Source organism: Helianthus annuus, chromosome 15 (genome assembly GCF_002127325.2).
Source record: "Helianthus annuus cultivar XRQ/B chromosome 15, HanXRQr2.0-SUNRISE, whole genome shotgun sequence".
Classification (NCBI taxonomy): Eukaryota; Viridiplantae; Streptophyta; class Magnoliopsida; order Asterales; family Asteraceae; genus Helianthus; species Helianthus annuus.
In genome coordinates, this window is record NC_035447.2 from 89,975,290 (window position 1) to 90,047,378 (window position 72,089).

The 72,089-nt window shown below is 36.0% G+C and overlaps 4 protein-coding genes across 6 annotated transcripts in view; 3 read left to right on the forward strand and 1 right to left on the reverse strand.

The window, feature by feature from the left end:
- The window catches only part of LOC110910961, a 4,560-nt gene extending 4,332 nt beyond the window's left edge, over positions 1 to 228 (forward strand). For all 3 annotated transcript variants that reach the window (XM_022155537.2, XM_035983925.1, XM_035983926.1), the window contains one exon: positions 1 to 228. This exon is cut by the window's left edge and continues 180 nt beyond it. In XM_022155537.2, coding sequence (XP_022011229.1) covers positions 1 to 99 — 99 coding nt within the window. In that variant the 3' untranslated portion in view covers positions 100 to 228.
- Positions 229 to 21,686: 21,458 nt separating this feature from the next.
- LOC110910958 (alanine--glyoxylate aminotransferase 2 homolog 1, mitochondrial) lies at positions 21,687 to 27,051 on the forward strand. The gene is made up of 9 exons (XM_022155532.2): positions 21,687 to 22,045; positions 23,219 to 23,449; positions 23,903 to 24,073; positions 24,650 to 24,793; positions 24,879 to 25,058; positions 25,697 to 25,922; positions 26,021 to 26,134; positions 26,487 to 26,573; positions 26,725 to 27,051. The coding sequence occupies exons 1-9, from the start codon at positions 21,818 to 21,820 to the stop codon at positions 26,766 to 26,768; spliced, it is 1,425 nt and encodes a 474-aa protein (XP_022011224.1). The 5' UTR covers positions 21,687 to 21,817; the 3' UTR covers positions 26,769 to 27,051.
- Positions 27,052 to 28,238: 1,187 nt separating this feature from the next.
- Positions 28,239 to 28,634, reverse strand: LOC110913378. Its single transcript, XM_022158215.1, has one exon. The coding sequence runs from the start codon at positions 28,632 to 28,634 to the stop codon at positions 28,239 to 28,241; it is 396 nt and encodes a 131-aa protein (XP_022013907.1).
- Positions 28,635 to 30,694: 2,060 nt separating this feature from the next.
- Positions 30,695 to 38,664, forward strand: LOC110910957 (protein ACTIVITY OF BC1 COMPLEX KINASE 8, chloroplastic). Its single transcript, XM_035983927.1, has 21 exons — positions 30,695 to 31,412; positions 32,145 to 32,280; positions 32,441 to 32,607; positions 32,824 to 32,944; positions 33,913 to 34,013; positions 34,101 to 34,199; positions 34,302 to 34,412; positions 34,539 to 34,618; positions 35,033 to 35,102; positions 35,201 to 35,274; positions 35,345 to 35,414; positions 35,495 to 35,583; positions 35,692 to 35,816; positions 36,334 to 36,414; positions 36,534 to 36,594; positions 36,676 to 36,730; positions 36,806 to 36,904; positions 37,005 to 37,094; positions 37,718 to 37,777; positions 37,883 to 38,006; positions 38,257 to 38,664. The coding sequence occupies exons 1-20, from the start codon at positions 30,912 to 30,914 to the stop codon at positions 37,997 to 37,999; spliced, it is 2,307 nt and encodes a 768-aa protein (XP_035839820.1). The 5' UTR covers positions 30,695 to 30,911; the 3' UTR covers positions 38,000 to 38,006; positions 38,257 to 38,664.
- The last annotated feature ends 33,425 nt before the right edge of the window (positions 38,665 to 72,089 follow it).

Here is a 72,089-nt window from a genome sequence, read left to right on the forward strand (position 1 = left end):
TTCAGCTCTACTCTTTTCTTTACGTACGTCAAGTCTTCTCAGCGTTTGATGTTGACCAAAGTCGTAACCAAGATCACAAATAAAAGAGGCCGTTCGTGAATGTTGGTTGTCATGTTTATGTTAGATGGTTAAGCATGAATATTAGATGTGGTTTTATGGTTGGTTTGTTTTGATACTTTGCGATAGTACTGATGGTTTCTTAGACAAGTCTTTTGGTAATATGTATATGTGGTTGAAATGCTTATGATGTGGTTAGTGTGAAATGCAGTTTTTGTTACCATATAAGCTAAATAATAAAAAATAAATAAATAAACCTATATATATTGTCGATTATGAAGAAATCTGTTTTTATAAATTCCTTAACATTTGACTTTTATCATGATTTTTCAACAATGCTTTTATTTTCGTATTGATATGATATTTTTGGAATGTTCCACATAATTGTAACAAATTATAAGGAAACAATTAAAATTGATTTCTATCAATACATATTTGGAAATATGTATCGTTAATTATTATATAAATTTTTAAAAGATTTGTAATAACATTTATTTGTTCTATTTTACTATATCTCACCAATCTATATATATATTCTCGAATTCGGTTGTCTGTATCATAACAAAACAGTTTGTTTATGCATCTAAGTTTTTCCGAATCAAAATCAGGCTATCTGCTGTTGATCGTGAAGCAAATCTACAAGGTACGTTTCTTAAATTATGTATGTTAATGAAACCTATTAATGTATAAGAAACTGTTATTATAACATCTCCATCACATTGTTGTTTATGTAACTAATCAGCATGGATTATGTAACATGTTTTTAAACTAATAAGCATATATTATCACATGGTTGATAAGGTTTCGGTATGTGTTTTCATTTATGTTTTTGAAGTAATCATATATTATCACATGGTTGATAAGCATATATTATCACAATTGATTTTATTTCATATATGTTTTTGAAGTAATCAGCATATATTATGACTGAAATTAAAAATTAATTTAATGAATTTGATAATTTAATATATATATATATATATATATATATATATATATATATATATATATATATATATATATATATATATATTCTTAATTGTTTTGTCTACGTTACATGTGTTTGTAGGTTTTTAATATGGCTGAAAGTTCTTCAAGGTATTTTTTTCTTTTTAATGTTATACTTTGTTGCGCATAATACCCATTAACAAGTATATTTTATTAATATATTTTTTTTTCAATCAGTATTAGAGAACCTTTCTTTTGTAGACACATGAATGGAGCGGACGAAGTTTTACTGGTATTTTCTAAATTCAGACATTTATTATACTTTGTTTTTGTTCTTATCATGAAATACAATTTAAAATTATCATATGGTTTATAAATTAGAATTGTAATTATAACTTATTTTGGATTCCTTGCTTTATCAGGCGATTCCTTCAGACGCTGCATCCAAATTGTGGGGTAACGATAAAGCACCCAAAAATGTTCTGATACAAAGTCAAGATGGCCGAAAATTTAATGTTTCTTTAAGCGAAGCCAAAGGAAAACATTTCTTTTTCTATGGTTGGTCAAATGTTGTCAAACATTTACAACTCAAAAAAGGATGTTTGGTGCTCTTCAATCCTGTCGATTTTTCTACATTCAAAGTAACACATTTCATTGATGGTGTGTTTCAAAGCTCTTTCTGGACATCGATGTTATCTACAACATCTAACTTTATTGTAAGATTACTTTTTCTTTCATTTTATTTATGTTAATATATTTAGGTTTTATGAACTGATTACAAAAGTAACATTTTTATTGTTTTTTTAATTATTTATACAGGTCATTCCTGAGTCTGTACTGCCCAATTTCTATGATTATATGTCAGGTGATATAATTTCCATTATAGATGTAGGCAACAAAATCTTTCACGTCAAGATTGAAACGCTTTTTGGTAAAGTCGGTTTCTCCATTGGTATTGATGTTATTGTTAATCTGTTTCAATTGGAGGACGGTTGTTATTTAATATTCACAAGAGGTTTTGGAAATTATTTCCATTTAACAATTCTTGAAAAAAATGGTGTTGAAATTAATTATGCTGATGTACAAGTTGATGAGGTAAGTATAATTTGCTTGCTTCTTTATATATTTAATTACTATATTGTTATTCTAATAAATGTTGTGTGTGATTTTTAGCCTGTAGTTGCACCTATTGATGCTATTGAAGAGCCAAATATTGATGAACAACAAAATGAACGTGTTTATAAGTTTGTTCGTATGGCTTCTAAAGATTTTGTAAGTTTTAATATTATTTTAGGAAGTACTATATATTAAAAATTACATATTTTTTTATTCACATAGAAATACAATATTATTTTTATATTCTTCTTCTTATTAATTTTATTTTAAAAACAATACAGCGACTGCCTGATAATGTTTCAAGGATGGCTAAACTTGATTCTGATTTAAAACCTATGACCATCAGACTTCTGCATCTGACTGAGCAAGAGGAGTTTACCAACCATACCAGACGTGAAAAGAGAGGAGAAAGTTGGCCTTATGCGTTATGCAAATGGTCGAGATTCATGAAACGTGCTCGCATTAACGAGCGTGATACGGTTCACTTTTCTTTTGATGAAACTCATCAAGTCTTGAATGTTGAATTGGTTGTACCTTACAAAAAAAAAGAGTACTGATTAGTTGTTTTATATTTAGGTTTTGGATATTTGGTTTTCATATGATATACATTTACTTTGTTATGGTTAATAGTTTTTAACAATGTTTAATGGTTTTGAATTTTAAGTTATTACATCTTATCATATGTTACTTTACTATTAGTGTTTCTTTTAATGGATAACACAATTTTGACATTATTTAGTATGCAAACTTTATCGATAATTGTTTCGACTTCCAATGTAGTTTTTGTTATGATATCCATTCATATAATCAGTCACAGACCATTTTATCATTTATTCATAGACCTTATTCATCATACAATTGTTTGTTTATTAATATATATGTATATATTTATTTGTTTAGAAAGATAGATTAACAATCCATGAGTATTCACGGGTTATAACCTAGTTAGTATATAAATTAAAAAGAGGTGATCTCCAACTCCATGTAATGGTCATAAACTTTCATACCCAAATAATATTAGTCAATAAAGCTGATAAAAATTGAAGTATACAACAATAAAAATATCTTCATCTTCTAGACCAAACCTACATGTAACCTTTTCATAATTTCACATAGTTAAAAAAAACTAATGAACTATGATACAACATACTAATGAACTACAACTCAAAGTTCAAACATTACCATGTCGTCTAGCGGGGATACGGCTGGTGCGACCTACCTCTTCCATCTCTACTCAATCCTGAAAACTGATTGCCACCACCTTGTTGAGGGCGTCCCTGGCCTCTGCCACCAGACTGTTGATGATGATGACTGGCGGCACTGTTGTATATGCATAGCTGCCACCCTGTTGTGGATAGTATTGACTTTGATGGGGCCCACGTGGTGGAGGATGTGCATGTTGATTCTGGTAGTATCCATGTGCCTGAGAATTTGACCTACCGTAATGGCTACTTGAACCATAAGATTGATCATATGATCTAGAAGGTGGGCCATGTGGGTGTGGGTCATACGGTTGATGATTCACATTTCTATCGGGCTTTACTTGTAAGTTGTTGGTGACGAGAGTCGGTGTGCAGCATCATCTCCAAGATGTCGGCTAGATGCAGCTCCATGAGGGTTATGGTTGTGGTTATTGTGCGGCATGTCGTTATGCCATGGCCTCCTTCCTGTATCTTCGTGCCATAGAATCGGATCGGGTTGAATATCATCCAGCGTTACAGTCCGCAGCAAAATGAAATGACATCTAAGATACAGAGCAAATTAAGGAAGTTTAGACTTTAGAGTATAAGGAGAAAGAGAAAGGTATGCTAGTCGTATTATAAATTGTATTTAACGAACTGGATAAACTTGGAATTTGAAATATTTTAAATGGGTGTATCTGTTATTATATATATACTATAAACTAGAATTACGACCCGCCGCATTTGCGGCGGGATTCTTTAGTTATAACTAAGTCGATTTAGGACGTGCACGTTATGTTGAACCAGTCAAACGGGAAAAAATAGACGATGTAAAAACATTCATCCACACATGCACGTTGCGTCGTGTTAACTCGCAAAGTTTAGAACAAAACGTGAAAAATGCTAAACCATAGACGCACGTTGCGATATTTTAAGTCACAAAATTCAGAACGAAGCATAAAGCGAAAAATTTGCGCAAAATGAAAACTATAAAGGACCAAAATTGAAAGTAAAAAAGTTGTGAGGATAGATTGCAAAAGATAAAAAGTTTTGTGTTAAAAATAAAAAAAAAATAGTTTTGAGTTAAAAGTAATTTATGAAATACTTTTGGTGAAAAATAAAAAAAAAAATCATATTTTTTTTGAAAAAGCCCTAAAGCCAAGGTTACAACAACTATATGCATAACCATTTTTTCTTTGAAAACCTCCCAAAGCCAAAATTACAACACATAAGTAAAAAAAATCAAAGTGGTTAAATCGCAAAAGATGGAAACGTTTGAATTAGAAGTAAAAAGTCAAATTAATCAAAGGGGTTAAAATACCAAAATTAAAACTTTAAACTTAAATTGTCAAAGATTAAAACTTTAGGGTTAAAAAGGAAAGAAAGATTAAAAAGTTTAAACTTAAATTGTCAAAGATTAAAATTTTAGGGTAAATTGTCAAAGATTAAAACTTTAGGGTTAAAAAGGAAACAAAGATTAGAAGTTTAAACTTAAACTGTCAAATATTAAAACTTTAGGAGGTAATTACTGTTTTCGTCCCTGAGGTTTGTAAAAAGTAACGGTTTCAGTGCATTAGTTTAAAAATTGCGATTTTAGTCCATTAGTTTCATTTTCGTAACCATTTCAGTCCACCAACTTAACTCCCATCCATTTGTTCTGTTAACTTTGGGTGAAATTACAAAATTGCCCCTATTAGGGCTGCAAACGAACCGAACGAACACGAACACGGCCTTGTTCGTGTTCGTTTGTTAAGGATTTCATGTGTTCACGAACAGTTCACGAACACTTACCGAACGAGATTTTTTGTTCGTGTTCGTTTGTTAAGGAAATGAACTTGTTCGTGTTCGTTTGTGTTCGTTTGTTAATTTAGGTACCGAACACAAACGAACGTTCATGAACGCACACGGACGCAAACGAACGCAAACAAACATTAATGAACATAAACAAACACAACGAACATATATTTACTTTCGAAGATGATCATAACAAAAAAACAATAAGTAGATCCACCCAAAATATACCAAGCTAATTATCCAAACTTGAGTAACTTAACATATAATTTTTATAAACTTAACTAACACAAAGTAGTGTCTCAAAACTTCATCTTAAACTTTAAGTCTCCATTTAATCCACCAAAAATAACCTTGAAATCGTCTATAACCAAAATAAACTTGAATTCGTCCAACCATCATCAAGTAAGCTCAACACGTATGACGTCTTCATCTTCCTACAACCGTTAAATAAAATAAGTATATTTCTTAAGAAGAAAACATATATAAAAGATGACATGATAAGAATATTACCTTCATTTTCTTTTTTCTTTCAACCCATAATAATGGCGATACCATTCGGCTCCACAAATCAACATATCTACTGTCTTAGTTCCTAAATAGGAACGATGCAGGTCAATAACTCTTCCACCAGCACTAAAGGCTGATTCCGAAGTAACGGTGGTGACTGGAATGACAAAGATATCAGCAGTTGGGCGCTGATAATGTTTAGGTTTTTTGTACTTTCAAACTTTCAATTGTATATTCTGGTGGACCTTAGGTGATAATGAAATATCTAACAAATAACCAATAAAATATAAGTTGGGCCATACCATACAATATAATATAATATAAGTTGGGTAATAAAATAAAATATGTATATATATATATATATATATATATATATATTCCTATACACAAACGAACGTAAACGAACACGTTACCGAACGTTCACGAACACAAATGAACGAACACGGCCTTTGTTCATGTTTGTTCATTTAACTAAACGAACAAAATTTTTTGTTCGTGTTCGTTCATTTATTAAACGAACGAACACAAACGAACTTCCCGCCGAACGGTTCATGAATTGTTCGCTGAAAGTTCAGTTCGTTTGCAGCCCTAGCCCGTATGGTTAATTAAAAAAAACGCTGGTCACAGGTTTCGAACCTGTGACGTTTGCTTTGAAATGCGATTGTTAAACCAATAGGCCATGTATCAAACTTGTGAATGAATTCAGATTGTTTACCTTATAACATTGCATATTCATCATCATCTTCCCCAAACCTTTCATCTTTATCAATGGCAGAAGCTACCATTAACAACCAACATCTTCAATTGAATCGCTGGAAAAGATGACTGTTGCAGCATAACAGCTTCAATTGAATCGCCGGAGAAGATGATTAGGGCCGCCGGAGATGAGGCGTGGTGGTGTGTGGCGGAGGCGGAGGTGTGGTGGTGTGTGGCGGAGGTGTGGCATGTGGCGGAGGTGTAGTAGTGTGTGACGAGGATGGTGGTGGTGTTTAGGCAGAGGTGGTTGCGATGTGGTGTGGTGGTGGTGTATGGCGTAGGTGGTTGTGTGTGGCGGAGGTGGTTGTGGTGTGGCGGAGGTAGTTGTGGTGTGGCAGAAGTGGTTTAGGGTTAATGGTGGCTTCTGCCATTGATAAAGATGAAAGGTTTGGGGAAGATGATGATGAATATGCAATGTTGTAAACAATTTGAATTCATTCACAAGTTTGATACATGGCCTATTGGTTTAACAATCGCATTTCAAAGCAAAGGTCACAGGTTCGAAACCTGTGACCAACGTTTTTTTTAATTAAACCATAGGGGCAATTTTGTAATTTCACCCAAAGTTAACAGAATAAATGGATGGGAGTTAAGTTGGTGGACTGAAATGTTTACGAAAATGAAACTAATGGACTGAAATCGCAATTTTTAAACTAATGGACTGAAACCGTTATTTTTGACAAACCTTAGGGACGAAAACAGTAATTAACTCAAACTTTAGGGTTAAAAAAAATTTCCATTTTTTTTTTGAAAGACTCCCAATGCCCAACTTACAACACATATATGCACTAACATCTTGCTTATTTATAGTGTTTAATATGTTATTTTGTCATATCAAGTAAGTTTGGCCTCTCAACTTTGGTATTAACCAACTTTAGCCCGTCGAGTTTAATAATAACATGTTTAGCCTCTTAACTTTAATAATAAACAACTTTAGCCCTTCAATTTTATTAATAAACAACATTTAATTTAACAATAAACAACTTAAGCCCCTCAATTTAAATAGTAAACAACTTTAGCCCCTCAACTTTAACAATGACATGTTTAGCTCCTTTTAACAATGATATATTTAGCACCTCAACTAAAACATTAAACATGTTTAACTCTCGCGATTTACTTATTTTTTATCTATGTTTCGAACCCCCTGCAGAGCCCAAGTGGTAACCCACTAGTTAACTATTATAGTTGGATAAATATGAATATATAATATTATACAAGTTTTATGGTAATATGGAATTGGCCGGCAGAAATATTATTGAATATAAGCCAAGACCAAAATTCTCATTTCAAGCTAAGAATATAAGCCAAGACTAAAATTCTCATTTCAAGCTAAGAAATGACATGATACACCACACCAATTACCTTCTTTGGTAGTTTGACCCCTGCAGCCTGCAGGTGGTCGAGATATATGTTTATAATAATCCGGAACTTTGTATATAGCACATCTGAAATAGTAAAAAGAAAATTAATGAACTTTGTAACATAGCATAAGCCCAATAAGTGATAACAAAAGGCGTTTTTGAAGTTTACATGACTTGATTGTCCATGATATCATCCATCCTGTCAACAGGTGAGGTGAAAACCGGAGGACATGGATCTCCAGCACAAAGGGATAAATAACCATTTATCGTGTTGGTTACAGGCCCCAAATAGATCACTCTAAATATACACACAATTTACGTATGTATGTATATTATATGTAACTGAATGTGCAGACGATTTACAAAATGAAGTTGGTTAATTTATTCATTAACTGAGGCCTATATATAGCCTTTACAACAGAGAACACGTGAGAATAAAAAACAATAAAATATTATGCCCTACCTAAAGAACCGGTAAACAAGTGACTCCAACGTTCACCTAAAGTTTCGGTCAAACTATTAACAAATCAAAACACTAAATCAACGTGTATAATATGGATTTTTCAGCTGCAAGTTGGAGCCAAATCTGACCCGTATCCGTAAACACTTAACCATATTAACCGTGACCCGATAACGCACCGACCCGTGACCCATAAACAAACCCGAATAATCCAACAATCACCCCCTTAATCGGTGTTTGTTTACGCCTTCACCGCAGCGCCGAATCACCTCGGTTTCAAACCATCACGACTTTTTACCGGACACCCCGACCACCACCGGTCACGCCCAAAGTCAACTCGGTTCAACCCGAATTAAAACACCACGCTCGTAACATGTAACATGGCATAACGTTGGAACCGTCCATTCACATCTTGACTCATCACGGATCAACGACCCACCCGGTCACATCCGAGTCACCCGATTTGAACTCCAACACCATAATGTTACACCGTGTTTTTTTCTTTCATTACCTTTTTCCGATCAACCTTGTTCAAGAGGCCTCTCCACCGACCAAGAAAACAAACCACCCGTTTTAACGTTTTCTCAACTTGCCAAACGAGACGAATCCAAAGCCACCTGCTTTGACGGATCCATTCTGCCCGCTTTTCACGCACTACGCCGGTCTCCTCTTATCACGAACAACTCGATCAAGGCACCTGCGACACCATCTACTGTTATCACCGGTTATGTAACAGCCGCGCAAACCTGCAACTAACAACCGAACAGCCTAGTATCTTAACAGCCACGAACACCGATGTTCATCACGGTCACCCCCGTCATCTCAACCGGTTCTTACCCGCAACAACGGTTGACGCGAACACCATAACGTCTTCGTCTAACGCTGCAACACAGTCCCGAACAGCCACCGAACACAAGTGTTTATCACCGGTCACCCCGTCGTCATAACCGGTACGTCTACCACAACAACGACCGACCGAAACACCTTAACGCGTCCGTCTTCTACTGTTAAGCGATCTGAAAACAGCCACCTGCCGTCTCGAACCTCCTTCTACGCCTGCCCTCCACCGACCGACACACCCGCAGACGGCGGAGGCTTCCCCGATACGAGCCCTAGGCTCTGATACCAAACGTTGGTTACAGGCCCCAAATAGATCACTCTAAATATACACACAATTTACGTATGTATGTATATTATATGTAACTGAATGTGCAGACGATTTACAAAATGAAGTTGGTTAATTTATTCATTAACTGAGGCCTATATATAGCCTTTACAACAGAGAACACGTGAGAATAAAAAACAATAAAATATTATGCCCTACCTAAAGAACCGGTAAACAAGTGACTCCAACGTTCACCTAAAGTTTCGGTCAAACTATTAACAAATCAAAACACTAAATCAACGTGTATAATATGGATTTTTCAGCTGCAAGTTGGAGCCAAATCTGACCCGTATCCGTAAACACTTAACCATATTAACCGTGACCCGATAACGCACCGACCCGTGACCCATAAACAAACCCGAATAATCCAACATATCGCGCCACTACACCGTGCACACACGCCCAAATTAAATCAGAGGATAATATCGTAGCATGAAAGTAAACCAAGAATAAGACATTTGAACACAAACCTTGCCGATGGGTCAATTTGTTCTTTGACTTTAACCCTTTTCAACTTTAGTCCTCTATACTTTTCATCTTTTCAAGTTTTTTGTTCTATGTTTCGTTTAAAATTTGGCGGGTCAATACGCTGCAACGTGTGTGATGAAACACTGGTTAACACATATGCTAACCAGCTGGGTCGTCTCGTATGTAGGCTTCAATCTCCTTCTCTACTCGCCGATGACTGATATCCTGCAAAACAGAACACCGGTGATTCGCCACAAAGAAGAGAATAGGGGGTTCTCCTTGTGACCACCCTCCGGCGTAAGAATAAGTACTGTTCTGAGGAGAAATAATGTGCGTTGTAGGTGAAATGTAAGGAGAGCAGAATGTTCTACCTGAATGATGAAGTGTCCTATTTATAGCCGAAGGGTGAAGGAGGGAGGAGAGGCCTTGCCAGCTGCTACCGGGTGCCAGCTGTCCAACCAAGGGGAATATCCTATTGGTCTCCACTGTTGTGGTCAGGATAGTGGATGACGTGGCGTGCCGTTATTTGTCCAGGTAGGAGGATTAGTGCTGCAGCTGTCGGCCTGTCCTTAGATCGTGTCGCAGGTCTACATGGCGTCCGATTAATGGTGACACGTGTTGTCCTTTTTGTCTGGAGGAGCATCTTTTGGTGCCACCTTGATGTCTTCCAGAAGCTTCTGGATTCGCTTGCTGATGTGGGCGCCATGTCGGATAAAAAAGAAGGTGTGGTCCCTGCCATGTGTGCATGGAATTGGGACCATACCTCTTCAAGTCCCCCCAGTCCAGTGTGCCTTCTAGTTGAGTTTATCGTCTAGGAGGGATTCTAGACTCATAAGGGTAGTGGTTTTGTTGTTTATCTTTGTAAGGCACATGAAGACAGTCTTGCAAAGTTGAGCCAAAACGGCGCATGGCGCATGATGGTAGCCTTGCAAAGTTGAGCCAGAACGGCGCATGGCGCATGATGGGAGCCTTGCAAAGTTGAGCCAGAATGGCGCATGGCATGGTAGCCATACAAAGTTGAGCCAGAACGGCGCATGGGGCATGATGGTAGCCTTGCAAAGTTGAGCCAGAACGGCGCATGGGGCATGATGGTAGCCTTGCAAAGCTGAGCCAGAACGGCGCATGATGGTAGCCTTGCAAAGTTGAGCCAAAACGGCGCATGGTGCATTATGGTAGCCTTGCAAAGTTGAGCCAAAACAGCGCATGGCGCATGAAGGTAGCCTTGTGAAGTTGAACCAAAACGATGCATGGCGCATGATGGTAGCTTTGTGAAGTTGAGCATAAACGGCGCATGATGGCAGCTTTGCAAAGTTTGAGCCAAAACGACGCATGGCGTGTGTTGGCAACTTCACTTTTTGGAGGTTTCTTCCAAGGGAAGTTTCTTTTTGGAGATTAGGACAACTGATATGACTGACGTTTCATCTGAGGTGGCTGTCTTTTCGTAGACGTGAATAGTTGCTTTTTCAGAACTGTCAGGCACGTTTTCGCCGTCTGTCAGGCGCGTGGCGGCCACGCGCCCTAAAGTGGAGGCAACGGTTATTCTCTCTCCTGACGTGTCAGCTCCTTAGTGGGTGTATCCCTGTCTCCCTGACGGTCCACTAACCATCGCATTTAATGCGATGGTTATAAATATCAGGCGGTTATCATCTTTCCACACTTCCTCTCCATTTTCAAAATTCAAACTCCCATTTTTTTGAAATCTTCACTGGATCCTCTCCTTTTTCTCATTTTTCGTTGAACATGACTCCTGCCCCAAAATCCAACACTACTACAAAGAAGAGTAAGTACAAGCCGAAGAATCCACCAGGGCCAGATCAAGCAGTTATTGGTTGGAGAGATGATGAACTCAATAATCGGATTCAGAACTTTGGTCTTTCTTCTGATTAGGGTGTTCAGTTTCCGACTCCGAACTCCACTGCTCTTGATGCCCCTCCGGAGTACATGTCGTTGTATGCCGATTTCTTCCGGGAAGGGAACTTTCGCCTCCCGATGTCAAAGTCCATAGGAGAAGTGCTGACTGGTTATGGTTTACATATTTCCCAAATAAGTGCCCTGGGTTTACCCCGAGTTACCCATTTTGAATTTATATGCCGTGCTAACCGTGTTGAGCCAAGTTTCAAAAAGTTTAATGTTTTTTACTTTGTCACTTACACCGGTGGTTTTTATTCTTTTAACTCTCGTACCACTGGGGTTGACCCTTGTAGCCGGGATCCACCAAAGAGTCTCCACGAATGGAAACAAAAGTTTTTCTATATCCGCCGTGGCGTCATTCCCCTTGATATCCATTACAGGGCTGAGAGTGAAGGAGTTCCACGTGTGAACGTGTCAGTGGATTTTACTGAGCAAGAGTGGTACAAGGTTTTGACTCGGAAGGTCACTCCTATCATCCAACTTGAAGAGAGGGCTCTGGTTGTTGCCAGGATGAGCATGTTATGGGCTCCCCAAAACCCTAGGGGTTTTCCGATTTATGGGTACCAAGGGAAAGGTAACATTGTTATTGATTCCTTTGATTTTTCCTTTATTTTCGTTAAATGTCCCTCAACATCTTCCTATGTTTTGCAGCAGGATACAGTTTGATGAATGTGTTCGATCCTAAGGCCGGTGGTGCCATGGTTGTTGCTGCGTTGCCTGAAGGGAGGCCCGTGTGGGTTGACCAGATAAGAAATAATTTCTTGCACCCTACAGGCGAAAGCATGGCTACTTATGCCAACACTGTCTTAGGTGAAGATGATGGGGATGATATTGACGTTGATTCTGTTCCTACTCGGGGGGGGGGGGGGGAGGTCATCATCCTTTCGAGTGAAGGGTCTGATGAGTCGCATCAAGATCTAATCCATCGTTCCGCGCGTGCAGGTACACAACGAGGGACTGTTCATGAACCTGTTGCTGACGATGTTGAAACTCCTGCCGAGAATCCTCAGAGTGATACTGCTGAGCAATTAGAGACCTAGAAGAAAAGGAAGAAGGATAAGACTGAGGAGAAGAAGGCTGAGGAACCAGTGGCTGAGACACCTCGTAAGCGTCCTTCTACCTCCTCTTTCTTGGACTATGTTGTCGTATCTGACACGCTATTTGGATTAGACGCGGGAGCTAAGCGTTCTGTGCGTGATCCTGATGATGATGCCACCTTGACGGAGATAATGAAAAGGAAAAAAGCTCTTGAGGACAAGAAGAAAGAGCTTGATGCACAAAGAAAGAGTTTGATGCACAAAGGAAAAAAAAACCTCTTCAGTGTGTGTATGGTTTAATGTTTTTTGTCTGCTTTTCCTATTTGACAGGTCCGTCGCAACGCGTCTATTATTCTTCGTTTGACAAGTTCGTTCTAATGTGCGGGTCCTAAATTGACTTAGTTTTTTCTTTCTACGTTTTACATTTCGGTCTAATTTATTCGCATTAACATACCGCAACGGGTGTGCATGATTCAATGATTTTACATCCGTTTTTCGTTTAGAGTTATTTTTAATCTTTTTATTTATTTTATTTTATGAGCTCTTCTGTTGTTGGTGATGTGGCATTGGACTACTTGGCACGATTTTACACACGTGTTTAACCTATTAATTTTTTTACTAAAAACAATTTGTTTCAAGTTTACCCCTATACTTCCTTTACTTAGGCCATCCGTAGTCATAAGACCCTTTTGGGGGCGTTATGCGACATGTGGCATGCCGTGTCACCACTGGGCTTTATGGGGCGTTATGCAAGTTGAGGCCATAGTCATTAGGAGTGTTCAAAAAACTCGTGGCTCGCAGCTCGCTCGAAAAAAGCTTGAAGAAAGCTCGACTCAAAATTGGCTCGGTTGTAAACGAGCCAGCTCGGCTCGGCTCGGCTCGGTTTGTAAATGAGCCGAGCTCGAGCTTGGTTTGGCTCGACTCGTGAGCTGTCTCGATAAGGTTTACATCCTTCATTTTTTTTGTCCCACATCGCTTAGAAAACAAAAACTAAGGGAGTATCTCCCCTATAAAAGAAGGTAAAGACAATATACAATGTGAATTAACTATTTATACTTGCATATTTAAACATATGGTAAATTAAATGCCAATTATGGCTCTTAGTATATGAAGAAATTCATTTTTAAGGGCTTTTTAAGTAGTAAATTTTGTCGTTCTTTATTAGTTCAAGCCGAGCCGAGCTAGCTCGAATTCTAATCAAGTCAAGTTCGAGCCTCAAATCTCAGCTCGATTTGAAATTCGAGCTCGAGCCGAGCCGGCTCGAATCGAGTTCGAGCCGAGCTCGAGCTGTGTCTAGCTCGGCTCGACTCGGCTCGGCTCGTTTACAGCCATAGTAGTCATAAAGCCCCTTTATCATCATTACTCAATTATTTTAGTTTTCATTTTTTAATTAATTTCTAAGTTTTTTAAAATTAAAAATCATTGCATTAAATAAAAAACAATACATTGAAATTAAAAAAAAATGGTAAAGAAAAAAAAACGTTACACCTAAAAAGATAAATTTATTCTTCGTCTTCATTGTCGTTCTTTCTTTCTTCCTCTTCGTTTTCTCCAGCATCCAAACCTACGTCTTCAAAGTTCCAGTCTTCGAATTCCTCAACTTATTCTTCCTCGGAATCTTCTTCGTCGTCTGACGTGCTGTCGTGGTCACAATCAAATTTAATCCAAATACTACTAAACAGATAGTGGGTATCGAACACAGGGAGTTGTGGAATATGCGTTATTTGAAGGTTTATCTAAGTTAACTAAATTGAGCTAATTGCAAGAAAATAAAGTTCAAGAGTTGATTTGATTGATTTGAGTTTTAAAACTAAGATTACTAGTCTAATTGCAAAATGAAAGTATTGGTTGTAAACAAATTAGAGACAAATGACCATCTTTAGTTTCCGGTTTGCTTTGACGTTTATGCTTTCATTCCACTAGAAAGAACTACATAGACATAGTTCATGTATGATTAACTGCAGTGATGAAAGGGAACTAAGTACTTAGATTCCTAGAACGTGAGGTTGTTACCTGATGATCAATCAACCCTTACCCAAGCCTAATTATACCCATGACATCTCGATTGCCAACGGCACCATGAACGTACGGTTTCTAATTAGTTTAACATAAGAATCAACAAGTTACTAACAATCAATCACACACCATAACAAGCAATTCAATTAAGATAAAGATTGTTATTCTAGAAATAAGGAAATAAACATAAAGTTTCATGCAAACCTTCAACAACCAAAGATAGTCATAAAGTACTTAGCCACTCATGGCTTGAACAAACATTGTCAAACAAGTTTCAATCTTCAAAAACAATTCCAACATCAAAAACTAATGATTCAAGATTGTTCCAAGCTCCAAGTAGTCTCCAAATTGCTCCCAAAATCGTTCACAAGTGTTGTGTAACCGAAAACACATGATAGGACACCATAAATCATCTTGAAAGGGCCATTAAATGCAGAAGTTACAAATTGGGAATGGTCGGCGCCGTAAGCTACGCTAAGCGCCGTAACTTACGGAGGTCAAAAAGTCCGGAAAGTCAACTCTGTGCCGTAAGCTACGCTAGGTACCGTAGCTTACGGCACCCAACATTCCCTTACGGCTCCTGGAGACTGCCTTACGGCAGGTTTTTTTTATCAAATGTGAAGGGCCGTAATCTACGGCAGAGGCCGTAGGCTACGACACTGTATGTGTCTTTTTCTTCATTTCTTCATTAAAACTTGATTTCTTCACATCTTGATTATGCCAACTTCCCACATCCATCTAAGCTTCCTAAATCCCGCATTTCAAGCACTTTAGCACCTGTAACATCAAACATCTAGTGGTTACCAAATTCAAGCAATTAACCGTACAAAGTATGGGATTTTAATCTCTTTAAAGGCCTTAAGGGTTGTCCTACGGACCACCCGTCATCGTCACCGTTGTATCGCATTGGGCGAATCGCCCAAGCATGCTCAACCAAATCCGCCTTCAACGTGTTATGTATTTCCTTAGATCGCAATAGTTGAGCATTTGCGAGTCTCTCTTCCATTGTTGCTTGGGTTCCTTCGACTAAATCTCCCGGAATATAGTTTTGGCATATCGCTCTTCCATCATCCTCTATGATCATATTATGCAAAATGATGCAAGCATACATGGTCATTCATATTCTATCCTTATGCCACATGCGACACGGATTTCTAATAAAATGCCATCGTTGCTGTAGAACCCCAAAACACCTCTCGATATCCTTTCTCGAAGACTCTTGTAATTTTTTAAAATACTTTCTTTTCTCATCGAACGTTTCAGAAAACATTTTAACAATAATCGAATACTCTGGGTATATACCATCGCCCAAATAGTAGCCATGCTCGTAGTCGTTCCTGTTCGCATGAAAACTGGCCTTTGGTATAGTTCCAGAAATGTAGCTCTCTAATAATGGTGAAGCCTCTAACGTATTAATATCGTTAAAACACCCGGCTACACCAAAGAAGGCCGACCGAATCCAAAGGTCGTATGACGCAACAACTTGTAACACCAAAGTTGGCCCTTTTTGATCACCCCGTGTACGTTGACCTCGCCATGCAGTTGGACAATTATACCAACGCCATTGACAACAATCCAAGCTACCAATCAGGCCAGGTATTCCATGCTTTTCTAGATGCACCTCATATATTTGTTGAAGGTCGTTCCAAGTGGGATTTCTCAAATAACGTTTTCCATATAACTGGCATATACCTAAAATATAATTTAATATATAAAAGTTTTACTAGTAAGCTACTAAAAAAAGTAAATATATAAAAGTAAATAAATAAAAGTTAATAAAAAATACCATAGCAAAAATGTTCCAAGCAATCTCGAGTTGTTTTCTCCCCCATCTTCAAGTACTCGTCGTTGATGCCGTACGTGTTTTCGTAGGCTAATATGCGTAAGGCGGATGTGACCTTTTGAATTGAGGTGAAGCCTAAATATCCTCGCGTGTCCATTATTTGCATAAAGAAATCATACTTATCTTCCAAATCATTATTAATGCGCAAAAATAATCTTTGGCTCATCCGAAAACGCCGTCTAAAAACATTGGGTTCGTGAACCGGCGTCACATCAAAATAGTTTTTCATCAAACTCTCGTTCGTGGCTTCACGATCTCGCAAGATATAGGTGCGCCGCAAAATGGGTCGTGGAGGGGGGAGTAGGCCGAACGTGCTCAAATGCTTGTATCACAAGAGTACATGCACTCGTAACCGCTTCTTCCTCCTCCGCATCTTCTTCAGGTGAAAAAAATCTTCGGTAAATCTCGGTGAAGGAGTCTTCCGATAGGGAACCCATTTTTTTAATAGGTTGGGAGTAGATTCAACACTTTTTAAAAAATATATAGAGAAGGAGAGAATAATATACGATGAATTGTAAAAAAAAATGGAAGAGTTGGGAGTTATTTATAGAGTGAAATCAAAAAAGTTGATTGTTTTTTAAATTACGACCGTTCAACGGTCAAAAAATCAAATTAAACCAAACATGGCGCCGCTATGAAGGTCGCGCCCCACCCCTCTTTTTCCTTCATAACGCCCCGCGTGGTGGTGTTTGGCAGCGCCGTTGGGCGCTATGGCCACTCATACCGCCCCATTACAGGGGACTTAAAAAAACTATTTTTACATGCATATTTTTATGTACGTGTCGGTATGAATTCGATTTTCTCTATTCGATATAAACTTTTTCTGGAAATAAGTCAGATCAAATATAATATGCTTTTGTTTAAAAAAACATTTTTACGTCCATACTTATATGTACGTTTTGGTATAAATTCGAGTTGGTGTATGTTTCAACGTAAACTTTTTTTGGGAAAGGAGTGGGGTCAAATATAATATGCTTCCTTAATTATTATATGAATGTTTCGCAAATTTTGTTTCGAACCGAGTGGAGTCAAATTGTGTTTTCTTTTTTCCCTTAATTTCCAAAAGTTCTAATTAATCTCTTTCGATTATACATGTCAGTTTTTCTGTTATACCTGTTATGTTTTCTATGATATGTCGAAATAGACGTTTTCATATGGTTAACACATCACATAATGTTTGAACTAATTCATTCGATGTTTGCGATGTACCCGCACCACAATGCGCACAGGTTTTATTGCTAGTTTTAAGTTAAAAAGGTGTTGCTTGGAATCTTTGAGAGTAATATGTCTGCCTAAAAGAACTAATTCACAAATGCCTATTATGTTGAAGACATATTACGCATTTAGGAATCAGTTTTTCTTTTCCCTTTTCGCCAATTACTCCCAAATAGTATTAGGGGCGTTTGGTTCGTGGAATGTTTTGGAATTGGAATTTGTATAGGAATTAGAATTTGAAGGAATTGGATTTGGAATTTAAACATTCCAATTGGAATTGGAAATTGTTGGAATTGGAATCTCAATTCCATTTTTGTTGTGTTTGGTTGTCAAATGAATTGGAATCCATCACCCCGGCACCCACAACCACTAGTACGTGTCGTAAAGGTTCGGGTCAAAGCGGTTCGATTCGAAACGGTACGGGTCGAAACGGTACGGGTCAAAACGGACGCGTCGAAACGGTATAGGTCGAAACGTTACGGTTCAAAACCGTTTATAAAGGATTATTTTGTGTGTTTTGGTCTTATATGTGAGTCGACATGTATATATTAATGATAGTAAACCATTTTTATTTTCAGCCATATGAATGTTTGGCCATACATGAGCAGAGGATGTGACCAACTCCACTTTCGCCATCGAAACGTTACGGGTCGAAACTGTTCGCGTCGAAACGGTACGAGTCGAAACGGTTCGGATCGAAACCAGTATGGGTCAAAACGGTACGGGCTGAAACGGTGCGGGTCGAAACGGTCGAAGATTCCAATGAAATTACTTTAATTCCTTCACATATAGGAAGGATTTTGAATTCTTTAGTTAAAGGAATTTAAAGGAACTCATGCCTAATTCCAATTCCAATTCCATTGTCAACCAAACACATGAAGATTGGAATTGAGATTCCAATTCCATCAAATTCTGTGAACCAAACATCTTAACAGATGGAATTCAAATTCCAATTCCCTTAAATTCTATTGAATTCATGCGAACCAAACGCCCCCTTAATATCACCGTATTACGCCTTATGGTGTACTCAATTCCGAAGAATCAACATGTATTTCTCTGTATATGGTCCATTTGTTAACTATTAATTAGTGAAAAACCAAAACTCATGTCTTATAATACTTCTGACCAGTCAAATAACCTCTTAGTAATATCATTAAAATCTTCTAAACCCATAAATGTTCATTCATTCATAATAATAACTAGTTTTTTAATATCGCGCGTTGCGTCGAAACATAGCAAATCTATATACTATATAATAAAAGAAACCACTTTAGGGACACTTGTCATTATTCTAGACCATCCTTAATTGTAGATAATTATTATTTAATTTAAATTATTAAATATTAATTAAATTAAATTAATATAACTTAACTTCAAACCGTACTCATTTATCCAAATTTTATTTTCAAATTCAAATTTTTAGTTATAAGGAATACTAATTTAATAACAAAAATTAATTCTTACTGATAATCAATAATCTATACCAAAAATTCATACTAATGAGCAGGTATAGATAATTAAACCATCTACTTTTGGGTACAGTTCAAAATATCCATAGATTATAATCTTTCTTTTCGTATTCAATATCAATACCCAAAAATCCAGATCCATATACAAACAAAACATATTATCGTGCGTACTCTTTCTTATATACCATACTAGGTTAGAACCCCGTATATTACACGGGTTGAGAAAAATAAATATAGTTAACATATGATGCAAATTATAATATATGATGCAAAATGATAATAATACTAACAATAACAACAACAACAATAATAAAAGTATTTTATGTGGTTTGGTAGATAATTTCTAAGAAAACATTTATCACACTTCATGATAGCGTTAGGTTATAAACCGATTATCTTTTATGTAGTTTCATTTATGTAACATCCAGATATTAAAACTACATATTACTAATAATACATTTACCACGAAGGTAATAATAATAAAATCATAAATGAATTATTTAAGGTTCTTATAGATATAATTTTTTATTATTTAATATATAAAATTATGTTTACTCAACACGTGTACTAAATGAGGTTTTTAAAAATATATTGATTTTTTATTTAGTATATAAAGTTACATTTATTAAACCTGTGTAATACACGGGGTTCTAACCTAGTGATAATGTAAAACAAATGTAATTTGAAAATAAAGCATGTTGTTTAAAAAGTCAAACCATTAGAACGATTTAGTTTATCATCGTACTCTTTTATAATACCAAATAAATACTTTATTTTGAGTATAACCCCGTTTTTAATAAAACTTATAATAGAATGTCAGGGAAACAAATCAAGCACAACTACGTAATTAAATTTCGAGAAAAAAAGTTATAAACCTAACTTATTAAAGCAGTATCAAATTAATCGATAAATTAATATATGTTAAAAAAACAATTATTAAAAAAATAAAGAAAATATATGTTAAAAAAAGAAAAATATGTTATTAAAAGTAAATATAATAATAAACGATTTTATTATAATATATTAAATAATAAAATAATAAAAAACTATGTATTATAATAAAAATAAATTTACTATTCATCGTCCCTCGAAAACAATATATATATATATATACTAGGTCAGAACCCCGTGTATATTACACGGGTAGAATAAATGCAATTTATATATTAAATAAAAAATAATATATTTTTTAAAACCTCATTTATTATATGTGTTGAATAAATATGATTTTATATATTAAATAATAAAAAAATTATATCTTTAAAAACTTCGTGTATTATGCGGGTTAATTAAATGTAATTTTATATACCAAGCAATAAAAAGTTATATATTTAAAAAAAAAAACCTTGTGTATTCATGGGTGGAAGAAATATAACTTTATATACTAAATAATATAAAAGTTATATTTTAATAAAACTTTTGTATTGTACAGGTTGAATAAATCTAATTTTATATAGCAAAAAATAATAAAAAAGTTAATAAAACTTGTGTATTAAACGGGTTTATCTATTGTTAAAAAAAACGTTCTAAATCAAAATGGATTTTTTTATTATTTTCTAAATTACATTAATACTATTTTAAATTTTTGGTTTGATAATATCAAAGTTACATTTTAAAAAAACTCCGTGTATTTTACGGGTTAAATAAATCTAATATTATATAGCAAATAATAAAAAAAATTATATCTTTAAAAACCATTTGTATTACACGGATTTATCTATTGTTAAAAAAATATTTCTAAATCAAAATGGATTTTTTTTATTTTTTAAATTAGGTTAATACTATTTTAAATTTTTGGTTTGATCATATAAAAGTTATATTTTAAAAAAAATCCAAATTTTTATGTTCAAAATCATTTATCCAAGTGTAATATATCCTTTGAAAATCATTATTTCTTTTTCACAAACCGTAATTTCTCAATTAAAGTTTTGATTATCATCTGAATGATAAATGATGATGATAATAATAAACATTCATCATGTGATAACTGATTTTTTTTATTCATTAACGAATTCTAAATAAATAAATATATAATTTTACAACTCTTTTCACTTAAAGGAATTAAAATCAAATTTATGCCAATAATTTAGAGTTGATAAGATTTTTATGATTTTAATTTAATAATAATTATCTACAATTAAGAATGGTCTAGAATAATGACAAATGTCCATTAATTGGTTTCTTTTATTATATAGTATATATATATATATATATATATAATATAATATAATTGTTGTGTTAATATACAAAATTTCATATCATACCCTTTTTGAGTTTTTGACTCCACCCACTTAAAAACTTTACAATCATGCACAAAACTTTATAAAATAATATAATATTACACAAAATTAGCTTCTTTCTAATATCATAATAATATCAATGAAACAAGAATCTTGATTCCACCTCACTCCTTGTCACCCTCACACATCTTGCCATTTGGATACCTGAAATAAATCATATTCCACCCCATTCATCATCTTCTTCAAAACCCCCAAATTAGCAGAAATCAGACAATGTGGGTTCAGAAAACCATCAAGAACAGAAAAACCCTTGATTATTTTGCAAATTCTAAGTGGGCTTTCAATCTTTCTTCTCTCCGACGGTTTACGACGGTGCAACCGCCGGAGCTTCCGCCGTTTGACTACCAGCCGGTGGCGTACAATGGGCCCTCAGCCGATGAAGTGTTTGAGAAGAGAAAGAAGTATCTTGGCCCATCTCTGTTTCATTATTATCAGAAGCCAGTAATATTCTTTCTTTTGTTGTTAATAATTATTATGTGATTACATGCATGTACGTTCATATGTCATGTGTGTATATGTGTAGGGCCGGCTTAATCTTTTTCTTTTTGGGGGTTAAAAGTGGATTTTAAAATCGGGTGTTTTTCATAAATGAAAACTTGTTTTGCTTAGGATTTAGCAATTAACACATGGGAATATGATAACAAGCAATTTTTGTATATGGGTTCTAAAAAGCACAAGATAACACAATTTCAATAGGAAATTCGAGAGATTGAGAGCTCAAGGAGTTATGATTGTTTAGGAAGAAATATCAATCAAACATAGTCAAACCATAAAAGAATTAGGGGCTTTAAATATGGGCCCAAAGAACGCGCCGCTTGCGGTATGCGCATATAATGTATATATGTGTGGGCCCTCGCGGGAGGAGGGGGGGGGGGAGTGAAAGTGCGCTAATTAATTTTAATGTTATTTTACTAATTTCGCGAAAATAACGTTAAAAAGCGAGGGACGGTTAATTAATCATGCATCATGTGGTGGCATTGATGGCCGAAAGACAAGGGGATACATGCACTAATCGGCTTGTCTCAATTGCTGAGTGTTATGTACCTCATGTCCAAGGCTTGATGCAAAACTACTATCGAGTCGGGGTCTCACTGGAAGCAGTCTCTCTATTCCTACAGGGGTAGAGGTAAGGTTGTCTACATCTTACCCTCCCAGACCCTACCTTAGCTTTGCAATTGGTGGGATTTATTGAAGTATGATGATGATGAAATATGGGCCCAAAGCTTAAACATAATTTTAGTAGAAAATTCAAGAGATTAGGATCTAGGAGCAGAGGGAGTTGTGACTGAAGTAGAAGAATTGAATATTAATCAAAGGTAGTCAAACCGTAAAAAAAAATAGGGCTTTAAATTATGGTCCCAAGCTTCAGCTTATTTTTGTACCGTCAATCCCGGTATTTTAGAAGATCCTTAAAAATGCTGACTTTTTTTTTGCCTAAATGTTTATGTTTAAATTAGTTGAATGAATTTACCTAGGAAACTGTATTATGTGTATTTGAGAGGTTAAATTTGATGTTTGAAACTCCATATGTGTTCTTGCATTTGATTCAGTTGCAAAGATTTTTGTTGACTTTATTATTGGTCAACTGATGGTATTGTTTCACTATCATTGCAGCTCAATATAGTTGAAGGGAAGATGCAGTATTTGTTTGATGAAAACGGGAAGCGTTATCTTGATGCATTTGCCGGGATAGTTACAGTTTCTTGCGGTCACTGTCATCCTGAAATTTTGAGTGCTATTGAAGCACAAAACAAGCTTCTTCAGCATGCTACAACTATATATTTACACCATGCGATTGCTGATTTTGCAGAGGGGTTAGCTGCAAAAATGCCCGGAAATCTAAAGGTCGTTTCTATGTTTATAAATACACTTTTTTATGTCATTAGGTTCTATGTTACAAGCATAGTTGTTAATAGCAAATAGCGACAAATAGCGACAAGGGACCTATATGCTACATAGCGAATAGCGACCGCTATTTTATATATAGCGATACACTAGAAAAAGAATTTTGAAAATTTTTATATGTATGTTATATCAAAATACTTTGGTACATATGCTATTTTACATGTATATTTAACAAAAACCTATAAATCCAGCTATTTTATAGCTATATCTAATTGCTATTTACATAAATAAAAAACCCTAACTGTTGCTATTCACGCTATTGGGTCGCTATGACCCAAATAGCGCGCTGTAGCGGTCGCTATAGCCGCTGTTGACAACTATGGTTACAAGAACCTGCTGCTTAATATTTTTTAAAAATTTTATATTTATAATAATGTAAGATGTATGTAGCAGGTGGTGTATTTTGTGAATTCTGGAACTGAAGCAAATGAGCTGGCTATGCTGATGGCACGACTGTACAGTGGTAATCTTGGGATGGTTGCTTTGAGAAACGCTTATCATGGTGGAAGTGCTGCTACTATTGGACTCACAGCTTTGAACACGTGGAAGTACCCGATACCACAGGTGTTTCTACTCACTATATCTTCAAAAGCCTAGGTATTTAACTAAATGCCATGGGTATAAATGACAAATATGGATGGGTCGGGTAACGTGTCAAACTGGTTCGGGCCAAACAAGTATGCATTTTGATCTTAAAACATTTTGTGAATTTTATTAACTTCTGATGGGCCATATATGATTATGAAAACAATACTGTCTTTTGTCCCAATAATAAACTATTCTTTGGTGAATGTTTTATGATACTAGATACCGTAATTTTGACTCGTTCAACCTGTTTGCATTTCAACAAACAATTTTTAGCTTTACCCATTTGACCCATTAAAGAAAAGTTAAACCCAATTTTTACCCAAATCAGGCATTTTTAGCAAATGGGTCAAAATTCAGGTGTCCAGTTATTGGCTTATTTTAGCACAGTAGAAAGCCTTGCAATTATACACTTTTAGCGATTTTGTTTGCTTATTATTACTCTACTTATGGACTTAATTATTGCTTGTTTCGACTCCAAAATATTTAAATATTGCACAAACTCCGTTTATTTTTTATTTAAATTAAGCATGCATATTATGTGGAATTTTGAAGGGTGAAATTCATCATGTTGTAAACCCAAACCCCTACCGTGGAGTGTTCGGCTCTGATGCTAGTCTATATGCTCAAGATGTACAAGATCACATCGATCATGGCACGTCAGGACAAGTTGCTGGATTTATCTCTGAAACCATTCAGGTTACTTTTAAATTAAAATCGTGTTTTATATTTATGTCGAATTTTTAAGATTATTTGTCAAGTTAGAATCTTGATTCAACTTTAGGGAGTTGGCGGAGCGGTTGAACTGGCACCTGGATACTTGAAACTGGTATATGAAATGATACGTAAAGCGGGCGGTGTTTGCATTGCTGATGAAGTTCAAACCGGATTTGGTCGCACAGGAAGCCATTACTGGGGGTTTCAAACCCAAGATGTGATTCCTGATATCGTCACTATGGCTAAGGTAACATCTCATCATTCCTTCACTTCATTTATCATTCTCGCCATGTGTGTGCGCATGTGTCTGATTTCCTTCTTAACCATTTTTTTGGCATTGAAAAAGGTCCTGGGACAAGTTGGTTAACGGGTCAAATCGTGTTTATATCAAAACGGGTCGGGCCGGGTTAGCACAAATACTTTTTGCTCTCTTTCAAATTATACAATCATAAGCTGATACATGTCAAGCTCTTTTCTTTTTTTTTTCTTTTAAAGTTTCTTTGTCTTTTACTTTTACACTCTTAACTTTTCTATTTTGCATGTTTAGTCCCTCTACTTTAAGTTTTCAAATATACATGTTTAGTCCCTCTACTTTAATAAAGTTTTATACTTATTAGTTAACTTTTCTTATATACATGTTTGGTCCCTCTACTTTCGCTTTTGTAATATACATGTTTAGTCCCTCTACTATTATTCATTTTGATATTTCACCTTTTAGTATTTTTTCCTTGCTAATGTGACGAACCATACCGACTCACGCCATAGCACGCATGGTAAAAAACTAGTTTTTAATAAATAGTTAACATGTTATTTGGTTATTTTCTAAATTTTATGATACGCGCGTTTATTGGGTTACATTTTCTGATAATTATTAATTATACACAGGGAATCGGAAATGGTTTACCCTTAGGAGCTGTGGTTACAACACCCGAAATAGCACAAGTAATGGCTCAAAAGATACAGTTCAACACTTTCGGAGGCAACCCTGTGTGCTCGGCAGGTGGACTTGCGGTTCTCAAAGTTCTCGATAAAGAAAACCGTCAACAACATTGTGCTGATGTCGGTTCCCATTTAATCGGGCGACTGAGAAACCTTCAACAAAAATTTGACAGTAATTAATTTTTTCTTGAACTGAACATTTTGAAATTTTGTCTTGAAAAATCTTCAACATTATTATTGTTTCTTATGGATGTTCATATTGTTTTTTAGTTATCGGAGATGTGAGGGGGAGGGGGTTGATGGTTGGTATTGAGCTTGTGACTGATCGGAAAGAGAAGACACCTGCTAAAGCCGAAACTGCAGTTTTGTTTGAAAACCTACGAGGTATACAGAGACGTTTATTCATCTTCAAAATGGATGGGTGGAGTAACGGGTCAAAACGGGTTGGGTTGACGAAAAACACTTTTTGTTGAAGTTTTAAACTTTTTGTAAACAAATTGTGTGTCAAGTACCATCGCAAATGTTATTTTTTAAGTTATAATCCAATTTTTTTAATAAAATGATTTAGGTGGTTTTAATCACTTGGTGATTTTACACATGTTTGGCCCATTTCCCTTAAAGCTATTTTTTATACCTTTTGGACCCGTTACAAATAAAATAATTTTTATGTACTCATTTTTATTACGTGTGCGGGTGTAAATTTCTCCCTCTAATTGTGGCATTGTCATAATCGTAGTGCTAGGCGTTTTGGTTGGCAAAGGCGGTTTACATGGAAATGTTTTCAGAATAAAACCTCCTATGTGCTTCAACAAAGATGATGCAGGTACCCCCCCCCCCCCCCCCTTCCATCTTATGTGTCATCATCTAAACATATATCATCATAGGTCACATATATCTACAACACAAAAAAACAACAATGTACAGGTCGTGAACACACATACACGTACTTATAATTTGTATTCTTGTATATGCAGATTTTCTTGTTGACGCGTTGGACTATTCAATGTCAAAATTGTAAGATTGTGTTATAGGTTATCTGGTCCCTTGGTAAGAAGCCCGGGTCATGTGATCGTCATGCCAAGTGCTAGGTTTTGAAACCTTTGGGGTTCTTTTCGGTTGGTGTGTCCGACATAGCTAGTTAATATCCCGCTTTTAGGGTTGTGTTGCATGTCATATTTGTGTTTTTTTCACTTGAAACCAGAAATAAACTTTGGGTACAATAAACCTTTGGGTATTATCCGAGAAATTTATGGTCAGTTGACTTTTAATGTCATATGTAACACGTAAAAAAATTCAGGCCAGTTGACCCGGTACCACATAACCTAGGTCCGCACCTGTTTAGAGGTTAGTCCCGACCCTTTAGGATGTTATATGTAATGTTAAATTTGGTAATTTTGACCCGTTTATTTAGTTATCGACAATCAAACGAGTTATGATTTAGCTTTTAACGAGTCAAATTGATTAAATCAATAAATTTATACATGTTCAGAATTAGTCTATTTAGAAGAGTGACTAGTTTAATAATAATTAATAAAGATAATTTTTATTATTTTTAAGAGATTTAGAGAAAACCACTGATTTTCTAGCAGTAAAATCATTGGATACAGTCAAACAGAGTGTGACAACCACGTTTATTAGAAAGCTATAAACTTGAGTGGTCGGTAAAAATAAAAAAAAATAAAAAAGTACTCAAAAAATCTAAACATGAAATCATAATTTAATCATAAACACACAAATAATTACCGATTATTGTTTTATAATTAATTTTGATTTTTTTAGTCTAAAGACATAAGTCATTCTCCCTTTGATATACAAGCGTATAGATCTCGTATACGGACATATAGCATGTTATGTATCAAAAGGTTAGAGGGGCTGGTTCGGGTGGTCACTGTACACTGAGGTTGGTTTATGTCCTTATGGTGGTGGTCGGTATGGTGTTCAGTTTAGATTACGATTACCGTAACCAGGTTTTCTTGCCAGAATTAGAGATGAGGATTATAAGGTGATATATGAGGGATGTGTGTAGAAGATGGGATGATGAAGACGGTTGTTCGGAGTTTTATATATAGTGAAAGAGTGAAGGTTCTAGTTAGTGCAAATTGGCAAATGGGTATGGAATGTGCAGATGCATTTTCAGAAAGTGTTTAATATCTTCCTATCAAAGTCTTATTATCTTTATAAATATATGAATACATGCTTCCATATAATTGGTTCTCAGTCACTCAATATCCCACATGCAATTATCATTTTCTTATAAGTTGGTGATTTGTCCGAATAATACATATATGTAAACCCAATCCTTTTCTTATAAGTTGCTGATTTGTCCGGATAATACATATATGTAAACCTACATGTGAATTATTATTATTATTATTATTTTTTTTGAAAGGAGAACTTTATTAGAAACGGGGCGCGCCCTCAAAGCAAGGACCGGCCCAAGAAGACCATTACATCATATACAAAGGAAAAACGACCCAATCTTTCCAAACTATATCTTTAAACCGAGATCTACTTTAAGCCACAAAAAAGAAATAGATTTAATATTAGCCGCCACGTCCAAGACCTTCGGCTCTTTACCTCCGAACAATTTCTCATTTCGCATCTTCCAAATCATCCACATTGTAACCATCACAATTCCGGATATAATCTTCTTGCCCGCGGTCCCGCAAAACAAATTACTCCTTATCTGCAGCAAATCGGTGACATGAAAAGCGAAGACCGGATCAATCTTGCACCACTGACCTATGTATGACCAAACTCCAAAAGAGAACCCGCAGCCCGTGAACAAATGTTCAGCAGACTCCGCATTGCATAACACACACCTCAAATCCGGAACGTAAATGTTTCTTCTACTTAGCGCCAATCTAGTCGGGATCCGCTCCATCTCGACTCTCTATATAAAAATCTTAACTTTCAGAGGAAGCCATGAAATCCACTTCATAACAAACTGCCTTTGATTACCTCTTTCTTTGATTATATGTTTCTTACAATCGGCTACCGAGAATTCGCCATTTGAATTTCCTTCCCGTCTCCATTTATCATCACAGTGTTAGTTAAATAAACTGTATTTAGCAAATCAAACATATCCAGAAGCTGCTGCATCGCCGCATCATCTTGAGGTGACCGGTTTCATGTTAGTTGGTTATTCCAAAAACCATCTAACATCTCCTGCACGCTGATCTTTTTTCACGCAGCTATGGCGTATAGTATCAGCCATTTATCTTTCAACAAAACATTCCCACTCCAATAATCAAGCCAAAATCTAATTCTTCTTCCATTACCTACATGTGAATTATTTACTCGTGTAAACGCATCAGATTTTTAGAAAAACAACTTATATTATTATCTTATTTATTTTTGGTATATGTGTTTTTGGATTATTTCACTAATACCTTTGTCAAAACATATGATGAAAATAGGCAGCTTGCTTACAAGACCACAAAAAAGTAGTAGTAGTAGGATGTGTTAATTGAATTAGCTTGAGCTCCATTAGACAAAGTGGCAAAAAAATATAAAAGAACGGATTGGCGAAAGGAGGATGTACAATGAGTTTCTCGCCAGTATAAAATGACGGTGAAACTTCTACATTTATAACATAGATAACCGAGAAAAAGATACAAAAAAAGATTGATTTAGAGATGGGAGCTACTAAATGCACCCCACCTCCTGTTTTACTAGTTACACCCGTCTCCTCTCACATACTTACGTGCGGGGCCTGTAACTTTTTATCTCACAAGAAGGAGGGGGGGTGCATTTAGATCAAGCCCTAGAGATATGAAGTATTGTCCAGGTGATTCGATCACTAGAAATGTATCTTACCAAATTAAACTACCGCTGTAAAATCATGTTATCAAGACAATGAGGACCCATGAGAGCACATCGTCGACTAAGATGTTAGAAAAAAAATCCTTGTTATATAAGGTACAAGGAATATTTGATCAAGTGAAAGATCATGCTTATATTGAAGCAATTTAGAAGACCAAACACATGTGGTAACAATTTTAGGTCGAGATCAAGAAACCTAATAACATGACATGCCAATGGCATCGTGAGCTTAGACATATTTTAAGAATATCTACCATATGATGAATTTTTTAAATAAAAATAATATTGATATAGCCATAGACCAAACATTCCAACAGCATACTATTTATCATTCAAATAATAAAAATAGAGTTAAATGCCATTTTAGTCCCTGTGATTTGGGTTATTTCTCGGTTTATTTCAAAAGTTTCATTTTTTGCATGCGGATCCAAAAAATTTTCACCGTTGCCATTTTAGTCCATTGGGTTAATTTCATCAATTTTTTTCTGTTAACGAGAAGAACAATTCAGTCATTTTATATGTAATTATGTTAACTACAAGGGTAATTCGACCATATAAAATGACCGAATTGTCCTTCTCGTTAACATAAATAATTGATGAAGTTAATCCGATGAATTTGACAACAGTAAAACCTTTTTGGACTCACATACAAAAAATGAAAAATTTGGACAAAACTGCTAAAGTGGTCCAAACCAAGAACTAAAATGAAATTTAACTCAATAAAAATAAAGAAAAGAGTAAATTACATTTTTGGCCCCTGTGGTTATATTACTTTTACTATATTAGTCCAAAATAAGAACTTTTTTCATATCTGCCCCTATGGTCTTTATAACTAACCATTTTAGCCCCTAAGTTTAGAGATCATTGGGGGCAAAATGGTTAGTTATAGAGACCATGTGAGCCAAAATGATTATACTTAGAGGCTAAAATGGTTAGTTATAGAGACCATGGAGGCAGATATGTTAAAAATTCTTATTTTGGACTAATATAGTAAAACTGATATAACCACATAGGCAAAAACGTAATTTACTCTAAAGAAAAAGTAATCTCATGGAGTAGAATAGACCAAAACGAACAACGTTTCTTGAGGCCAACATTCCTTTGACTTTTCAACACCAACACAACTACAAAATCCTCAAATCCCCTCAACCAATCACAACCTCCACTGCACTCATCTTCCCCTTGCTTACGTGTCACCTGCTTCACCACTCCCTCCATTAATGTCTTCCACACCTTCACTCTGATCTAATGATCTCAACTCTGCACACTTACCCTTCATTCCTTGAACCCAACAAACCCCAAACCCCAAAACATAATCCACCATAAACAATTAAACATGGCAGCATGTTGTTGTTCTGCATCAGCTGCACTTGATCTCACCTTGTTTCGTCCAGATACTGCATCAAACAAGCTCCGTTTCCCAGTTTCTAGACTTAGTTCTGTCCGTAAACCGAATCGGTTAATTCGGTTAAGTCGGTTGAGTCGCTTGAATGTGGGGACAGTTGGTGGTAGGGGTAGGATTATGGCGGGAAGGAGTGAGGAAGTGATTCTGGTTGAGAAGGAGGATGGGGAGGTTGATTTGGGGGGTAATGGGAGTTATACTACTTATGTTAATGGTGTGGAGAATGGGAATGGGAATGGGAGTGTTGTTGTTGGTGAGGATGAGAGTTTGGCCAAGTATGTTAATGGGAATGGGAATGGGAATGGGAGGATTGGGAGGGAGATTGGGGAAGTTGATGTGGAGAAGAAGGATGAGACGACGGCAAAGAAGAAGACGGTTGAGGATATCGGTCAAGAAGAGGCGTGGTTTAAGCGGAGCGGAAAGGGCAAGGTCGAGGTACTTGTTTGAACATTTTTTGTCATCACAATATCCAGTGTCATACTCAATTGTGTCGGGTTGGCGGTTGAATTGTTTAGCTTGAATGCGGCTAGTATTTTTATTCATGTCAAAAACATTAACACTAGGGGTTGTTTGTTTACCTCTTAACAAGACTCTTAATGGTTCAGACCTCTTACTTACTGGTTCAACACTTAATGGTTCAGATTGTTTGTTTCGCGAGCTGATGTCTGAATGATTTAGATATTTGCCTCTGAATGGTTAAGCATTATACTCATTCTGAATGGTTAAGACCTCTAATCTGAATTGGTCAAACATTTGCCTCTAAACAGTTAAACATTATACTGGTTCTTAATGGTTTAGACCTCTTACTGGTTGTTCAGACATCTTATTGATTCAACACTTAACCATTCAGAAGTTGCCAAACAACCCCTTAAAATTGCGTAACGTGATCCATGTAACCCATTTATCTGAACGTGTCCTACGGGTTGACGGGTAATAATCAAGGTCAACCTGAACACGACCCGTTTTTTATACAGGTTAGATATGTCAACCCGAAACTTAATTATTTTTGTATGGTGTCGGAAATTGCCGTCCCTAGATACATTCATGCTGCAATGTTTCTGTTGAATTTGGGTGTATTGTGATAATGAAATACTCAAGTAAAGATCTATTTATTAACCCCTTTTAGTGTATTTTTCATGCTCCTGATAAAAATTACATTTTTTGTAGGTATCGGTTGCTCCTGGTGGGCGGTGGAATAGGTTCAAAACATACTCAACCATTCAAAGGACTTGTGAAATATGGGGTTTTGTTCTATCATTTCTTTTTAAAGCCTGGTTCAACAATCAGAAATTTGCATATCGCGGTTAGTTGCCATGTCATTTGTGTTGTGGTTTATTTGTCCATGTTTTATGGCATAAGATGTTCTGTGTTTTAAGCCATGCTTTTGGCCTATGAATTTGAAAGTGATTTTAGTTTGTTATTGTTATTATTATTTTTCGGATCAATTGTTTGGTTGTCTACAGGGGGGATGACAGAGCAGAAGAAGGTTCAAAGACGGAAAAATCTAGCCAAGTGGTTGAAGGAGAGCATTTTAAGACTAGGGCCCACATTCATCAAAATCGGGCAGCAGTTCTCAACTAGAGTAGACATTCTTGCACAAGAATATGTTGATCAATTATCAGAACTACAGGTTAATCATATCATAAAATGTTAACATCCCCGTTGTTAAAAAATTGGCCGAAAATGACGTAACCAATATACCTTTTCGCTTGAATATGGAACTGAAAAAATACGCGTTAGTTTTATTTCAGAAACAGTACTTTCCACCTACGACACTATCCACTTTGCATCGAACAAATGCAAGTTTTTTCTTCATAAGAACTAATTCTGTTAACTCTGCATACAGGATCAAGTTCCTCCATTTCCATCGGAGACTGCTGTTTCCATTATCGAAGAAGAGCTTGGAGCGCCTGTTAACGAAATATTTGATTACTTCGATTTTGAGCCTATAGCTGCAGCCAGTCTTGGTAATCAAAAGTTCATTTATTTTTTTAGTTTCACATAGTTGTTAATAGCGTGCATAGCGCCCGCTGAATAGCGTGGTGAAGCGCTCGTGTGTGTCGCTATATAGTTGGTAGCAACAAATAGTGGGAAATAGCGAGATTTTTTATTTGTATATATTTCTTTGGTAAAATATACATATCAGATATTTCTAAACTTTTCTTCTAGTGTATTGCTAAACATGAAATAGCGCCCGCTATTTCATCGCTTGCGCTACGTAGTATTAGGGCTGCAAACGAACCAAACGTTCGGCGAACAATTCGTGAACTGTTTGGCGGGAAGTTCGTTTGTGTTCGTTTGTTTATTAAACAAACGAACATGAACAAGAAAATTCATTCGTTTAGCTAAATGAACAAACATGAACAGAGGTCGTGTTCGTTCGTTTATGTTCGTGAACGTGTTCGATAGTTCATTAGTGTTTTTAGTTTTTATATTTATTTAAATACTTCAAAATTCCGACAAACTAAATATCTAGTAAGTGTCAGTGTATTATATATTTCGTTCATGAACGATTGTTTGTGTTCGTTTGTTTCCATTTGTGTTCATGAACATTAGTTTGTGCTCATTTGTGTTCGTCAACATTCGTTTTTTGTTCGTTGCCTAAAATTAACAAACAAACACGAACAAGTTCATTTCCTTAACAAACAAACACGAACAAAAAATCTCGTTCGATAAGTGTTGGTGAACGGTTCGCGAACACATATATTTCTTAACAAACGAACACGAACAAGGTCCTGTTCGTGTTCGTTTGGTTCGTTTACAGCCCTACGTAGCATATAGGTAGTTTGTCGCTGTCTTCTGATATTTGTTATTGACAACTATGTAGTGTCGTTGAAAGGATTTACGTTAATCAACGATGTATTAATCTTATTACGTAATTTGTGACAACCAATTAATAATCTAATTCAGGGTAGTGACATAATATCGTATGCAGGCCAAGTACATCGAGCAAAATTAAAGGGTCAAGAACTGGTTATTAAAGTACAAAGACCGGGTCTTAAAGATCTTTTCGATATCGATCTTAAAAATCTAAGGGTTAGTCAGTTCTTGGTTTTTCTCCCGTATCACATCTCGTTTACTTTATGTTATTAATATTATGTAGCAACATTTTCCGTCTCTCAGGTAATAGCGGAAAATCTTCAAAAACTTGATCCCAAATCTGACGGTGCGAAACGGGATTGGGTTGCTATTTATGACGAGTGTGCTAATGTCTTGTACCAGGTAACGCTTTTTTAACCCACACATTTATAAAAGGTGTGACGGTTATGTTACGTTTTAGTTTTATAGCTTTTAGCTAATGAGTGCCGGTTTGTTTCTTTTCAGGAGATTGATTATACAAAAGAAGCAGAAAATGCAGAGTTGTTTGCAAGTAACTTTAAGGATCTTGATTATGTAAAAGTCCCGAATATATACTGGAAATACACCACCCCGCAGGTTAATATTACTGTACATATATAAATTGATCATGGATATAATTAGATTTTATTTAGCATTTTAATATATTTCATTTAGCCTTTTATTTAATATTTCATTTAACTTATTAAGTTGATCCAAATGTAGGTTCTTACAATGGAGTATGTCCCGGGAATCAAGATCAATAGGATACAAGCATTAGATCAATTAGGTGTTGATCGTAAAAGGTAAGTGTAACATTCTCCTACAACGATGAATGCAAAATTTACGACAGAGTGATTTTATAAGGCTTCCACTATTCTCACACCCCAAAATCGTATTTGCACATCCCTTTTCACTCTATCTCTCTCTATATATATATCTATGTATGTATAGAAAGAGACAAAGGGAAGGGGTGTGTGAATATTTTATGGAAATTATACAAGTTTTACGCGTATAGAACATTTTCGATGCATGTTTACTTTAGTTATAGCAAAACTAAATCCCATGGTAACATATCTTACATACAGTTAAACAGAAAACAACAAATACATTAAAAGAGAAAAAATGTAAATGCAAAAAAAAAGTTCAAAAAATATTTTATCTACTTGTTTTCCTCATTTAATCGTCTAAACATGTTTTTTGGTATGTATGTTCCACAGGCTTGGCAGGTACGCTGTCGAATCGTATTTGGAACAGATACTGTCTCATGGTTTCTTCCATGCTGACCCTGTAAGTCAAACTTTAAGTTATATTATATGCTTAAAAAGATTGAATATATACAATTCACATGCAGAATATAATTAATATCATCTTCTTTTTTGATTCAGCATCCTGGTAATATAGCGGTTGATGATGTGAACGGTGGACGGCTGATATTTTATGATTTTGGAATGATGGGGAGGTAATGATTATTGATTAATCATTTTAGTCTCTAAATTTTCGGTGACGTATTGACACTTGATTTCTTGCAGCATAAGCCCGAACATCAGAGAAGGTTTGTTGGAAGTTTTCTATGGAGTTTATGAGAAAGATCCAAATAAGGTAGATGGCTCTCTTCGGTTTATTATCTTTGTTTATTAAATATTATTTTTTTATAATCATAGTAATATCTTATGATGCAGGTTCTTCAAGCAATGGTTCAAATGGGTGTTCTTGTGCCTACTGGCGACATGACAGCTGTCAGAAGAACGGCACAATTCTTTCTTAACAGGTTATCTCTAAATCCTGTACTTAGTTTCCCTTTTTTAAGAATAAATGTACATATATTTCTTTCGTTATTCCTTTTTTATGCGCAATTCTCCACCTATACTTTTTATAGCTTTGAAGAACGTCTTGTCGCACAAAGAAAAGAAAGAGAGATGGCAACTGCAGAACTTGGATTTAAGAAACAATTGACCAAAGAGGAAAAAATAGAGAAGAAAAAGCAGCGTTTAGCTGCAATTGGTATTGATTTCTTCTATCATTGCTTCCTGTAATATCTGTTTAATGTTAGTTTATGTGCTCTTGCTGTAATTGCATAAGGGATATTTTCACATATGGTATAACATCAAATTTACATTACAAAAAAAAAAAAAAAAAATCATAATATCAAATATACCTATTCACATTTATGACATTTATACCCTTGTCTTAAGATTTGCATTAGGATATGAAAACTAGTTTAATAGAAATTAGAAAGAGTAGAGTATAATGGTCATATTATAAATTGTACGTAACGAAATAGGAAAGTTTGAATCTTTAAGTATTTTGAATGGGTATATTTGATATTAATCATTTTGGTTGGGCAAACATACTAATCATATAACTGTAAGTTATTAGGATAGTATGTGAAATTTGTTAGGTAAAATTCGTTTAGAAAAAAAAAAACTAGTTTATTACTCGGATAATGTAATATTGTTCGTTGCATTTATTTGTTGTTGTGTGGCAATTATCTGAATAGCTTATTTATTTGAATTTTCAGGGGAGGACTTATTGGCTATTGCAGCAGATCAACCGTTCCGGTTTCCTGCCACTTTCACCTTTGTTGTTAGAGCGTTTTCAGGTACTTGGTTCTAGATTTTTCTGATGTTGAGGGAAATCAAATCTTCAATTAGAAACCAAAATATTGATGATAATTATAATTTAATGACGTGTCCCACTGTGTTTTCTTATAACTTACAGTGTTAGATGGCATTGGGAAGGGTCTCGATCCCCGTTTCGATATTACTGAAATCGCTAAACCGTGAGTATTCATTTTGACCCGTTGACTTTTATGCTGATATGATTTGTTGTATCATTTGAATAATAATTTCCATGTTTTTAGCTATGCCTTGGAACTGCTAAGGTTTCGTGAAGCTGGCGCTGAAGTGGTCGTTAAGGTTTGATATTTAAACCATTTGTTATTTTCGGTATTCAAGAACTTATATAATTTTCCAATATTCTTTGTATTTCAGGACTTCAGAAAGAGACTGGATAGACAATCACAAGCATTTTATAACTTATTTAGACAAGCTGACAGGGTTGAGAAACTCGTTGGAATTATCGAGCGATTGGTAAATATCATTCGAAAGTAGATAAGTTTGTTTAGACCAGTTCCCATGGTTGAGAACTTTTTAGATTTATTTTGCAATTTTTTTTCTTAATTTACTTCAGGAACAAGGTGATTTGAAGTTACGAGTTCGCGCATTGGAGTCTGAGAGGTCTTTTCAACGCGTTGCTGCTGTTCAGAAAACAATTGGAAGTGTAAGTTTTATTTAAGAAAGTTATCTTATTGTTTAAGTAATTATAGATTTTGTAATCATACTTTATATATTAACTAGTGGGTTACCAGTTACCACTCACCCTCCGCAGCGGGTTTGAAACGTAGATAAAAATAAGCAAATCGCGAGAGTTAAAGTTGTTTGATATTTTAGTTAAGGGGCTAAACATGTCATTATTAGAGTTGTTTTAGTTAAGGGGCTAAGCATGTCATTACTAAAGTTGAGGGGCTAAATATGTCATTATTAAAGTTGAGGGGTTAAACACGTCACTATTAAAGTTGACTAGTTGAGGGGCTAAAGTTGTGTTAGTTAAGGAGCTAAACATGTCATTACCAAAGTTGAAGGGCTAAACATGTCATTATTAAAGTTGAGGGGCTAAAGTTGGTTAGTGCCAAAGTTGAGGGACCAAAGTTGGTTGATGTGATAAGATAGCATATTTATAGTATATATAATTATTTAAACAATACAAAATTTTGGAATTTTGCCACCTCGTATGAAACGCTGTGTATGATAAATCAATCAGGTGGGAATTTTAAAATTCCAGTATATCTTCTTCTAATTGTTTACTTACTTATTTGCTGTTTCCATCTGTTATCTAATTTACAGGCTGTAGCTGCTGGAAGCCTAGTCAACCTGGCAACAATATTATATATCAATTCAATCAGAGTAAGCACCACTTATATTTTTTATTTCAGATTTTATTAAATATATTGCTACTTTTAGTGTTAGATTTCAGTATGCTGATATCATATTTATTTTTGCTCCTTTCAGGGTCCAGCTATGATATCATATTTATTTTGTGCATTTTTTGGCTTCCAAGTTCTCTTTGGCCTGCTCAAGGTTAAAAAACTCGATCAACGGGAGAAATTGATTACTGGAACAGCATAAAAAAATCGTAAGTAATTTACATTTAAACTTTAAGCATTAATCTGTATACAGTAACATTGTATAAACTATAAAATGTAATACCAAGTGCTCATGACTATAATACTAATAAAGAGTAAAAGAAATGTTATACTCAGTGCACATGACATGATCATCGCAATTTGAGTCGCAATGATCAACATTTTATGTTCCAAAACACGCATCCAAACATCCTTCTATTATTGGGTAAATCTGTGACCATACACGCAAATCTTGTGCAGATTAAAGAGTACATACGCGCGTGTTCTTGAACGATACAAGATCACAACCTAACCTCCAAAATGAAGCTGCATGCAGAGTTTTGTAGACATACAATCCTTCCGAAAAGCATTCATACTCCAGTTTATAGTTTTATGGTGAAAGATTGTAGGATGGTTAATATTTGCAGATAAAATATATAATTTTTTGTTATTATTGTAGACTAGTTTTTGTGGGCCTTGAAGCTCCCTAAGCCCAACTGATTAAACTGGGCCGAGTCCATATGTGGCTTCTCATATTTGACTGTCACAAACTTTAGTGTAGATATGTATCTCTGTAAGAAAAGTCATGGTTTGACCATGGTCAATTTTCTATGATCGGGTTGGTGTAAAAGTATTTAACATACATATACAAGATTTTATATTTAGTTATGTTGTTTCTGTGCGGATTAAAAATGTGTGTTAGTTTTGGAATTTTTTAAATACATTCAAGTTGTTAGAGGGATTACTTGGGTCTTGATTACAGCTACTATTTTTCATGTCTGGTGTTGGTGTTTGATTAAATGCAAAATACATAAACTGGCATCAGGGCCGTCTCCGAAAATCACAAAAAAAGGCCCTGTTCGAGATAAAAAATTTGGGCCCTATACGCAAATCTTCATATAATATAAACTCATCAACCATTCAATCAAATATATAAATACTAAAAACCTATAATACTATGATAATTGTTATGAAATATATAAAACAAATTAACAAAAATAGTGTAGCAAAAATGATCAAATTATCGAACCTACTTACTAAGCGAACAATGTGGTTCATCTACGTTCACATCTTCTTCACCCACATTATCGTCAGTCAAGTTAGAACTAGAATTTTGAGTTTCTTTTGAAAAAAAAAAACTTGTGTATTCGGTTTTGTTTTACTTTGTCCGCCTTTCTTTTCTCTTCCTCTAGCTTCTTCTTCTTACGTTTTTGATGGCCGGATATGTGTTTGTATTTAGGAACGGGAGGCATACTTTCTAAATATTAACAAAAAACATTCATTCAATCAAATGAAGTTTTATAGTATATGAAATCAGAATAACACATTAATATATTATGAAATCAAAAACGTATGACATCAAAAACATATGAAATCAAAACGACAAAAACATATGATCGACGTTTTGTTTCCAGATTGTGACGTTTTGTTTCCTATCCCTGATCTAGCAGACTCTTATTTTTGTTTAAACTAGTCACTTGGGCTTGTTAATTGGGCCTTTTTTAAACTTTTAAAAAGGCCCTTAATTAAAAAGCTTTGGGTCTTTTAGCAAGCCCTTATTTATACAAACATCGAGGATTCTTATATATAATTTAAAGATTTTTCGGGCCATATATTGATTTGGTCCCTGATCGCAGGCACCTCCTACACCCCCTGATAGACGTCCCTGACTGACATTATGTGTTCCAAAGCAGTAGTACCCTAATTGGTTTATTATGTAGATATATGTTTCAAATATGCATTTGAATATGATATGTTATTGGTTATACTATTCTTTATTGTAGTTATTAAATTATATAAACATTATATAAAGATCAGGGTAAAAAAATACACATGGGAGTCTCAATAGTATTTTTAACAAATTAACGGGTATACCCGATGGATAATTACCTGACATAGGTAATGGGCCGAGTATGAGACAAAGAATTACTGTCACACCCCAACCGATGGCGGAAACATCGGGGTGCGAGCACTAAGCCTTCAGATTTCTCATGAGATTCCATAACTCTAAATAGTTTCATATAAATTAGGTTGATTTAAACATTGTCTAAAACCAAACAATCATCATCAAGTATCATAGTACATCAAGTCTCAAATATTGTTCATAACTATTTATCTAGATGAGTTTCTAAGCATCATCCTAGCTTGATTCCAAGAATCCTAGCACCATGTCAGCCTGCAACATGTATTAAAATATGGTCAGTACAAAAATGTACCGGCGAGTATACGAGTTTGAATAATAGCATAATAAATTAAAAGTCTCATATCCATATGTAAATGTAACAAAATAGTTTCAGCCATGCTAGTGTTCGCAGTCCAACAAGTGATAACCCAAGTATCCGATGCTTTGTTGTTTTCCCAAGTCTTAAGGAAAACTAGAATCCTCCTAACAATACCCTCGAGAATAATGGGGAGGTGCATCTCCTATAGCGCTACTATTGTTAAGGCGGAACTACACACCCTGGATTAAACGTCCACATAGCACAAATAGAATACAAGAATCACAAGTTTCACATACACATAGGATAGAGTTTAGTTTCCAAAAAGTCTCAAGTATCATAGTTTAATAGAATACATGTTGCATCCCAAAGTTTAAAGCAAAAAAGGATCGAGTATACTCACAGTGATTGCTTAACAGGTTAACTGTTATTGGATCAAAGGGAGCTCGTTTAGAATTAGCCTGATTAGATTACAACAGATAAATGTCGGACAAAATAACGAGATTTAAACCAAGTGTCGGATCAGTCATTTCGATCAGATATCTATCCGATCGGATTGCCACTCGATCGAGGTGACATAGTGTATGGAACGGATTGCCATCCGATCGGATGGTCATCCATACGGATGGCCATTCGATCGAATGGTCATTCGATCCAAGTGTTGAGATTCTCAAAATTTCAAGTCAAAACTCAGGCTACCTTGATCGGATGGCTATTCGATCGGATAGCTATCCGATCGGATTGCCATTCGATCCAAAGTTCCAAGTTTTCAAAGATTCAAAGTTTCAAAAGCTTCTAAGTGTTTAAGGTTACAAGGCAAGTGTTATCTGTCACACCCCAACCAATGGCGGAAACATCGGGATGAGACGAAGTGTGAAGATTGCTCGAGACATCATAACGCTATTTGTGACAATAATTTAATAATCCAAATTTCATTTCCAAACTTCAAGTAGTCATCAATACAAGATCCCAAATAACAACAAGTTTAATCAAAATAACAAACCAACATAACCAAAATTCGATACAACATATTTAAACCTAACGTCTAAAGTGTGTATCTAGGCATCGTGCTACCTCTTTCATTTCATCATCATCATCAACCTGTAACACGTTTAAAATACAATTCAATGCAAAAGCAAAGGCGAGTATACAAGTTTGGTACGTACATAGCATAAGATAAAAGTGTGAACAATCCCTCATAACAAGCATGCGATTCAAGATAAACATTAAATATGGCATGTGTCTAACATATCAAACCAAGAAAACGCAACTTGCTCATGACATAACCAAAGTTTCAGTAGAGGCGGGTCGTTAATCCTATAGCGCTACATATGTCAAGGTTTGGCTCGTACGAAGTTAATGATAAGTTCAACACATAAGAATCACCCAAATTTAAAGTATCAAGCCATCACATATACAAGCATGTTATAGGAATGTTCATGTGTTTAGACAAAAGTTCTTGTGTAAGTTTCAATAAGTAAACATGTTACGCCCCAAAAGTGGTAAAAGTAAAAAGGGGAAAAGTACGAGTATACTCACAAAGTTTGCATATGTTTTCCGATTATCCAATTGTTGACGAGTAGAGATTTAGAGTCCGAATGTATAAGGGTTAAAGTTCAAGTATGTTTAGAGTCGAGATTCGGTGTTTAAAACAACATAAAAATAAGATATGAGAATAACATGGAAAATAATCATTTAGTACATATGATGCTTGTTCTTGACACTAGGAAACTCGAAGGAGTTTAGATGTTTTCATGGAACAAGGTTCCATTAGAATCGTGACAAGTTATCATAGTCTAGGATGATGTAATCTAGTACCCCGACATATGAACACTAGTTCATCATCAAAGATTCGATTATTCGAATAATATATTTAGGTTATATAATATATGTCCAATAGTTCAAGCATGAGGTAGAAGATTAAAATCTTCATTTTGGTACCTCTAAATGTCATAGAAGTCATGTAGGAGGTAGGAAGATCAAGTCTTCCATTTAGGCACCTCTATGTGTTCACCACTACACTTGATGTAAAAAAAACAACCAAGGAGGGTCATGAACATACAATAAAGAATAAGAAATATACACACTAACTAAGAGAAATCATCAAATCATGTGAGGATTGTATGTTTGGACAACCCAAGTTGTTCCATAATCACTCATGTATCAAAGACAAAGTTTGACATGACTTGTGGGTTAAAAACCCTAAACAAAACACCAAGTTTATGAGGTTTAATCCTCTGATTTTAAATGTCTCAACCTTGTTTTTAAGCTTAACCAACCATGGGATAAGTTGTAAGCATTAGGACATAGGTATGAGATGTGTTGGACACAAGTTGCATAGGTTTAAACAAGTTTTTGATGAACATAAAAACAAACAGAAAGTTTATGGACTATTTCGGGGCATTTCCAGGTCTGATTTCTCCAAGGAGAAGTCTAGGAATCGAACCCCATGATTATACAAGCAAGTAGGAAAAAGAATCGAGTGAATCGGATAAGAATTGAGTGAGTTATGCTCATTTTCGTGAAGGGGTGTCAATCTACTCGAACCCTTGCTTTCAGCTACGGTTTGGAGGATGTTTTGAGAGTTTTTTAGTGTTGCAAAAGTGGTAGGGAGGCTGGTTATAAGTGGTATTTATAGGGGGAAGGATTAGGGTTTCAATGGGTTGGGCTTTGGAAGTGTTTAGAAGGGGTTACACCTTGAAACTAGCCCACAAAACCCAACTATATGGGGCTGAATTTGGCTGAATTTGGGCTGCCATATTTCTTTATTTTTTTATTTTTTTAAAACATTATAATGAGTAATTTTGTTAGTTAAGTTGTGTAATAATATGCAACAATGTTTCCCCTAACTTGTAACAAGGTGAAATATGAAATAAAACATGATTTAACTAGGTAAAAAGTGTAATGTACAAGTTTTATTTACGAAGCAAGTTCCGTATTTTACAACAATTACAATGAAAGAATGGTTATAAGAACACAAGATTTCCAAAGATAGAATTTCACGTAAGGTTTCTAAATGTAGGATGTTTGAAAACGCAGGGCGTTACAGTCTCCCCTCCTTTAGGAAATTTCGTCCCGAAATTTATTCAAGAGGAAGGCTTGAAAGAGTTTTTGGCATAAAGGTGATCATTAAGAATTGAAACTTGGGAAGTTTGAAAGTTTTGAAAAGTACCAAATTTTGGAGAACATCAAGGTAGATTTGCAAGGGGAAGTTTTTAAGGATAGTATAAAAAAATCATACTTTCGTAAAACCTGTTTATTGAGAGGAACGAAAAGGTTTGTTACTTTAAATAAAGCAATAGAGGTATACTAAGTATAGTTACACAAGAATCAAGAATAGGGAGGCTATTTTATAGGTAATGAGGTAAGTTAGGACTCAAATGTTTAAACAAGCTGGATTGCGAACGAGTTTTGTATAAAATAATACGAGTATAGAATGAACGAATGGCTCTTAAAGAGTACAAGTATGTGAATAGCATAAGTGTTGGATAGATGAACGTAGTGTGTTAAGGATGAAGTCTCGTCATGAATAATCGGATATAATGCGTTTGTGAGTTGCGTGAAGTTGTATTAGGTCCAAAAGGTCTGCAACACACTGAATTTCTCATGGCACGTTTTACGAAAGTTTGGTAACATGGTGAAAACACTTATATATAGGAAGTACCAGCGGCGTATCCACCATGTTTTAACCACATTACGTCCGTTTCGTTACTCGGGGTCATGTTACGTTCCGTGTCTTACCATACACAGTAGTACACTCTATGGTTCTCATACGCCTATCACTATAATCCCGTGTGCACCCGCGATTATACTGATTGTCGCATGATCCACATAACTTGTACTAGTTATGTATGAATCAAGGTATACATGAATTTGAAAATAAGAATGTGTACATAGAAGAATGTCGTATGTAAGCATGTTTATGTTTAAGCATGTATGGGACCCACGTAAGCGAATCCCTCGGATTACGCTCGAGTATAGGTACGAATGTACGAATCATGAGTAAGGATGAAAGTATGAGCATAAGTTTAAGTATGAATACGCATGTATGTATGAGCATAAACATAAAACGTGTAAGTAGTATATGTACAAGCAGAAGCGTAAAACGTATAAGTAGTATGTGTATGAGTACAAGCATAAAACGTATGAACATAGGTGTAGGTATGAAAAATAAATATTGCGTATATGGTGTACGTTGAGACATTGCGGAGAAAAAAAAAGGTTAAGTATGTAGATACGAACGATATAAATGATGTTATCGCGAGATATCGACTAAAATGTGTATGATGATGTGCATGTATAGTTGTTTAAACAAAACGTTGAGTTTGTCAAATCAAAATTAGATTGAGCTTGGTTTGAAAGGTAGAATATAGTTTGTATATGTGAAGGAACATAAAGTACTCATTGGTCATGCTTAACGTATTTTGTAATGATTGAAATGCTACTTTTGTTTAAAAAAAAAGGAGTTCACGTATGTTGAAAATTGTCGGTCCCCATGAAGTCTTCTAGCCCACGTGTTTTGAAATTTGGATGACGAGTTAAGCGTTGTAGAGAAGGTTCTTTTTTTTAAATAACGGGGTTGTTTCATTTGCATCAAAACGTAAAATTTTGAACTTTGAAAGTTCTTGTGAAAACATCGACCCTTAGAAAAGAAATTTAGTAAAAGAACTTAGTGATTGTTTAAAAATAATTTTAACAAAGGATTTATTGATGTTGGAAAGAGTATTTGGTAAAACGATCATATAACATCTATGAGGTCTTATAAGTAATTGAGAAAGGTTAGTTTGATTTCGATTAAGAGTGGAAGTCTCTAGTATGATGATATAATGTGAACGTGTTTCAGTTAATAAATCAGATGTGAAGTTCATGGGCAAGAGATTCATTAGACCGATTAAATTGATAGGTAGCATTTCGTAAGGTTTGGAAATTCGTGTAGTAAAACGGTAAAGACATGATTAAGAATCTCGTGTTTATGATTTGAGTGAAAATGGATGGTAGAATAAGAAGTACGTTTGATAAACAATGTATTTTGAAATCGGTATAAGTAGGTATTTTGAATAATGATAAATGATTTAGGTATAAAACATGATCGGGTTTGCATAATAAAATATTTTGAAAGAGAAGTTTTGGGTAACGGTCACCTAAGTAAGGGAATCACCCCTAACTCGTTGGTGAGGTCGTTTTAAGGGAAGAGGGGTGGAGTCAATCGTCAAGGTAAGGAAGTCACTCCAATCTCGATGATACCTCTCCACTAGTTGTTACAAGGAATATTAATTTAAATTATATGAAAATCATGCATATATAAATGTATCGAAAAGGTTCGATATGTTGTGCGTGTGAAAAGAGAAATCAAAGGTAAACTCGAGGTTGAAAGATTGCATCGTATAAAATGAACAATAGAAACACATGTTTGACCAAAGTTTGGAGTGTTCCAAACGGAACTTTGACTAACCAAAGTGGTCGAAAAGTCTTTTGAATTTGAGGAGCATGCTTTGGCCTAATAGGTAAAATACTCTCGCCGACAAGTCGGTTAACGGTATTTACCCTTCCGGTTACTACATGTCCCAAATCAATCGAAATTTCGAGACTTGGCGGGATTTATGAAAAAATCAAGGAGTGGAACTAGTCGACAAGGTGCGGGTTTCACCCCTATCTTGACGATTTCGTATCCTAAGTGTGGTTGGTACTCGTCGGGTCAAAATTTAAATTTCGACATGTTGACGAGGGTCCACTAGAATTTGAAATTTGAGATTTGCCATTTAGATGTGGATTTCACTCCTAGCTCAATGGCGATATCTCGTGTAAAAAGAAGAATAGATAGATTGAGAGTCGTTCACTAAATTGTGGGTTTCACGCCTATTTTGGTGAATTCGTCTCATTTGTACAATATGAGTGTTGTCGGATTTAGAATAATCGAGTAAAATGCATGAGGGAAGTGTATGTCGAAGGAGATACACAAACAAGTATAAACACATAAGAAAGCATATCAAGGATGATACTTAAATAATGAAATAAAACAAGTATTAACACATAGAGAAATATGTCAAGAATAACACATAAAGAATCGAACAACGAAACAAGTGTTAACACATAATAAAACAAGCATTAATGCGTAAGAATAACATGTCGAATATTACACATGAGTAACATACATGTTTAAAAGGGCATAAATAAGTAACAAATAAAGTATCATGTAGTAGTCCAAGCAAAGCATACGAATAAGGTTCTAAAACTATAGACTAGGCTAAAGCATTCCTACTTTTCCTAATTCCCTATAGTTATGGCTCTGATACCAATCTGTCACACCCCAACCAATGGCGGAAACATCGGGATGAGACGAAGTGTGAAGATTGCTCGAGACATCATAACGCTATTTGTGACAATAATTTAATAATCCAAATTTCATTTCCAAACTTCAAGTAGTCATCAATACAAGATCCCAAATAACAACAAGTTTAATCAAAATAACAAACCAACATAACCAAAATTCGATACAACATATTTAAACCTAACGTCTAAAGTGTGTATCTAGGCATCGTGCTACCTCTTTCATTTCATCATCATCATCAACCTGTAACACGTTTAAAATACAATTCAATGCAAAAGTAAAGGCGAGTATACAAGTTTGGTACGTACATAGCATAAGATAAAAGTGTGAACAATCCCTCATAACAAGCATGCGATTCAAGATAAACATTAAATATGGCATGTGTCTAACATATCAAACCAAGAAAACGCAACTTGCTCATGACATAACCAAAGTTTCAGTAGAGGCGGGTCGTTAATCCTATAGCGCTACATATGTCAATGTTTGGCTCGTACGAAGTTAATGATAAGTTCAACACATAAGAATCACCCAAATTTAAAGTATCAAGCCATCACATATACAAGCATGTTATAGGAATGTTCATGTGTTTAGACAAAAGTTCTTGTGTAAGTTTCAATAAGTAAACATGTTACGCCCCAAAAGTGGTAAAAGTAAAAAGGGGAAAAGTACGAGTATACTCACAAAGTTTGCATATGTTTTCCGATTATCCAATTGTTGACGAGTAGAGATTTAGAGTCCGAATGTATAAGGGTTAAAGTTCAAGTATGTTTAGAGTCGAGATTCGGTGTTTAAAACAACATAAAAATAAGATATGAGAATAACATGGAAAATAATCATTTAGTACATATGATGCTTGTTCTTGACACTAGGAAACTCGAAGGAGTTTAGATGTTTTCATGGAACAAGGTTCCATTAGAATCGTGACAAGTTATCATAGTCTAGGATGATGTAATCTAGTACCCCGACATATGAACACTAGTTCATCATCAAAGATTCGATTATTCGAATAATATATTTAGGTTATATAATATATGTCCAATAGTTCAAGCATGAGGTAGAAGATTAAAATCTTCATTTTGGTACCTCTAAATGTCATAGAAGTCATGTAGGAGGTAGGAAGATCAAGTCTTCCATTTAGGCACCTCTATGTGTTCACCACTACACTTGATGTAAAAAAAACAACCAAGGAGGGTCATGAACATACAATAAAGAATAAGAAATATACACACTAACTAAGAGAAATCATCAAATCATGTGAGGATTGTATGTTTGGACAACCCAAGTTGTTCCATAATCACTCATGTATCAAAGACAAAGTTTGACATGACTTGTGGGTTAAAAACCCTAAACAAAACACCAAGTTTATGAGGTTTAATCCTCTGATTTTAAATGTCTCAACCTTGTTTTTAAGCTTAACCAACCATGGGATAAGTTGTAAGCATTAGGACATAGGTATGAGATGTGTTGGACACAAGTTGCATAGGTTTAAACAAGTTTTTGATAAACATAAAAACAAACAGAAAGTTTATGGACTATTTCGGGGCATTTCCAGGTCTGATTTCTCCAAGGAGAAGTCTAGGAATCGAACCCCATGATTATACAAGCAAGTAGGAAAAAGAATCGAGTGAATCGGATAAGAATTGAGTGAGTTATGCTCATTTTCGTGAAGGGGTGTCAATCTACTCGAACCCTTGCTTTCAGCTACGGTTTGGAGGATGTTTTGAGAGTTTTTAGTGTTGCAAAAGTGGTAGGGAGGCTGGTTATAAGTGGTATTTATAGGGGGAAGGATTAGGGTTTCAATGGGTTGGGCTTTGGAAGTTTTTAGAAGGGGTTACACCTTGAAACTAGCCCACAAAACCCAACTATATGGGGCTGAATTTGGCTGAATTTGGGCTGCCATATTTCTTTATTTTTTTATTTTTTTAAAACATTATAATGAGTAATTTTGTTAGTTAAGTTGTGTAATAATATGCAACAATGTTTCCCCTAACTTGTAACAAGGTGAAATATGAAATAAAACATGATTTAACTAGGTAAAAAGTGTAATGTACAAGTTTTATTTACGAAGCAAGTTCCGTATTTTACAACGATTACAATGAAAGAATGGTTATAAGAACACAAGATTTCCAAAGATAGAATTTCACGTAAGGTTTCTAAATGTAGGATGTTTGAAAACGCAGGGCGTTACATTATCTGATTGGGTGGCTGTTCGATCGGATGGCTATCCGATCGGATGGCCACTCGATGGGGTTGTCCTTGTCCCGTTCATAACCTTGCAAAGTTTCTAAGTTTCTGTTTAAACAGTGACGACATGGTACGAACTGAGACAACGGTAAACTCATTAGTGTACAGCCGATCTGATCGGGTGGGAATCACCCCAGTCCGTTCAGCCGCCTGTTCGTAATGGTGCTTATGTCGGAATCCATTCTCTGCTCATCTCCTCCGGCAACAATCCTTTTCTAAACCAACTCCAGACCAATCATCAAGTCTATAGTCCGTTTAGATCCTGATCTCACCGTTTTAAGGGAAAAGTTCAAGAAAGATGAAGATAAACCTAAGTTTTTAGTTAAAAGTCTAGATTTAGTTGAGATTTAGTGTAAAAACACATGAAATTCCTTATATCTGAGCTAGATCTTGAACGGAATGACATCACTTAACAGTTTGTACAAACCGCCATGGTGACGTCACCCTCAAGGGCTCAAATCTCAGAGGTTTCACAGTGAAAAGTGAGATTTCAAAGGAGAATCATGTGGAGAATGATGTGTAGATCAAGGATGTGCAAGAATCTAGTGTAAAATGTACCGAAATCGCTGAGAAATGGAAGAAAAGGGGAGTGTGTGCGTCTGGTCGAGTGAGGTTGTCACATCAGTGAGAATGATGATAACATGCCTATTTATAGTGTCAGAGTGAGTGAAGGCGGTCTGCAGTGGATCGGATGGCAGCTCGGTCGAATGGCCATCCGATCGGTTGGTCATCCGATCGGATGGCTATCAAGAGTCAAGCACCAAAGTATCAAGAGTCAAGAATCTAGCTTCCAAGTTTCAAGAATCATAGAATCAAGTCTCATAGAATCATAGTATCATAGTCTCCATAGTATCATAGTGTCATAGTCTCATAGCATAATAGACTCACAAGTTTCAAGCATCAAAAGCATCAAAAGTGACAAGTTGCATATAGTACAGGGGCTGAAAGTGACACAGGTAAAAGTCTAGGGACGCAGGCGTTACAGTCTCCCCTCCTTTAGGAGATCTCGTCCTCGAAATCTAAGAAGAAGACTGCTCGAAGAGCTGCGGATACTTGGTCTTCATCTCACTTTTTAGTTCCCAAGTGAATTCGGCGCCACGCTTTCCTTCCCATCGAACCTTGACTATGGGAATTTTGCTGCGCCTTAGTCGCTTGACGCCCTGATCCATGATTTCGACCGGTTTCTCCACAAAGTGTACAGCTTCGTCTATTTGCAAATCTTCGAGGGGAACCTGCAGTTCCTCTTCGGCTAGGCATTTACGTAGGTTGGATACGTGGAACACTGGATGTACGTTGTTTAGTTCCTATGGCAGGTCGAGTCTGTACGCCACCCTTTTGATTCTGAATTCCAGCGTTAACCGCTTGATTGATCAATTGAGTGGCTTCATCATTATCTTTCGATTTGCATGAATATATTTGATGGCCGGGCTGGTGGCAATAATAACATAGCCTTACACGGGGAAGTCTCCTTTCTTTTTTCATGCTTATCATCGAGACAATGTTGACAGGGCATTGTCGTCGATGTTGGTTGAACTTCTTCTTTCCTTGAGAACTTGGCTCTGATACCACTTTGTTGGTTCTCATACATGTTAGCAGCGGAGTTAATCGATGAACATGATTCAGTGTTCATGATGGAAATGAAATAGTTATGCAAGAATGATTAACAAACAGAGAAAGCGAAGGAAATGAAATGGACAATTCTGAAGAAACGAAACGTCTTGGTGCCGGAACAGTTTGTCAGACAATACATATATATACATACATACATATATATATATATATATATATATATATATATATATATATATATATATATATATATAGGGGGAGGTTCATTTGAGAAGAAAATTAAATTGAGAAGAAAAAGAACAAAGGGTACAATTGTAAAACATTAAATAGTTTTCTCTAATCTCATTTATTATTCTTTTTGACTAATTAATTAGTCATAAAGATTATCATCCTCCACACTAAAATTTTTGCCTAGACACATCAAAATTTATCCTACACGTTTTTTAAATTTATCCTGAAATTTATCCTACACAACTCGTAATTCATCCTACACACCTCATAATTTATCCTACACCTTAAATTTTTTTTTTCTTCTTTGAAAAGATATAGTTTTTTTTTAAAATAAATTATAAATTTAATTTAGTTAGCTATTAAAAAGGAAGACTAACAATTAATGATTCATTTAATTTTACCAATATACCCTTACACCCATATTAAATACAAAAATTAAATGAAGTAAAATAAATTATTCTTATTGGTTGAAGTTTGTTCTTTTTTATTCTTACAAAAAATTTCTTCTCATTTGAACCCTCCACTATATATAGAGTAGGAGTTGGGTGGAAAGTGTGTTTTTCCTAGAAAGTCTAGGAAGCAATAAGAACGCGACATGTGGCATTGAAGGATTTTATCTAAAAGGGCATTTATGTACTTTCACAATCTATTTTTATTTTAGGAAATTATCTTCAATAACTAACTAAATATAAATTTCGGAATTTTTTGTTTTCGATTGCTGATCTCACGTAAGTAATATCAATCATTCCTTCGTTTTCTTGCTGGAATCTATCAGCATGTTCTTGATACTGTGTTTTAATAGTTTGTTCTTGGTGATGTGTTTTAATAGCAAGCAGATTCATACAGCTGTGTTTTATTATTCAGATTCATACAGTTGTGTTTTAGCATTCAGATTCATACAGTTGTGTTTTAACAACAAGCAGATTCATACAGTTGTGTTTTAGCATTCAGATTCAAACAGTTGTGTTTTAACAGCAAGCAGATGCATACAGTTATGTTTTAGCATTCAGATTCATAGAGTTGTGTTTTAACAGCAAGCAGATTCATACAGTTGTGTTTTAACAGCAAGCAGATTCATACAGTTGTGTTTTAGCATTCAGATTCATACATGTGTGTTTTAACAGTAAACAGATTCATACAATTGTGTTTTAACAGCAAGCAGATTCATACGGTTGTGTTTTAGCATTCAGATTCATACAACTGTGTTTTAACAGCAAGCAGATTCATACAAATATGTTTTATCATTCAGATTCATACAGCTGTGTTTTAACAGCAAGCAGATTCATACAAATGTGTTTTATCATTCAGATTCATACAGCTGTGTTTTAACATCAATTCAGATTCATACAGCTGTGTTTTAACAGCAAGCAGATTTATACAAATGTGTTTTACATCAGCAGATTTCGCCCCAGCTTTCGATCGGCTTTCGGTAACTGTTCCGCTGCTATCTATCCTTTCCAAAGTTTCCTGCTTTTTGAATCTCTTCCCTGCAACCAGCAAAATACCGTCAATTACAAACAAGAATCACCCATAATTTCTTTGTAAAACACGCTGTACAATGAAAGCTTGATCTTACGTATATGGAACAAGGAAAATCTCTTATCTTCATCCATGATTTTAGGTATTTTTGGTATGATTTTGGGGGTTTCTGAATTTGGGTTTAGAGAGAGAAAGAGAGAGAGAAAGAGAGAGAGAGAGAGAGAGAGGGAAATTGGCATGTATTAAGGAGATGTGATATCTCTGATGGTTATTTTTTATTGGTTTAAAACACACATAAGGACGAAATTGCCCTACTCATTTAAAACAATCTATTAAATATAGTTAATTATTACAAGATTGCCACTGATTTAATCTCAACCCTTAAACACACCAATCGGATGGACAAGATCGCTTCCTAGACTTTCTAGGAAAAACACACTTTCCGTAGGAACCCTACTCTATATATATATATATATATATATATATATATATATATATATGAGTGATGTTTGGCGGTCCCATCTTGGCGGGAATAACTAATTGGTTTATTATGTATATATATATTTCAAATATGCATTTGAATATGGTATGTTATTGTATATTATTCTTTATTGTAGTTACTAAAATAGTAAATTATATAAACATTATATAAAGATCAGGGTAAAAAATACACATGGGAGTCTCAATGGTATTTTTAATAAATTAACGGGTATACCCGATGGGTAATTATCTAGACAAATACCCGACGGGTAACGGGATGGGTATGGGACAAAGAATTACAACCGGGTACCGGCTTGGGATTACCAATACCCGGCCCCAACCCGGCCCATTGCCATTGGCCACCACCATCAGCCGCCACCACCCACCTCCATTGTTATCAACCATCACCACCTCCACCCTATTCTTCATCTGAATATTTGCAGCCCGTTAATAGTGATACTCAGATCGGTGTCTTGTTGCTTCTTTTGGTCAGAAAAGAGCGCCAGAGGAGGTGGGTGGCGGTAGTGGTGAGGTGGAGGTGAGGTGGTGCCACATAAGTAGCCACCTCATTAGATAACAAAGGTCTATGCCACGTCAACGTCCACGTTACCAAAAGACTAACTGGGTTAGACCTTAGTTAGAAATGCCCATTGGTGAACAATAGGTTAAAAGGTGGAACCATGAGTGGTTATTTTTTGCTGTGTTGCAAAAATCGTGATTAATCGCCGACTAGTCGCTAGTCGGCCTCCTACTGAGTAAATTTTCACTAATCAGTCAAAAAATCGCTAGTCGGTCAAAGTCGGTCCAAGCCACCCTAGTCGGCCCAAGTCGCCCTAGTCGGACCATTTGAAATCCTTATAAAACAGGCACAAGATTACTACTTTAACCCATTTTCCTTATCCCTTACGCTAATATGACGAAGAATTTGGGTCGGAAAAAGAGGATGAAGTAGACGGGGAGATTGAATACGACTCGGATGGTGTCGAAATCATTGAACACTACGGGGATGACGAGTACATTTGAGCTATTTGTTAATGTTTGAATTTTAAGTACTGAGACTTGTTATGTTATGACTTATATGTAAGTTTAATTTGTATTTTGAACTACTTTTACCTTTTTAAGTATTATATTGATATGGATGTGTGAGTATATATATACATATTTATAAAAATAATAAAATTTATATATAAAGTTCCGATCCGATTAATCCCGAGTAGTCGCTAGTCCCCACCTCACCGGCCGACTAACGACTAGCGAGTTCTCCAACCTTGATTTTTTTTGTAGGTAGAACTTAGAACTGTTGTCAGCCAATAACAAATAATTTGAATTATTACAATTCATTATTTATGTAAAATTCAACGTATAGTTTTGAAGTTACTTGTCATGATGTATTTATTGTAAACAAGAGGGGTGTTCATCGAATCGAATATAGAATTTTTGAATTATTCGAATCGAATTGTTCGAATAATTTTTATTTTTCCTTGAATTCGTATTCGATTCGAATTCGATTAAAACCTACCGAATTCGATTTGAATTCGTATTCGAATAAAAAAATCCAATTCGTATTCGATTAAAAATTCGAATTCGAATCGAATTCGAATAAATTCGATTTAATTTAGATTCTTTAAAAACATGTAAAAAACTTTCGAAATGAAACATAAATTTTAAAGAAGCCATAAAGCACGATATCACGTTAAAATGTTTCAAATAAAGTACCAAAAGTCTAAAATTCAAAACGAGAAGTCGGGAATAACCACTCCACGTTACAAGTTAATATTTTTACGCTTAGAAATCTATTAATAGATTTGTTACTTAGGTTTAAGTTAATAGGCCATGTAGTGGGTTTGGTAATGGGTAATTTTAATACTCGGAAAAAAATTGAAAATAATTTATAGTATAGCCTAATAAAAGTTATATATATATATATATATATATATATATATATATATATATTATTTATAAAGTAATAAAAAATGTATGATTTTTATTCGAATTTCGAATCGAATCGAACTTGAAATTATAAATTCGTATTCGATTCGTATTCGTTTTACTTGACTCGAATTGAATCGAATTCGAATTTTTACAATCGAAAGGAATTCTTGATAACCGAATCGAATTTAAACGAATTTTGAATTTTTCGAATTCGAAACGAATTCTGCACACCCCTAAACAAGAATGGGCAAAAAGTTGTTGCTAGGAGATGTCTTATTAGGCTAAAGGGTATGGTCATGACCCTCATGACCATTACAACCCTCTACATAGGCATCATATCATTTATCTCTATTTATCTCTGATCCATCATCTAAAACCACTACATTAAGGGTGTGATCATAACCCAAACCATTATCCCCTTTATTGTTTCAATTTATTTTTAAAGTGTCAAAATCTAGGAAAATAGAAAAGGTGGCCCATGGCAATCGTGGTTCAATCCACACCAACCATCATTAATCATTGAAGGGGGTGGTGGAGCCTTCCATTCATGTTCCTGTGTGACGAATCACATTCCAACCATGACCCACACACTCTTATGATGTTATATGGAACCATTCACCAAAAGCCACACGTCACTAACCATAGGCTTGTGCTACTCTGTTGTGCAAAAGTGTCATATACTCATCGTACGTGTGAAAAGAGACCAAAGACACTTTCACCTTCTTGACTTAAGGCTACTTATCATTACTATCTACATAAAGAATATGCATTAAAATTTCATGATGTACATGTACTTGTCCTAGCACTAGGTTACTAATACACTTATGTACATGTATTACACAAACATTACAGAGAATGGTAACAAGGTTACTTAATTTTCTATCGTACTCTTACTTTGATCGTCCGTATGGACCTATTTTTTCTTGAATTTTTTTAGTAACAAAATGTAAATATGTTATGTTTGTAAAAAACTATGTATACCAGTACTCCATGTCTAGCAATTATCTCCATGAAATTTATGTATGTCATTGTATCAGTCGAATAAGTCTCACAATCGGAACAAAGTGAACACCCTTCATTATAGGATCAAAATAACCCAAGTTACATCATGATTCTTGGTGTCGTCTCCATTGTTATGTGCTCCTATTTTCACGTCGAAATTTTCAAAGGGTAGAGAGCTTTCCGTATGGTTTTTCATATTAAAATTTAACCTACAATTTTTTACCCCTTAGGAATCTTCAACTAAGTCTTGTACTCGCTAAATTATCCTTTCTTTCTTATATCTTGTTATAAAATACAATTTAGACGTAAGAACTAACTTCATTCCCTACTAATTAATGCAATAATGTTTTGTCATTCTAGCTCAAAGTATGGACAACAAAATTTTCCTTTCCCATGTGATGGATATAATATCTCACTCTTAGCTTTTCACAAATTCTAACCGTTTTCTTCTTTGTCTCATATCATGATTGTTTCTATGAAAGAAGTACTTGATACTTTTATGATATGTGTAAATAGTACATTTAACCATAGAGATAGTGTCTCCTATCTTTAATGCAAATACCATTGTGTGGCTAGTTCCAAATCCGAGGGCCCGATAATTAGCTTTATGACCCTTAAGTTGTCAAGAAGCATATGGTATAACTTTTCATCTTTGCATAAGAATACATCCCAAACCAAAGTAAGAGGCATCACAATATATCACCGTATCATAAATTTGCAAAACTAAAACAAGAGCTAAACTTGGTCCATATGGATTTGAACAAATTCCTCTAATGTTCACATTATGACCTTAAAATTGGACTTCATGAAGTTAACATTCTGCTTAGAAAACTTCACATATCTCCTTTATTTTGTGTAAACCTTGTGCCAATATATATATATATATATATATATATATATATATATATATAGGGTAAGGTTCATGCGAGAACCACCCTTATTGCGAGAACCGCGAGAACCAATGTGAACACAAAATAAAATCTAAAAAAAATCAAAAAAGCACTCAAATTTTTTTTTTATTTTTTTTAATATTTTTTAACAAAAAATCGCTATATTTCGTTCCATAAAAAAAAAAAAAAACTTTTTTTTTTCGAGTAACAGTTATCCATGCACATGTGCATATGTATCATTACTTCAACAAATTCGGTAATACATTATCAGGAATAGACAATTGCACTTTAATTTACAATACCATTAGTAATACACTACTTTTACATTACCAATATTCAAAATGCACATGTGCATAATTAGGTATAACCATGATATAACGTGTTTTGGTACAAAAAGTTTGTGATTTTGAATGGAGAAGTAGACCCATATGCATGTTTTTTGGTTAGTTATATCTAGTGGTTGATGGTTTGGTTATAGTTGTCAATTTTTTATGTAATATGTTGATTGGATGGTATAAATGGTGTTTACATACATGTAATAAAGTGAAAATATTGTTAATGGTATTGTATTATGGATGGTAGGAGGTAATGGTATTGTATTATGGATGGTAGGAGGTAATGGTAGTGTATTATGGATGGTATGATAGATGAAAGGGAAAGTGTATTCAAAGTGGTGTACCAAAACACCTTATTTCATGTTGATACATATAATGCACATGTGCATTTCTAATATTGGTAATGTAAAAAGTAGTGTATTACATATGGTAGTGTAAATGAAAGTGCAATTGTCTAATATATGTAATGAATTACGGAATTTGTCAAAGAAATGACAGAAATGCACATGTGCATGCTTGTGTATTATGGATGGAATGATAGATGAAAGAGAAAGTAGTGTACCAAAACACCTTATTTCCTGTTGATACATATAGATGCACATGTGCATTTCTAACATTGGTAAATGTAAAAGATAGTGTATTACACGTAGTAGTGTAAATGAAAGTGCAATTGACTATTATTTGTAATGAATTACGGAATTTGACAAAGAAACGACACATATGCACATGTGCATGGATAACTGTTACTCGAAATTTTTTTTTTTGAATTTTTTTTTATTTTTTTATTAACAAAATATAGCGATTTTTTCAAAAAAAATAGTAAAAAAATAAAAAAAATTTTTTTTGGGTGTTTTTTAGATTTTTTTAGGAATTACTGTTTGTGTTCACACTGGTTCTCGCGGTTCTCGCAATAAGGGGTGGTTCCTAACGGATCTTTGTCATATATATATATATATATATATATATATATATATATATATATATATATATATATATATATATATATAGGATGGGGTTCTAGAGTGAACACTAGTGTATTTGCGAACTGAGTGAACAAATACTGGCCATTGATCTACACACGTGTATGGCCAGGATCTCATCATCAAATCGTAAAATACACTAGTGTATTTTAACATCAAATCATGGCCATTGATCTGTACACGTGTATGGCAAGGATTAGTTCACTCAGTTCGCAAGCTACACTAGTGTTCACTCTTGAACCTAATCCTATATATATATATATATATATATATATATATATATAGGGTTAGGTTAGCGTACAATATCCCTTATCGTACAATATGTGCGTGCTCATCTCAGCTGTCAGATCTTCATCCCACATTGAAATCGCATGTTGGTTTTTTGTAACAATTTCGCATGTTGGTTTTTTAACATGCGATTTCATCAAAATTACCACATGCGAAATTGTTACAAAAAACCAACATGCGATTTCATCCATGCTATTTTATAACATGCGATTTCGCTATATCGTACGTATTGTACGTTAAGGGATATTGTATTTTACACTTTCAATATATATATATATATATATATATATATATATATATATATATATATAGGGAGCCGCTAGAATGAGAACCACCTCGAGTTATAAGAACCGCGAGAACTACACCCCACGGAGCGCCGTTCGCCGCGATTTTTTTTTACAAGTAGATGTGTGCATTATAAACACGGCCGTAAAAAATCACGGCGAACGGCGCTCCGTGAGGTGTACTTTTTTACACCTCAAGTTTGGTGAAAAAAAAAGAAAAAAGAAAAAAAATTAAAAAACACCAAACTTGAGGTGTAAAAAAGTACACCCCACGGAGCGCCGTTCGCCGTGATTTTTTACGGCCGTGTTTATAATGCACACATCTACTTGTAAAAAAAAATCGCGGCGAGCGGCGCTCCGTGGGGTGTAGTTCTCGCGGTTCTTACAACTCGGGGTGGTTCTCATTCTAGCAGCCCCCTATATATATATGGTAGGGATATGGTAAAAAGTGTCTAAAATGTAAGAAGGGTAAGAAGTGTTTTAAACCATTGGATATTTGATCTAATGGTTGAGATCAATAGGGTATAAAAATGTAAATTGTGTTTTAATTAGAGGGACCTTATGTAAAATTGAAGGGCAATAGTGTCTTTTTCAATGTTTGAAATATGGTAACCATATCATACACGACCAAAAAACTCCTACATTTACTCCTTTTTCCTTAAATATCGGAATTAATGATTCACCTTAATTGTAGGAGGTCTTTGGTTGCATATTCGTCATACATTATCATAACGAGAACTGTAATCAGATTCATGGCATGGTGTTTTAAAACAACTGGATAAATTGACTATGATTCAAGTCATGGTGTTTTATCGGGAGACATTGTTCATGGCGTGGTGTTTTAAACATCTATGATTCAAGTCATGGTGTTTTATCTGGAGACATTGTATAAAAATCATAAATACCATGACTATGATTCAAGTCATGGTGTTTTATCTGGAGACATTGTTCATGGCGTGGTGTTTTAAACATCTATGATTCAAGTCATGGTGTTTTATCTGGAAACATTGTTCATGGCGTGGTGTTTTAAACATCTACGATTCAAGGCATGGTGTTTTATCAATACAAAACATTCCCAGATTTTAAAACACCATGACTATGAATCAAGTCATGGTGTTTTATTTCGAGACATTGTTCATTGCGTGGTGTTTTAAACATCTATGATTCAAGTCATGGTGTTTTATCAATATAAAACATTCCCAGATTTTAAAACACCATGACTATGATTCAAGTCATGGTGTTTTATCTGGAATCCAAAAAACATTGTATTGTGATTACATCCATGGTGTATTAACATCTGGAGAATCAATACAAAACATTCCCAGAATTTAAAACACCATGAGTATGATTCAAGTCATGGTGTTTTCTCTGTAGACATTGTTCATGGCGTGGTGTTTTAAAACATCTGGATACATTCTAGAGACATTGACTATGATTCAAGTCATGGTGTTTTATCTGGAATCCAAAAAACATTGTATTGCAATTTAAAGATGATGAAAAGAAGATATGAACAATATACGATTAAAATATGTTGCGATTAAGATGATGAAGAAATGATACGTAGGTGAAAATCGAATTGGATCTTGCAAAAAAATAGGACGATAGTTTTTTTTCAGTTATCTTGAAACTCAATTGATTGATAAGAAAGGTAAATTACTAATATACCCTTTTGAATTAATTAAGATAGAGGACACTTGTCATCACCAAATTATTTCTCACACTTCTTACAAAAGTATGACTTTGTACAGGATCCTTTACCTATATATATATAGGGGAAGGTTCATTTGAGAAGAAAATTTAATTGAGAAGAAAAAGAACAAATGGCACAATTGGAAAACATTAAATACTTTTTCACTTATCTCATTTATTATCATCTTTGACTAATTAATTAGTCATAAAAACTATCATCCTTCACACAAATGTTTTTTACTACACACATCAAAAGTTACCCTACACCTTTTGAAATTTACCCTACACATGGTGTAATTTATCCTACACAACCCGTAATTTATCATATAAACATTGTAATTTATCCTACACTCTAAATTATTTTATTTTATTCTTTTGAAAAAATTTTATATTTTGAAGATAAGTTACAAATTTTAATGTAGTTAGCTATTAAAGATGAATACTATTAATTAATGATCTTTGTAGGTTTACTATATTACCCTTATAGTAACATTAAATACTTATATTAAATGAAGTAAAATGAAACATTCTTATTGGTTGAAATTTCTTCTTTTTTCTTCTTACAAAAAGTTTCTTCTCATGTGAACTCTCCAATATATATATATATATATATATAAAGTAAGTTTTGGCTTGGGAACCTTAACAAGGCGACATGGGCGATCACCGGAAACCCATTCCGGTGAATATACAAAAGAGGCTAACAAAGTTTTTTGTATCCAACCTCCCGGTTCGGTGCAGTGGGAATGATCTAGCAGGTTTTGTTCGCGTGCACGCAGAGATATACGATATCTATATAGCAAGAAAGAGGGATAAGATGGGTAATCGGTTTGGCTTCGTTTCGTTGCTGGATGTGAAGAATACAGGGGAGATGGAAAAGGCATTGTCTAGTATTCGAATGGGAGAATATAAACTATGTTTCAATGTTGCAAGGTTTACTTTAGAGGACGGGGAAATCAATAGTCGACAAGCAGAGAAGTTAAAGCCGAAATCAGCATCAGTATCTGTTGGAATTCCTACGAAGGGGAAGGAGAGTAATGGTCATAGTTTTGTCGGAATGAAGTCCTTTAAAGATGCAATTTTGGGTAGATCTATGGAAGAAAAAGGGGAAAAAGTGATAGTAATTAATGATGACTTTAAAGCATACGAGCATGTGTCGGGTAAGGCGGTGATCGTGAGGATGGCAAATTTTAACGCTTTAAAGGAGGCAAGCGAAACGATCAAAGGTATGATGCTAGGTGAAGGGGTGGTGCAATATGTAGGTGGAATGTTCATCTTGGTAGCATTTAAATGTGGTGAAGACGTGGAGCGGTTCTCTTTGCTTTCAAAGGAGAGAAAAGATATTTTTCAATCGGTGGAGAAGTGGGTTGGGCAATCGCTTCCGTTCGAGAGAATTGCTTGGTTAAGGATACAGGGTATTCCCATTCACTTACTCGATAACTCTGTGATTAATCGGATTGGGGAGACTTTTGGAAAAGTTGTGCAGGTCGGACAACACGAAGTATGGGATTCCGACTTATCGTACGATTATGTGGGGGTCCTGGTGGCAGAAGGTAAGAGGATTCAGGAAGAGGTGGTAGTCCAATGGAAGGGTCGCAGATACAGAGTTTGGGTGGCAGAGGAAGTCGGTGACTGGGAACCGGATTTTTTGGTGAAGGATAGGGGTGTGGAAGTTACTCCGGTTAACCGGCCCCAGTCACCTTCGTCGGAAAAGCATTCAAGTTCTGAATCGGCTGGAAGTATGGAAGGTCCATCATTTTCGGGCGGAGTTATGGAAGGATCTCAGAATATCCATTTTGATAACACTAAAATTAAGGAGGTTTCCAAAAGGATTGAAGAGTCGGTGGCATTGGAAAAGGAAACAGGCAATTATTGTCACGTGCCTTTAGTGGAAAGTTATTTATTTGAGAATATAGGAAAGATTCCTATTAAAAAAGCTAGTAATCGTACAAAAAAGGGGGGTAGAAGACAAATGGGCCATATTAAGGATAAATTGATTTCAGTGGACAGCAGGCCCAGTTCAAGAAAGAGGCCTAGATTGGAAGTGGACCCTAATGGCCTAGACCCTTTTGGGCTAGATGCTTTATTGGGGCTGGTTAATAATAGTTGTCTCAAGGAGCCCAATGTGGTAATAGGAACAAGTCACGTGGGGGGAACTATTTCCAACGATGACGGTACTTCTCCCACTCTTGATGCACATGTACAGGTACAAGATAATGGTGCAGATCAGGTTGTGGATCATCAAACATACAACGGAGCCGCAGGAGATGAATCGAAGTTGGACAGTGATGGACACCAGGATCAAACGTCGGAGAAAAGGGGGGGGGGGGTCGCAGCCGATTTGCAGGGAAGAGATTGGCGAAATTAATGTGGAAGTTGTTAATACAATTAAACTAGGAGCTCTGGTGGGGGCGAAGTTGGGCGATTTTCAGGATATGGTGACCAAAGTGGTACAGGAAGAAGGATTACAATCAGGTAACTTATGAATTTTTTATCAGTTAATGTGAGGGCTTGGGGTTGCAAGGGAAGAAAGGTTGGGTCAAGGATTTAAGGGCGAGAAACGGGGTCGATTTTGTTGCTATTCAGGAATCTAAGATCACGGAGTCCAATAGTTTTGACTGTAATAATTGTTGGGGGAGGGGAGTTGTTGATTTTGATATGGTTGAAGCTTCGGGTCGTTCGGGCGGGCTTATTAATATGTGGAATAAAATTTTTAAAAAGATCACAGCTGAATCTGAACCCAATTATGTACTAACGTCGGGGTACTTGGTTGAAGACGGTTCTCAGTTAAATATATTGAATGTATATGCGCCGCAGAATGTTGTTGCAAAAAGAAATCTTTGGGCCAAATTAAAAGTTGTTATTAATGGTTCGCAAGGAATGTGGTTGGTTTTGCGGGATTTTAACGCTGTCCGAAGTCAAGAAGAAAGAAAGAATTCAAGATTTAATCAGACGTGTGCCTCAGATTTTAATGCTTTTATTGATTGCAGGAATACTTTTTGAGGGGTAACAGGTTTACATATATGGCAGTTAATAACGGGAATTTCAAATTAAGTAAGATTGATCGTGTTCTGGTGTGCCAAAGTTTCTTTAATAGGTGGCCGTCGGCGTGTCTTAGATCACTTCCGAGAGATATGTCCGACCATACTCCTTTATTGTTAACGTTGGTGGACTCTAACTTTGGATACAAACCGTTTCGTTGGTTTAACTCTTGGTTAGAGAGAGAGAGGGGTGTCAAGAGGTTGTGATAAAAGCGTATTCAGAATGTTCTGTTCAGGGGCAGCCAGATGTGGTTATCTTGAATAAGCTGAAGTTCGTTAGGGAGGCAATTAAGATTTGGTGGAAAGCCGCCATTAATAAGGAGGGGGAACAATTGGAAAATTATAAGAACGAAATTCAAAGGCTAGAGACAGTTATGGAAGAAAGGGAATTGGAGGAAGACGAGGTTTGGATATGGGAGGAATGTAAAAAAGGAGTGGCTCAGGTTAATCAGTGGAAGTGTAGAGATTTACACCAGAAATCCCGGGTTAGGTGGGCGTCGAAGGGGGATGATAATTCAGCTTACTTCCATAGGGTGGTGAATGGTAGAAAAGCGTCGAATGATATTCCAGGTCTTATGGTGGATGGTCAGTGGGTTTCTAAGCCTAATTTGGTTAAGAAAGAAGTGTTAAAATTCTTTCGAAACCATTTTTCGGATAAGTACGTAACAAGGCCGGACCTAGTATGTGATAATTTTAATATAGTTTCACTAGAGGATGCGGCTAGGCTTGTTCGGGCTTTCACTAAACAGGAGATAAGGGATGCGGTTTTTGATTGTGGGTCAGGTAGAGCTCCGGGGCCAGATGGGTTTAATTTTAAATTTATTAAACATTTTTGGGCTATTTTGGAAGATGATTTTTCAAGCTTTTCACTTCTTTCCATGAGACTGGAGTCATTAGCAGAGGGTGCAATACCTCGTTTATTACTCTAATTCCGAAGATGGCTTCCCCTATCGGCTTGAAAGACTATAGACCTATCACTCTAGTTGGAGTTATTAGTAAAGTTATCTCTAAAGTGTTAGCAGAAAGGATTAAGGAGATTATGGGGAAGATTATCTCTGATACGCAGACGGCTTTTCTTAAGGATAGATTCATTTTGGATGGTCCTCTAATAATTAATGAGTTATATGGTTGGATAAAGAAGACGGGAAGGAAAGGATTTTTGTTGAAAATTGACTTTGAAAAGGCATACGACAACGTCAATTGGGGTTTCCTCTTGGCGGTGATGGGTCAAATGGGTTTTCCAGAAAAGTGGTGTTTATGGGTTAAGGGGATTCTTGGGTCAGCTAGATCGGCAGTTCTAGTAAATGGGTCGCCCACGTTTGATTTTCAATGTCACAAGGGGATTAGACAAGGGGATCCATTGTCCCCTTTTTTATTCCTGATTGTCATGGAGGCTTTTTCCTGTTTAGTCAGTAAGGCGTGCGAGTTGGGGGAGATAAAGGATTTTAGAACTATTAACGGGGGTCCTTCTATATCGCATTTACTTTATGCAGATGATGCGCTGATCTTGGGGGAGTGGTCGAGGGAGAACATTGAGAAAACGACGAGGTTACTTCGAGTATTTTACTTATGCTCAGGGTTAAAAATTAATATAAAGAAATCTATGTTGTTTGGTATTGGAGTAGATGGTCAAGAGGCTTGTGAAATGGCTGATATTTTAGGGTGCAAGATTGGAGAGTTTCCTTTTGAATACTCGGGGATTAAAGTGGGGGCGAACATGAATAAGATCTGTCATTGGGAGCCGGTTATAGAGACGGTGAAAAGGAGGTTAGCTTCTTGGAAGGCTAATATGTTATCTTTGGGTGGTAGGCTGGTGTTGATTAAGTCTGTCTTAGCTAGTCTTCCGGTATATTATCTATCATTATACAAGGCTCCTATCAAAGTGATTGATCAATTGGAAAAATTGATGAGGAATTTTCTGTGGGCTGGCTCGAGTGAAGATAAGAAAATGAGTTGGGTCGCGTGGGATACAGTGACGAAGACAAAGAAAAACGGGGGGCTGGGCATATCTAAATTAAGGGATGTTAATTTCGCTCTTTTGGCTAAATGGGCTTGGAGATTCAAGACTCAAAAGGGTAGCGTTTGGCGTAAAATTGTGGAGTTGGTTCACGAAGGAAGGGGTCGGTGGTCGTTCTTACCTGTCAATCGTCGGTTCAAAGGTTGCTGGAAGTCGTTGGTTAACGAGTTGGAAGGACGGGTTTTTAATGGGAAGCCGTTCAGTTCGTGTATAAGGGCTAAGGTTGGCAACGGTTTGGCGGTTAATTTTTGGTCCGACCTTTGGGTTGGAACTACACTGTTAAAACATCGATGGCCTATGCTTTACAAATTAGATTGTAATAAGGAGTGCGTGGTTGCGGAGAGGATGATATGTAATAATGTGGGGACGCGGTTCGTGCCAAAGTGGAAGAAGAACTTATCTACGGTTGAGGAGATGTCAGAAATGCAGGATGTTCAGTTTCTTTTATCTAATGTTTCATTAACAGGTTCCACAGATATTTGGCTTTGGGGAGAGGATGCTAAAGATACTTTCACAGTGGCGTCGGTAAAGCAGATGATTAGAGAAGATAGTGAGGTGGGCAGAGACCATTTTATGCGATGGGAGTCTTGGATCCCGAACAAGGTGAATATTTTTATTTAGAGAGCTGAAATGGACCGTATGCCGACTAAAGCGGCGCTGATTAGGCGGCGAATAAACATTCAAGATGGATCGTGTAGTTTGTGCGACTCCATAGAGGAAGACGTGATGCATCTTGTTGGGATTGAACCCTATCAGAGGAACAGATAATGTAAAGCCAAAACTGGATCAGCTCAGTGGATTCAGAAAAAGCAGATGCTGATATACATATCTCTCCCCTTGAAAGTGATTACAATAACTGATGACCTCCTATCTACTGATCTTACTAACTGCTGATCAATAACTGCTGTTCAATTAAAGATCTGATGAAGACCCAAGTCCTGCTAATTCAATCTACTGCCTTGAGTCAAGCACTGCTGATCCGGATAAGTGCTGCTGGGTTCACAGCAGTAGAAGGTTGCAGCAGTTGTTCTATAGTCTGTTATGTAATAGAATGTAATAGCAGTAGTTAACACAAGCAGTGTCTGTATAGATCAGAGGTTAGAGTTTGTTAGGAGGTTAGATGTCACTTTCATGGTGACGTCAGCTAAAGATGCTCAGTAGTTTGCAAGTGCTTATAAATAGTACAGTACTTTGTACTGTTCTATTAGCTCTTCACATCATTCGTCTTCTTTGCACAAACAAACTACTGAGCTCGGGCTGAGGGGGAGTTTGCATTCATACATCATCATTGTAATCGTGTTTGAAATAAATTCAATCATTCGGTTCTTTGTGTAAAGATGTTTGATTAAAGTATTACTCTCATTTGATTGTATGCAAAGTTTGTTATCATTTTAATTCCGCTGCACAACTCATCCATTTTCCATTTTAACTTCAAACAAAAATACAATCAAAAGGAAACTCAGATCCAACAATTGGTATCAGAGCTAGAACAGTCAAATTTGATTAAACAATCATTTTGACGTAAATAGTTCAGCTCAAAACAGTTGATACTGATCGTTTGTTCGTCGTTGAAAAACAGAGTAAGGATTAATCACCATTATAGTTGATTTCTCAGTACCTGTAAAACAACAAGAATGACGTCACAATCTCAGGACGATAAAAACAACATTGGCTCGCTCTTTAAACCACCTATGCTAAAAAGAAATGAGTACAACATCTGGCAGAGGAGGATGGGTCACATCCTCGCTCAACAAAGCACAGGTTGTTGGAAGTCTGTTATCTTTGGTCCTCATGTTCCTATAGTGCCAAGCGCTGAAGATTCTAAAAAACAAGTTCCTAAACCTGTTGAAAATTATACTGAAACGGATTATCAAAAATTTGAACTGGATGCTAAAGCATTTAGTATTGTTGCATCAGCGCTCCCCAACGAAATATATGCTGGACTGTTACATTGTAACAGTGCCAAAGAGTTTTGGGACGCACTTAAGGAACAGTTTGGAGGTACCGAAGAGGTCACAGAAAACAATAGGGAAATCCTGAACCAACAGTATGAAACATTTTGTCATGTTAAAGGTGAATCACTGACTCAACAATTTGAGCATTTCAGTTGTCTCATCAGTGAACTGAGGCTTGTTAAGGTCACGTTTTCAAACTCGACTCAAAATAGCAGGTTCCTCAGATCACTGCCAGAAAAATGGGACACAATAGCTATTATCACCAGAACTGCACCTCAGTTCAAGGATCTGATCTTGACCCAACTCCATGGTCGACTCCTGACCTTTGAGAGGGAGTTGAACCAGAAAAGGAAGTTACAAGAGTCAGGGAAAACCGTTGATGATTATTCATTCAGTAACACTGCTCTTCTGGGTCAAGAAGAATCTGGTGGTAGTGGTAAGGATCAGGGTTATGATCACTTCATTGACATAACTGCTGGTGCAAACTTTAACAACCCTGATCCTCACTCTACAGGTTATGCATTCACTGCTAATGAAAACCAGATGTCAGACAATTTAAGCTTTGAACTCAATGATTTACAGCATTTCGACCCCACTGACCTAGAAGAAATGGACATCCTGCACCAACCGGCCTTGCTAAGTGTTAGAACTAGCAAGTTTTATAAGAGAACTGGGAGAAAATTTCCAGGTCTTCATGGGAACCTAAGGGTTGGGTTGGATAAATCGAAAATCAAGTGTTACAAGTGTAACAGGTTGGGACACTTTACTAGGGAATGTAGGAGTCAAACAATTGGTCCCATAGTCACTCACCCTAGTTCAAATCCTAGACCTCAAACTCAAAACACTGTGCACTATGCCCAATATGCCCCAGCAGCACATGTGAACACTGCTCACTATGCTGTTGCCCCTATGCCAGTGCATTATGTCCAAACAGCTGCTCCACAGATCCAATTTGTTCAAACCCCTGCTCCCCTGGCACAGTGCAATCTGGCAATGTAAAATTTGAAAATGTCAATCTAATAGACAATCTAAAATTCAACCTTCTGAGTGTGTCTCAAATGAGTGACAAAGGGTTTGGGTCATTCTTCACAAAAGATTGTTGTAGGATTGTTGGGCCAGAAATGGTCAAAAAGATTGAAGCAATAATTAAAAATGGTCAAACAAAACTTGTTGCTCAAAGAAGTGGCAATGTTTATGTTGTTGACATGTCTAAAGAGTGTCCCAGAGCTGATGCCTGTCTGTTCTCAGCTGCCTCTAACAAAGAGACAGAACTTTGGCACAAAAGACTGGGACACACAAATCTTAAGACAATAACAGAAATTTCAAAAAATGGTTTGGTGAGAGGCCTACCACAAAAATTGTTTTCATGTCCTGAATATTGCATTTCCTGTTTAAAAGGAAAACAGCATAAAAGTTCCTACAAGTCCATTGAGGAGTCCAAAACAACCCAGTGCTTGCAAATGCTGCACATGGATTTGTTTGGCCCAGTTCAAGTCATGAGCCTCAAAAAGAAAAGATACTGTTTAGTTATAGTTGATGACTTTTCTAGGTTTACATGGACTTTCTTTTTGCACTCTAAAGATGAAACTGCAGGCATATTGCAAGACTTTGTGACACAGGTTGAAAAACAATTTGATCTTCCAGTGAAAAGCTTTAGGAGTGACAATGGCACAGAATTTAAAAATAGGGAGTTGGATGCCTTTTGTGTGAAGAAAGGGATTGTAAGGCAGTACAGTATCCCTAGAACACCAGAGCAAAATGGGGTTGTTGAGAGAAAGAACAGAACTTTGATTGAGGCTGCCAGAACCATGCTTGCAGATTCAGGTTTGCCATTAACTTTCTGGGCAGAGGCAGTAAACACTGCTTGCTATGTCCAGAACAGAGTTTTAATCAACCCCAGGCACAAAAAGACTGCCTATGAAATTCTGTATAAAATCAAACCACTGATCTCATACTTCAAGGTATTTGGCTGCCCATGCTTTATTTTGAACTTAAAAGATTCCATTTCAAAATTTGCAGCCAAAATTGATTGTGGTTACTTTCTGGGATACTCAACCACTGCCAAGGCCTACAAAGTGTTCAATGCACGGACCAAGGTAGTGGAGGAGACTTTGGATGTAAAGTTCAATGAACTTTCATCAATGAAAATCCCAGCAAATCCTGCTGAACTGTTTGATCTTGAAAAATTCACATTTGAAAATACTGCTGTCAAGACTAACAGTGCAGGTCCATCAGAGGATACAACACCAGACTATGGGTATGAAGTCATCATCCCTTAAAGGTCTGCCACCAAAGGGAAAGCATCAGTTGTTCAAAACATCTGTGAAAGCTCAACCACTGCTACATCAGCAGTTGTTGATCAAAGTAGCCCATCCACCACTGCTTCCACATCCTCAACTACTGCTGACAAAAGTCCTCAAACAGTGGATAAAAGTCAGCAGTGGTCCACTCCATTACCACCCATTCCACCACCTTTTGAAGCCACTGTTGGGTCATCAAAGTCACCAGCAGTGGTTAGCTCAGATGATACACATTTGCAGCCTTCACCAACAAATGCCATCATACCATACCAAGGAGATTTAATCTTCTTGAGATCTCATCCACCTGATCAAATCATTGGCAACATCAATGAAGGGGTGCTCACAAGAAGCCAAACCCAAAACATTTGTCTTTTTGCTGGTTTTCTATCACTCCATCAGCCAGTCAAGTACCAAGAGGCACTAAAAGACAACAGCTGGGTAGAAGCCATGCAAGAGGAGCTCCAACAGTTCAAGAGACAACAAGTATGGGAGCTTGTACCACTGCCAATAGAGGTCAGTCCCATTGGCACAAAGTGGGTCTTCAAGAACAAAACAGATGAAAGGGGCATTGTTGTCAAGAACAAAGCCAGGCTTGTGGTTCAAGGTTACAGACAAGAAGAGGGGATTGATTATGATGAAACATTCGCCCCTGTTGCAAGATTGGAAGCTATCAGACTGTTCCTGGCCTTTGCTGTCAACCACAACATGAAGGTGTTTCAGATGGATATCAAAAGTGCTTTCCTCTATGGTACATTGCAAGAAGAGGTATATGTATGTCAACCTCCAGGCTTTGAGGATCCATTTTATCCTGATCATGTCTACAGGCTAAACAAAGCCTTGTATGGCCTGAAACAAGCACCAAGGGCCTGGTATGAAACTCTTTCCAACTTTCTACTCTCAAATGGTTTCAAAAGAGGTACCATTGATAAAACACTGTTTCTTAAATGGAGAGGGAAAGATTTAATGATTGTCCAAATTTATGTGGATGACATTATTTTTGGAAGCACATGTACCAAAATGTGTGAAGAGTTTAGAGAACTCATGATAGCTGAGTTTGAAATGAGTGCAATGGGTGAGCTGCAATGCTTTCTTGGTCTCCAAGTACAGCAAATGCAAAATGGAACTTTCATTCATCAAAGCAAATATGCTAAAGAACTTTTAACCAAATTTGATATGAATGATTGTAAACCATGCAGCACACCCATGGCCACAAATAAGCTGGTCATGTCTGATGAAAAGGATGAGCTGATTGACCAAACACTTTATAGAAGCATGATTGGGTCTTTATTGTACCTAACTGCATCTAGGCCAGACATCATGTTTGCAACATGTGTCTGTGCAAGAAGTCAATCAGCTCCCAGAAAATCTAATCTCATTGCTGTAAAAAGGATTCTCAGATACATAAAAGGTGCTCCCACACTTGGTATCTGGTATCCAGCTAATGGGAATATCAAGCTTTCAGGTTTTTCAGACAGTGACTTTGCTGGTTGTCACACAACAAGGAAGTCCACTTCAGGAGGGTGCCAGTTTCTAGGTGATTGCTTAGTTTCTTGGCAAAGCAAAAAGCAAGCAGCAGTTTCAACATCCACTGCTGAGGCTGAATACATTGCTGCTGCAAGCTGTACAGCCCAACTCCTGTGGCTTCAAAATCAGTTACTGGATTTTGGTATCAATGCCTTAAAGACACCACTTATGCTGGATAGCCAGGCAGCAGAAAATATCATCAAAAATCCAGTTTCCCATTCTACCACCAAACACATCCACATCAGACATCACTTTGTGAGGGATTGCTATGAAAAAGGTTTGATTTCTCTGCATCATGTCCTAACTAAAGACCAGCTGGCAGATGTGCTCACAAAAGCACTTGATACAGCCACTTTTGAAAGTCTGGTCTCTAGGATTGGGATGCTGAACATGGAATAACAAGCAACATCTTGTTTTTCTATGAATAAAAGCAACAAAATGTTTTCCGAAAATCAAAATCCATCCTTAAAAATAGCTTAAAAATGAAAATTTCATTAAAATCCTTAAAAGTCTGCCATAACCACTGATTGTTCAAAAGTCTGCTCTACTTCCAAAAGTCTGCCCATTGCTGAAAGGCAACCTCTGTTCTCTCATTCCTTGATAACCACTGTTGTTCAAAAGCAGTGTCTTATCCACTGATATGCTATCCACTGATAGTAAAAATCATCCACTGCCCCCTTTCCACTGCTTTCATCCGTTGCTTTCACCAAAAGTACTGTCCTTCATTTTCACCAGTGGTTGTCACGTGGGCAGTACATAGTAGTCAGACTTTTTGTAACGGCTGCCTCGTCAGCATTCACTATCTCTCCTATAAAACTCCCCACTCACCATCCAAACAAGGTTTTACTGTCGAATTGAATTCATAAAAATTCTCCTCTCAAAGCAGTTTTTCTTTCCATCTCCCACAAAATTCCTTCGATCAATCGTTTCAAAAATGACAAAATCGAAGTCATCTGCAAAACCCACATCAAAATCTTTGAAAACAGCCTCTCAAAAGGCAACCACCACTGACATTCCATTCAAAAAATCTCACAATCTCCTGGGTCTTCTCACAAAACCAGGAACCACAGATGTTTTCGATTCCATTATCACAATCATGGCAAAATCAAAGTACAAAACTTTGCTCACAGCCGACGCACCCATCTACTTGGCAACCCAAAGGGAGTTTTGGAAGAATGCAACCCTTGAAAAACAAGGAGACATTGTCACTGCAATCAAATCTTCCATAAAGGGTAAAGCTGTCCACATTACACCACAATCCATCTCCGAGGTCTTTCAACTCGATGACCAGGCAGGTAAAACTTCCTTCA

Bases quoted from the DNA above. Each gene is read 5' to 3' on its own strand.
- LOC110910957 (XM_035983927.1), top strand. From the start codon at position 30,912: ATGGCAGCATGTTGTTGTTCTGCATCAGCTGCACTTGATCTCACCTTG. The intron at 31,413-32,144 runs GTACTTGTTTGA...CATTTTTTGTAG, and splicing joins GCGGAAAGGGCAAGGTCGAG to GTATCGGTTGCTCCTGGTGG. The intron at 35,584-35,691 runs GTTATCTCTAAA...TACTTTTTATAG, and splicing joins GCACAATTCTTTCTTAACAG to CTTTGAAGAACGTCTTGTCG.
- LOC110910958 (XM_022155532.2), top strand. From the start codon at position 21,818: ATGTGGGTTCAGAAAACCATCAAGAACAGAAAAACCCTTGATTATTTT. The intron at 24,074-24,649 runs GTGTTTCTACTC...GGAATTTTGAAG, and splicing joins GGAAGTACCCGATACCACAG to GGTGAAATTCATCATGTTGT. The intron at 25,923-26,020 runs GTAATTAATTTT...ATTGTTTTTTAG, and splicing joins CCTTCAACAAAAATTTGACA to TTATCGGAGATGTGAGGGGG.
- LOC110913378 (XM_022158215.1), bottom strand. From the start codon at position 28,634: ATGGAGCGGATCCCGACTAGATTGGCGCTAAGTAGAAGAAACATTTAC.